Source organism: Cherax quadricarinatus, chromosome 49 (assembly GCF_038502225.1).
Source record: "Cherax quadricarinatus isolate ZL_2023a chromosome 49, ASM3850222v1, whole genome shotgun sequence".
Taxonomy (NCBI): Eukaryota; Metazoa; Arthropoda; class Malacostraca; order Decapoda; family Parastacidae; genus Cherax; species Cherax quadricarinatus.
The window spans coordinates 22,160,140-22,232,228 of record NC_091340.1 but is presented as its reverse complement, the minus strand read 5'-3'; the positions used below and the strand labels follow the sequence as shown (position 1 = coordinate 22,232,228).

Sequence of the window (72,089 nt, the reverse complement as noted above, 5' to 3'; positions counted from 1 at the left end):
TCCACCTCTGTTAGTGTGACTGTCAATGGTCCAAGTCGGACCGAAACGTCGTCGTAAGCTTCTCTCTTTTATGTGCAGGTTATTTGAGGAACGACCGTTCGTCACTGTAGGAGCTGCCAGAAATCACCGGTTTCTACAACACGCAAGTTATACTTTTGTATCAATCAAATCACATATTACTCGGGTAGATAATTTCCAGTAGATCCTTCATGTGTTAGCCCAAACCACCGATCAGATCAGATCGACTGGTCCGAACCCTTGACTGGTTTCAAACGGATTCGTTGGACAATAAAGCAGACTGTAAACGGATGGGGTTGTAGGCGCCCTTATAAACACAAACAATAAATATAAATCAGGAACGTGCACGGTAAGCTGTCTAATATACAAGTACAGTTAGAAATAGAAATACAAATAGCTAGAGCTTCATTTAAGGAGGTTATTAATAGAATATTGCTATTGGAATTACAGTAAATCAACCATTCAAATCATTATGAAGCTCTGTGTAGTCTGCGGTCAATCAAACAAACGGGCTTCCACATGGATAAATTGTCATTTTTGTGGAAATTGGTGTCACGCAACTTGTGCAGATATCCAAGAACTAGCTACAAGCAGTATTAAAACAGGGAAGTGTTTTTGGGTATGCCCAAATGAGATAAATCTGTGGACTAAAATCACAAGGGTATTAAAAGAGGACAACATCAAAGCTGCTTTCATAGAAAACCTGGAAGCTTTCTACAACAGATGGGAACATAAAAAGTCTGGGCTGAATGGTACTGCCCTTGATACTGGCCATGTAGTCAGAAACTGTAAGGCTGGAGGTGAAGTCCTGGTAGTCAGTAAATGTGGGGCTGATAGTGCTGTCCTGGGAGATAGTAATGGTGAAGCTGGAGGTGCTGTCCTGGGAGACAGTAATGGTGAAGCTGGAGATGCTGTCCTGGGAGACAGTAATGGTGAAGCTGGAGGTGCTGTCCTGGGAGACAGTAATGGTGAAGCTGGAGGTGCTGTCCTGGGAGACAGTAATGGGGAAGCTGGAGGTGCTGTCCTGGTAGTCAGTAAATGTGGGGCTGATAGTGCTGTCCTGGGAGACAGTAATGGTGAAGCTGGAGGTGCTGTCCTGGGAGACAGTAATGGTGAAGCTGGAGATGCTGTCCTGGGAGACAGTAATGGTGAAGCTGGAGGTGCTGTCCTGGGAGACAGTAATGGTGAAGCTGGAGGTGCTACAGATAAGATAGGATAAGATTTCGTTCGGATTTTTAACCCCGGAGGGTTAGCCACCCAGGATAACCCAAGAAAGTCAGTTCGTCATCGAGGACTGTCTAACTTATTTCCATTGGGGTCCTTAATCTTGTCCCCCAGGATGCGACCCACACCAGTCGACTAACACCCAGGTACCTATTTGCTGCTAGGTGAACAGGACAATAGGTGTAAGGAAACGTGTCAGAATTTCCACCCGCCGGGAATCGAACCCGGGCCCTCCGTGTGTGAAGCGGGAGCTTTAGCCACCAGACCACCGGGCCAGCCAGACCACCGGGTCCTGGTAGTCAGTAAATGTGGGGCTGATAGTGCTGTCCTGGGAGACAGTAATGGTGAAGCTGGAGATGCTGTCCTGGGAGACAGTAATGGTGAAGCTGGAGGTGCTGTCCTGGGAGACAGTAATGGTGATGCTGGAGATTTTGTCCAGGTAGTCGGGAATTATACGCAGGAAGGAATACATATAAATGACCTCATAGGGGACAGGAGCCATAGTAGGGAAACAAGTGTAGTCAAAGATAAGATAAAACCAATATTGCAAACTAGAAATACCGCAGGAAATAGCAAACAATAGGACTCCACTAGCAATAGTGAGGATATATTACCAAAAACAACTGGTGGGAGCTCCATTGTTGGTGCTAGAGAGGATAGGAGTAAGACAGGAAAACATGCACCAACAGGAAATACAGTCATAGAAACCCAAGGCAAACGGAAACCAAGCCTGTGCACATACTATGCACTTGGTATCTGCAGGCATGGGAAATCTGGAAAAACAGACGGGACGTGCAACTATGACCACCCTAGAAAATGCCATGCCCATATGACAACAGGAAAATGCAAACTCCCTTCCTGTAAGCTTTTTCAGTACAGGAAAGACTGTTCTATAACTTAAATTGCCAGGCACACCATCTAAAGGGGACAAAAAGATACAAAACATCCAGGCCATGGGAAAACCTGGGTAGTCACAGCCACTCAAGAGGGAGAGGTTTTTTAGTGCCAGGAAGGAAAAAAAACTGGCAGGAAATGACAGAAATCGTACACCAAATCCAGTCATTCCTGGAGTGGAACCACAGTCGATGGCCTCCACTCCAAACCAACAGATACAGATGCTAATGCCGGAAAAAAAATCCTCCCCAGTAACAACAATACCACCAGTCCGATGACATTCTTCTTTGTAAATATACAGGATTTAAAGCCAGCAACAAACAACAAAATACCTTTCATCCGTGGACTGCTTGCAGAGGCAAAGGCAATGTTTGCGGCTTTCACTGAGACCCACATAAGGAATCACTTGGACAACGAAATATGGATCCCAGGTTACAACCTATACAGATGTGACAGAGTGAACAGGCAAAAGGGGGGGGTTGGCCTGTACATTGCAGAGTCACTTGTTTGCACAGAACTGCTTAATGCCTCAAATGATGTAGTGGAAGTTTTAGCAGTAAAGGTCGAGAACCAAAACCTAGTCATTGTGGTAGTCTACAAGCCTCCGGATGCAGCATCTGGAGTTTACCTGGAGAGAGTTTCGGGGGTCAACGCCCCCGCGGCCCGGTCTGCGACCAGGCCTCCTGGTGGATCAGCGCCTGATCAACCAGCAATTCCAGGAACAGCTGTTAAAAATTGACCACTGTCTGGAAAATCTTCCAGCTCCTGCACCCAACATCTTGCTCCTGGGGGATTTCAACTTAAGGCACCTAAAATGGAGGAATATAGCAAATAATATTGTTGCAGTAATAACACCAGGAGGCAACTCTGATGAAAACTCACACTCACACGAGCTTTTAAAACTCTGCACAAAATTCAATTTAAACCAGCAAATAATAGAGCCTACTAGTTTAGTTTAATATGTTTATTATGCACCCCATACCCATCCTGTGGGCGGTAGTCAAAAGATTACAGAGGTACATAATTGGTCCAGGGACTGGACTCCAAAGTTTTGATAGCTGAGCAAGTTACAGAGGTAATGAACTCACAATTTACAAAGGTAATGAACTCCAGGTAGATCTGGTCACAATCATGGCAAGTTACAGAGGTAATGAATCAGCTTCACTCCTATACACGGTTACAGTCATGAGCAAATTACAAAGTAATGAACCAGTGATACGTCCACACCTTGTCACAATTGTAATGAGTTATAAATACAAATATTAAGTGGATCATACACCCACACTAGCGCGCGCGCGCACATACACACACAAGGGCGCACGCACGGACATGTGCACACGAGCGTACAAATATATGCATACACACAAGGACGCACACCCACACACACACACCCACACACACACACACACCAACACCCACACACACACCCTCACACACCCACACACACACCCTCACACACACCCTCACACACACCCACACACACACCCTCACACACACCCACACACACACACCCACACACGCACACACACACACCCACACACACACACACACCCTCACACACACCCTCACACACCCACACACACACCCTCACACACCCACACACACACGCACACACACACACACACATGCACACATGTGGTAATGCTTTATTTACAGCTAGCAAAGTCAGGGTATTTCTCCAGAATGGTCTGCAATATACCACTGTGGATAAAATACTTTGCCATTTCTTGAACATATCTGAGTGAGTTGTTTCTAAATTAATTAATTTGATCACACTCCAGTACATAATGAAGCAGGGTGTGACAATAGTCCATCTGGCAAAGTTTACATTTCGTTTGGTCTACATCTGGTGGTGGTGATTTAACCTGCGATAGATACTTGTAACCCGGCCGGAGCCGGGCATTAGTGACATCCAAGAGTCTGCTTATCTTGTTGGATGCACCATAGACATGTGGCTCCTCCTGCATGATGGAATGATGATAGATGGACTGACTTGTGTCAATCTCCATAAGTCTTAAGTCAATAAAGTTCATTAGAAGTTCTTTTCGCATTATTGTTCTCAAACTGCTAACTGACAACCCAAGATTGTAATCTAGACTGGAGAATACACTAGACCTCATCTTCACTAACAATGATGATCTGATAAGAAATGTCACCATATCAAAAACAATATACTCAGATCACAACATAATTGAGGTTCAGACATGTATGCGTGGAGCCCCAGACCGACATAATGAGACTAGTCACGAGGGAGCTTTCACCAAATTCAACTTCAATAACAAAAACATAAAGTGGGACCAAGTAAACCAAGTCCTAACAGATATAAGCTGGGAAGATATACTAAGCAACATAGACCCCAACTTATGCCTAGAACAGATTAACTTGATGGCACTCGATGTATGCACAAGGCTTATTCCTCTAAGAAAAAGGAGGAGTAGATGTAAAATAGAAAGAGACAGGCGCTCCCTTTACAGGCGACGGAAAAGAATAACAGAGCGGCTAAAAAAGGTCAATATATCTGAAATGCGTAGGGAGACACTGGTCCGAGAAATAGCAAGCATCGAACTTAAGCTAAAGGAATCTAATAGGAGTCAGGATTCGCGGGAAGAACTAAAAGCCATAAATGAAATCGAGAGAAACCCAAAGTATTTCTTCTCCTATGCCAAATCAAAGTCAAGAACAACGTCCAGTATTGGGCCCCTACTTAAACAAGATGGGTCCTACACAGATAACAGCAAGGAAATGAGTGAGCTACTCAAGTCCCAATATGACTTAGTTTTTAGCAAGCCGCTAACCAGACTGAGAGTCGAAGATCAAAATGAATTTTTTATGAGAGAGCCACTGAATTTGGTTAATACAAGCCTATCTGATGTTATCCTGACGCCAAATGACTTCGAACAGGCGATAAATGACATGCCCATGCACTCTGCCCCAGTGCCAGACTCATGGAACTCCGTGTTCATCAAGAACTGCAAGAAGCCCCTATCACGAGCCTTTTCCATCCTATGGAGAGGGAGCATGGACACGGGGTTCGTCCCACAGTTACTAAAAACAACAGACATAGCCCCACTCCACAAAGGGGGCAGTAAAGCAACAGCAAAGAACTACAGACCAATAGCACTAACATCCCATATCATAAAAATCTTCGAAAGGGTCCTAAGAAGCAAGATCACCACCCATCTAGAAACCCATCAGTTACACAACCCAGGGCAACATGGGTTTAGAACAGGTCGCTCCTGTCTGTCTCAACTATTGGATCACTACGACAAGGTCCTAAATGCACTAGAAGACAAAAAGAATGCAGATGTAATATATACAGACTTTGCAAAAGCCTTCGACAAGTGTGACCATGGCGTAATAGCGCACAAAATGCGTGCTAAAGGAATAACAGGAAAAGTCGGTCGATGGATCTATAATTTCCTCACTAACAGAACACAGAGAGTAGTCGTCAACAGAGTAAAGTCCGAGGCAGCTACGGTGAAAAGCTCTGTTCCACAAGGCACAGTACTCGCTCCCATCTTGTTCCTCATCCTCATATCCGACATAGACAAGGATGTCAGCTACAGTACCGTGTCTTCCTTTGCAGATGACACCCGAATCTGCATGACAGTGTCTTCCATTGCAGACACTGCAAAGCTCCAGGCGGACATCAACCAAATCTTTCAGTGGGCTGCAGAAAACAATATGAAGTTCAACGATGAGAAATTTCAATTACTCAGATATGGTAAACATGAGGAAATTAAATCTTCATCAGAGTACAAAACAAATTCTGGCCACAAAATTGAGCGAAACACCAACGTCAAAGACCTGGGAGTGATCATGTCGGAGGATCTCACCTTCAAGGACCATAACATTGTATCAATCGCATCTGCTAGAAAAATGACAGGATGGATAATGAGAACCTTCAAAACTAGGGAGGCCAAGCCCATGATGACACTCTTCAGGTCACTTGTTCTATCTAGGCTGGAATATTGCTGCACTCTAACAGCACCTTTCAAGGCAGGTGAAATTGCCGACCTAGAAAATGTACAGAGAACTTTCACGGCGCGCATAACGGAGATAAAACACCTCAATTATTGGGAGCGCTTGAGGTTCCTAAACCTGTATTCCCTGGCACGCAGGAGGGAGAGATACATGATTATATACACCTGGAAAATCCTAGAGGGACTAGTACCGAACTTGCACACGAAAATCACTCACTACGAAAGCAAAAGACTTGGCAGACGATGCACCATCCCCCCAATGAAAAGCAGGGGTGTCACTAGCACGTTAAGAGACCATACAATAAGTGTCAGGGGCCCGAGACTGTTCAACTGCCTCCCAGCACACATAAGGGGGATTACCAACAGACCCCAGGCAGTCTTCAAGCTGGCACTGGACAAGCACCTAAAGTCAGTTCCTGATCAGCCGGGCTGTGGCTCGTACGTTGGTTTGCGTGCAGCCAGCAGCAACAGCCTGGTTGATCAGGCTCTGATCCACCAGGAGGTCTGGTCACAGACCGGGCCGCGGGGGCGTTGACCCCCGGAACTCTCTCCAGGTAAACTCCAGGTAACTATTTTTATCATCAATTTTTAACTGTGTTACAGGTAAAAATTGATGATAAAAAGGATAAATAAAAAAATGTGACTGCATTATTAGACCAGGGATCACAACGTACTTTTATAAAACGTAAATGTCTTGATGGTATGAAAGTACAGATGGGAGATCCTACAACTCTAAAATTATCTGGTTTTCTCTCAGATAAAAGGGCTCAGTTGTATGACACTGTTTATGTAACTGTCAGGTTGGGCAATGAGAAAAAACGTGTTAATGCAGTAATTGTTGATAGACTTCCAGAGAAAATATCTACAGTAGGGCTTAGTAAAGCTACAGGCTTTCACATGATGTAAATTTAGCAACTTCTGGTGTAAATGATAATTCTGTAGACCCAATAAATATTTTGATAGGAAGCGACTATTATGCCTCCTTTGTAAAGGGTATGGTAAAGAAATGTGGTGTCACCCTTTTAAAGACTGCAGGAGGCCATGTAATGTATGGTGGGATTCCTCGTAATAATAATTCATGACTAGAGGAAACTATAAATACTATAACTGTGTGTCTTACTCATGAAATCGTTCCCCAGTATAATTCTTCCATAGAGGATGGTAAACCATACCCCCGGCCGGGATTGAACCCGCGGTCATAGAGTCTCAAAACTCCAGCCCGTCGCGTTAGCCACTAGACCAGCTAGCCACAATAAGATTCATCCAACTAGGTATATTTCTACACCATAGGAAGGTTAGCACAGGCACCACTGTGACCACAAATGCAAGTTTTTACAGACGAATCTCCAGCTAGCGTGGCCGTGACGAACTCTAGCTCAAGTATGGTTTGTTTGCAATCGTGTCATTACGATTTCTTGAGTCATGTTGACGGCAGTGAAGGGACTTGAGCTAGAGTTCGCCACGGCCACGCTAGCTGGAGATTCGTCTGTAAAAACTTGCATTTGTGGTCACAGTGGTGCCTGTGCTAACCTTCCTATGGTGTAGAAATATACCTAGTTGGATGAATCTTATTGTGGCTAGCTGGTCTAGTGGCTAACGCGACGGGCTGGAGTTTTGAGACTCTATGACCGCGGGTTCAATCCCGGCCGGGGGTATGGTTTGTTTGCAATCGTGTCATTATGATTTCTTGAGTCGTAGAGGATGGTGTTGAGCCAGTGCATAAATTGTGGGAATTAGACAGCATTGGAATAAATGTAAATGAAGAAAGCCCAGACGATTCTTTTACTCAAGAACAATACCTGAGAGATGTAAAATTTGAATCTGGACAACACTGGGTACGACTTCCGAGGAGACTGAACCATCCAGAATTGCCCACTAATTACAGAATGGAATATGGACAATTAAAGGCTCAGCTCCGCGAACTGAGTAAGACACCAGAATTGTTAGATTTTAGATTTAGATTTTGCCACCGAAGTGGCTAGTTTATTGTGCACCCCATATCCATCCTGTGGACGGTAGCGCGAGAGCATATGGATACACAAAAGGCCTAGGAACTAGGCCCCAAAGGGTTAACAGGAATACATATGGATTTATATCTACATATCTATAGTTCACTTATCTGTTACAAGCAAATTTAGGAAATTTGCTTAGTATATCTGGTATCTTATTTTCATTAATAAGATATCTTGACATGTCACATAGGTTGTTATACTGTCTGTCTCTGTATTCCTCAATAAGTGGACAATTAAGCACATAGTGTTCAAGAGAGTGACCATATGCCTGATCACATAATTTACATTTAGTTTGATCATCATCTGTGTGTCTCCCAAACTGCCAGAAGTACTTGTAACCAAGCCTAAGCCTGGCCACTACAACATCAGTCAGTCTGTTCACATTGCAAGTTGCTCCATAAACATACTTATCTACGTTCATGTTATCATAGTGGGTTATAGATCTACTCAGGCTTCTAACTGCATTCCTATAACAATCATTTTCATTATTTACTTCTCTCCTAATATTATTCCTAATGCTAGACACAGTTATACCAAAGTTATATTCTACATTCTCCTTCTCGATACTCTTCTTGGCTAACATATCAACTTTATCATGAAGGAGTAATCCAATGTGTGATGGGATCCATAGCAATTGTACATTAATTCCTTTGTCCCTAATTTTTGAGTATCTATACCTGGCTTCCCCAATGAGCATGTTGTTGGAGTCATTATATGAGCCAAGAGCCTTCAATGATGACATAGAATCAGTAATGATGATAGAGTCAAGCTCAGTGTCATAGGTTAGCTTTAGCGCCATTAGGATTGCAAACAATTCAGTTTGCAGTGTAAACGCCCAGTTGTTAATTCTTATGCCTAACTCAACAAATTTATTATCGTTCTTAACTAGGGAGGTGGCAACAAGAGCAGATGCAGCCCTGCCAGAAGACTCTTGTTTAGATCCATCAGTGTATATAACTTGTGATAACTTGTTACTACCAGCTAGGTGAGAAATTTCTTCTTGAGCAGTTGCTCTAACAAGAGATTTAAGGAAGGGATTACTAGCAATGAGCTTCTTGGGAGGAACTTGTAGGTATGTGATATTAAATGAACACATCTTCCATGGAGGGGTGAAATGCTCTTGTTGCCTACAGTGATACAGTTCATGCAGGTTATAAAACTTAATGCAATTGCACGTTTTCACAATCCATTTAGATCTGTGTGTATTTACCTCTAGACACTTGGTAAGATTCACTGTGACAGTGTCTGGTTCGTTTCTCAACATTCTAATACCGAGTACAGTGTTAATTTCAACAATCCTATCACTGATACTAGAAATACCAAGCTCCTTCCTCATGTTAAGAACTTTTGTAGATCTGGGACAGCCAAGAATAATCCTGAGAGCTTCATTTTGCATTAACTCCAGGGGTCGGAGAGAACTTTCTCTAGCTAATATCAACATGGGAGCAGCATAATCAATTAAGAACCTAACATAGGCTATGTACATCATTCTCACGATTCTCACATTAGCACCATAGTTGGGGTTGTAGCCAGCAACATTAGCACCATAGTTGGTGTTGTAGCCAGCAACATTAGCACCATAGTTGGTGTTGTAGCCAGCAACATTAGCACCATGGTTGGTGTTGTAACCAGCAACATTAGCACCATAGTTGGTGTTGTAACCAGCAACATTAGCACCATAGTTGGTGTTGTAGCCAGCAACATTAGCTACATCAAGTGACCACCAGAGAATATCTGGTAAGTGGAGAGATTATGTACAAGTGTTTTTCCTTGATGGATATATCCATGTGTAACCTACCCCCCCCCCCTTCATTCAGTTACACTAATATAATCTATACAGTCCACAATTAATTAGTAGCACAGTACTTGTGGGTGCTATCCAATCCATACTGGTCTCGGATAGATATGGATAAGATTGTGAGGTCGAAGGGACCACCTGCCGTGACCAGGGGTGGTTAAGTTTTCTCACATGTCTACACAGGGTGACTACGGTAAACAATATGGTTGTTTCCCAATGAGATTACTTGTATGTATATAATGTTGAGGTACATACAGGTAATCACCCCTAGGAAATTTTCCACAGAGGTATTGGTTCTTTTTTAGAAAATTATTAATACATTCATCAATATCTGTATCGATTTCTAGCTCAGTGTGCCAGTCAATGTTTGTCACTGCTGCTGTGAAGTTATTAATGGCTGCCTCATTATGAAGTCTGAAAGTGACTTTAGTAGTGTCTTGAGGTAATTTGCCAAGGTTTGTTGAAATACGAGACGTTACTGTGAATTTCATATAACCTGTAGTTACCAGCGGTCGCAATATACACAACGAGAAGCAATTATTACTACAGAAAAAGCGTCCTTCCTCCAAAATTTGCACCAGTCAACTATAGTGATAATATAGCATTTATTGCGGTGGAGACGGAAAAAAAAAAATAGAAAAGCCAGATACAGCGATTGATAAACAAGGAGGTGACCGTTCGTCATTGTAGGAGCTGCCAGATATCACCGGCTCTTCAACACGCAAGTTATACTTTTGTATCAGTCAAATCATATATTACTCGGGTAGATAATTTCCAGTAGATCCTTCATGTGTTAGCTCAAATCACCGACCAGTATGTTTTAAATAAGTGACCCACTGATCAGAGCAGATCGACTGGTCCGGACCCTTGACTGGTCCGAACCCTTGACTGGTCCGAACCCGGGACTGGTTTCAAACAGTTTCGTTGGACAATAAAGCAGACTGTAAACGGATGGGGTTGTAGGCGCCCTTATAAACACAAACATTAAAAATCAGGAACGTGACGGTAAGCTGTCCAATATACAAAAAGAGTTAGAAACAGAAATACAAATAGCTAGAGCTTCATTTAAGGTTATTAATATAATATTCAAGAGGTTGCTAGTAGAATTGCAGTAAATCAACCATTCAAATCATTATGAAGCTGTGTGTAGTCTGTGGTCAGTCAAACAAACGGGCTTCCACATGGATAAATTGTCATTTTTGTGGAAATTGGTGTCACGCCCCTTGTGCAGATATCCCAGAACTAGCTACAAGCAGTATTAAAACAGAGAAGTGTTTCTGGGTATGCCCAAATGAGGAAAATCTGTGGACTAAAATCACAAGGGTATTAAAAGAGGACAACATCAAAGCTGCTTTCATAGAAAACTTGAAAGCTTTCTACAACAGATGGGAACATAAAAAGTCTGGGCTGAATGATACTGCCCTTGATACTGGCCATGTAGTCACAAACTGTAAGGCTGGAGGTGATGTCCTGGGAGACAGTAATAGTAAAGCTGGAGGTGCTGTCCTGGGAGACAGTAATGGTGAAGCTGGAGGTGCTGTCCTGGGAGACAGAAATGGTGAAGCTGGAGATACTGTCCTGGGAGACAGTAATGGTGAAGCTGGAGATTTTGTCCAGGTAGTCGGGAATTATACGCAGGAAGGAATACATATAAATGACCTCATAGGGGACAGGAGCCATAGTAGGGAAACAAGTGTAGTCAAAGATAAGATAAAACCAATATTGCAAACTAGAAATACCGCAGGAAATAGCAAACAAGAGGACTCCAATAGCAATAGTGAGGATAAATTACCAAAAACAACTGGTGGGAGCTCCATTGTTGGTGCTAGGGAGGATAGAAGTAAGACAGGGAAACATGCACCAACAGGGAATACAGTCACAGAAACCCAAGGCAAGCGGAAACCAAGCCTGTGCACATACTATGCACTTGGTATCTGCTGGCATGGGAAATCTGGAAAAACAGATGGGACGTGCAACTATGACCACCCTAGAAAATGCCATGCCCATATGACAACAGGAAAATGCAAACTCCCTTCCTGTAAGCTTTTTCACCCTGAAATGTGTACCTCTTCAGTACAGGAAAGACTGTGCTATAACTTAAATTGCCAGGCATACCATCTAAAGGGGACAAAAAGATACAAAACATCCAGGCCATGGGAAAACCTGGGTAGCCACAGCCACTCAAGAGGGAGAGGTTTTTTAGTGCCAGGAAGGAAAAAAAACTGGCAGGAAATGGCAGAAATCGTACACCAAATCCAGTCATTCCTGGAGTGGAACCACAGTCGATGGCCTCCACTCCAAACCAACAGATACAGATACTAATGCCGGAAAAAAAATCCCCCCCCAGTACCAACAATACCACCAGTCCGATAACATTCTTCTTTGCAAATATACAGGGTCTAAAGCCAGCAACAAACAACAAAATACCTTTCATCCGTGGACTGCTTGCAGAGGCAAAGGCAATGTTCGCGGCTTTCACTGAGACCCACATAAAGGATCACTTGGACAATGAAATATGGATCCCAGGTTACAACCTATACAGATGTGACAGAGTGAACAGGCAAAAGGGGGGGGGTTGGCCTGTACATTGCAGAGTCACTTGTTTGCACAGAACTGCTTAATGCCTCAAATGACGTAGTGGAAGTTTTAGCAGTAAAGGTCGAGAACCAAAACCTAGTCATTGTTGTAGTCTACAAGCCTCCGGATGCAACATCCCAGCAATTCCAGGAACAGCTGTTAAAAATTGACCACTGTCTGGAAGATCTTCCAGCTCCTGCACCCAACATCTTGCTCCTGGGGGATTTCAACTTAAGGCACCTAAAATGGAGGAATATAGCAAATAATATTGTTGCAGTAATAACACCAGGAGGCAGCTCTGATGAAAACTAACACTCACACGAGCTTTTAAATCTCTGCACAAAATTCAATTTAAACCAGCAAATAATAGAGCCTACTAGACTGGAGAATACACTAGACCTCATATTCACTAACAATGATGATCTGATAAGAAATGTCACCATATCAAAAACAATATACTCAGATCACAACATAATTGAGGTTCAGACATGTATGCGAGGAGCCCCAGACCGACAAAATGAGACTAGTCACGAGGGAGCATTCACCAAATTCAACTTCAATAACAAAAACATAAAGTGGGACCAAGTAAACCAAGTCCTAACCGATATAAGCTGGGAAGATATACTAAGCAACACAGACCCAAACTTATGCCTAGAACAGATTAACTCGGTGGCACTCGATGTATGCACAAGGCTTATTCCTCTAAGAAAAAGGAGGAGTAGATGTAAAATAGAAAGAGACAGGCGCTCCCTTTACAGGCGACGGAAAAGAATAACAGAGCGGCTAAAAGAGGTCAATATATCTGAAATGCGCAGGGAGACACTGGTCAGAGAAAAAGCAAGCATCGAACTTAAGCTAAAAGAATCCTTTAGGAGTCAGGAATCGCGGGAAGAACTAAAAGCTATAAATGAAATCGAAAGAAACCCAAAGTATTTCTTCTCCTATGCCAAATCAAAATCGAGAACAACGCCCGGTATTGGGCCCCTACTTAAACAAGATGGGTCCTACACAGATGACAGCAAGGAAATGAGTGAGCTACTCAAGTCCCAATATGACTCAGTTTTTAGCAAGCCGCTAACCAGACTGAGAGTCGAAGATCAAAATTAATTTTTTATGAGAGCCACAAAATTTGATTAACACAAGCCTATCCGATGTTATCCTGACGCCAAATGACTTCGAACAGGCGATAAATGACATGCCCATGCACTCTGCCCCAGGGCCAGACTCATGGAACTCTGTGTTCATCAAGAACTGCAAGAAGCCCCTATCACGAGCCTTTTCCATCCTATGGAGAGGGAGCATGGACACGGGGGTCGTCCCTCAGTTACTAAAAACAACAGACATAGCCCCACTCCACAAAGGGGGCAGTAAAGCAACAGCAAAGAACTACAGACCAATAGCACTAACATCCCATATCATAAAAATCTTTGAAAGGGTCCTAAGAAGCAAGATCACCACCCATCTAGAAACCCATCAGTTACACAACCCAGGGCAACATGGGTTTAGAACAGGTCGCTCCTGTCTGTCTCAACTACTGGATCACTACGACAAGGTCCTAAATGCACTAGAAGACAAAAAGAATGCAGATGTAATATATACAGACTTTGCAAAAGCCTTCGACAAGTGTGACCATGGCGTAATAGCGCACAAAATGCGCGCTAAAGGAATAACAGGAAAAGTCGGTCGATGGATCTATAATTTCCTCACTAACAGAACACAGAGAGTAGTCGTCAACAGAGTAAAGTCCGAGGCAGCTACGGTGAAAAGCTCTGCTCCACAAGGCACAGTACTCGCTCCCATCTTGTTCCTCATCCTCATATCCGACATAGACAAGGATGTCAGCCACAGCACCGTGTCTTCCTTTGCAGATGACACCCGAATCTGCATGACAGTGTCTTCCATTGCAGACACTGCAAGGCTCCAGGCGGACATCAACCAAATCTTTCAGTGGGCTGCAGAAAACAATATGAAGTTCAACGATGAGAAATTTCAATTACTCAGATATGGTAAACATGAGGAAATTAAATCTTCATCAGAGTACAAAACAAATTCTGGCCACGAAATAGAGCGAAACACCAACGTCAAAGACCTGGGAGTGATTATGTCGGAGGATCTCACCTTCAAGGACCATAACATTGTATCAATCGCATCTGCTAGAAAAATGACAGGATGGATAATGAGAACCTTCAAAACTAGGGAGGCCAAGCCCATGATGACACTCTTCAGGTCACTTGTTCTATCTAGGCTGGAATATTGCTGCACTCTAACAGCACCTTTCAAGGCAGGTGAAATTGCCGACCTAGAAAATGTACAGAGAACTTTCACGGCGCGCATAACGGAGATAAAACACCTCAATTACTGGGAGCGCTTGAGGTTTCTAAACCTGTATTCCCTGGAACGCAGGAGGGAGAGATACATGATTATATACACCTGGAAAATCCTAGAGGGACTAGTACCGAACTTGCACACGAAAATCACTCACTACGAAAGCAAAAGACTTGGCAGACGATGCACCATCCCCCCAATGAAAAGCAGGGGTGTCACTAGCACGTTAAGAGACCATATAATAAGTGTCAGGGGCCCGAGACTGTTCAACTGCCTCCCAGCACACATAAGGGGGATTACCAACAGACCCCTGGCAGTCTTCAAGCTGGCACTGGACAAGCACCTAAAGTCAGTTCCTGATCAGCCGGGCTGTGGCTCGTACGTTGGTTTGCGTGCAGCCAGCAGCAACAGCCTGGTTGATCAGGCGCTGATCCACCAGGAGGCCTGGTCACAGACCGGGCCGCGGGGGCGTTGACCCCCGAAACTCTCTCCAGGTAAACTCCAGGTAAACTCCAGGTAGTGGTCTGTGGTATTATTTGTGATTATGCCTGATTTTAAAGGGGATGTGGTTTTGGTCCACCACGGTGTTGGTCCTTCACGGCACGCATAACGGAGATAAAACACCTCAATTACTGGGAGCACTTGAAGTTCCTCAACCTTTACTCCCTGGAATGCAGGCGGGAGAGATACATGATTATATACACCTGGAAAATCCTAGAGGGACTAGTACCGAACTTGCACAAAAATCACTCACAACGAAACAAAAGACTTGGCAGACGATGCAACATCCCCACAATGAAAAGCATGGGTGTCACTAGCACTTTAAGAGACAATACAATAAGTGCCAGGGGCCCGAGACTGCTCAACTGCCTCCCAACATAAATAAGGGGGATTACCAATAGACCCCTGGCAGTCTTCAAGCAGGCACTGGACAAACACCTAAAGTCGGTACCTGACCAGCCGGGCTGTGGCTCGTACATTGGATTGCGTGCAGCCAGCAGTAACAGCCTGGTTGATCAGACCCTGATCCACCATGAGGCCTGGTCTCAGACCGGGCCGCGGGGGCGTTGACCCCCGAAACCCTCTCCAGGTAAACTCCAGGTAAATGAATTTTATTTTAGTATGCTTGAGTAACAAAGTCACCATAAATATATAACTGAGGTGGATGTGGATCAGACGTGTGAGGAGTTATCCTAAGTAAGTTTATTCAGGTATACACAAGTACAGCTACATACATTATCATACATACATTATCATACATAGATTATTATACATAGATTATCATACATAGATTATTATACATACATTATCATACATACATTATCATACATAGATTATCATACATAGATTATCATACATAGATTATCATACATAGCAACATATGTGTAGAGAACCTGGGATAACCCAAAACAAGTCAGACAAAGTGACTTGTTTCCATTGGGGTTCTTTTAATACCATATTATTATATTATAAAGGAGATCATATCTTATTATAATACTATGAAGGAGATATACCAGGAATAAGGTCAAATAAGTTATTTATCTTTACATGTGTTAGCTAAAAAGAAAAAACTCCTTTCTATCGCTACATTCATTAGGTAAGTTTTAGCTCTTTTGTTGAGGTGGTTTATGCTGTGACTGGCTTTGACATGTGCAGGTAGTCTCTTCCAGTAAGATAAGATAAGATTTCGTTCGAATTTTTAACCCCGGAGGGTCAGCCACCCAGTATAACCCAAGAAAGTCAGTGCGTCATCGAGGACTGTCTAACTTATTTCCATTGGGGTCCTTAATCTTGTCCCCCAGGATGTGACCCACGCCAGTCGACTAACACCCAGGTACCTATTTGCTGCTAGGTGAACAGGACAACAGGTGTAAGGAAACGTGTCGAAATGTTTCCACCCGCCGGGAATCGAACCCGGAAACTCCGTGTGTGAAGCGGGAGCTTTAGCCACCAGGCCACCGGTATACAATACCGACACTTTGGTAGGTAAGACACATGGCCACCAGTTAGGCAACTTTACTTCGAAACTTCTCGCCTACACAGTAGAATTCTTCAGTCGAGTACAGAAAGTAAGCAGGAGCAGTAGAGACGTGAAGACGATGTTATCAGTCCATCACCCTTGTAGTCGGAGATTTGAGGTTGTCAGTCCCTCAGCCTGGAGAAGAATTGTGTTCCACAGTGTGAAACAATCGGCAGCGGCAGCGGCAGCAACGGTATCCTACCAGCTCTTCTTTCTCAAAAAAACATCGCCCATCAAAACTTGTGATGGCCTAAGTGAAAGTTCAACTACATGAACCCACGTAGACCACAACATGACCCAAGAATACTAAGAATGTAACCCAAATCTTGACAAAATTAGAAGATCTAAGGAAGACAGCCCTGCTAACCCAAACACTGCCTCCGCTGCCAGACAACCACTTAACCCAAGCTCCGAGAAAACAAGCCTTCTCCTCCATTGCTACACAGTATCTACTTCAGTGATACTATGAAAGGATATCGCAGAAGACACAACACCAGTAATAAAAGAATAACAGCAAGGACCCTAGAACTCAACTTGTCTACCCAGCAGGACGCCAGTGTATCATCAACCCCCCTCACCGACGCCACCCAGGGAACAACAACAACAACAAACATGGCTGACTCCCCCTCCAACTCCACTCCCTTCAAAGGATTCATCCATGATAACTCAGGTACGATTATTCCTGACAATATCAAGGACTACATCGTTGCTCTAGAAAATGAAATCAAAGATATCAAAGCAGCACTCGAGCGACGAGATTCCAAGATAACCAACCTCGAGAATAAGATCCAAAACCTTGAAGAGAAGATTACATCGGGAAGTGTTGACACAGAAAATACTCTAAAAGCAGCTATAGCCAGTCACACTGAGCAAATAACAACAATAAATATGAAGGTTGAAGAAGCAATCAAGGACTGGAATCAGAACATGCACACTCGACTAAATGAATACCTTGATTTCCAAGACGACAAAACTGAACAAGATAAGTTGTCTGATGCAGTTATAATAAACAGTCCACACATTCCTAGTGACATAACACAAGCTCAGTGCAAAGAAACTGCTGTCAGGATAATACAGGACCACGTACAAGTCATCGTGCAAAACAATGAAATCAAAGAAACACGTTTGTTAGGAAAGCCAGGAAGTAAACACAGTATAATGATCCGACTTCATTCATACGATAAAAGAAAGGACCTAATTAAATCAGCAATTACAATGAAAAATGGAGTGTACATAAATGAGTGTCTAACAAAAAAACGTCAAAACCTTCTGTTCAGGCTGAGAAAACTTAAACAGGAAAACAAAATACATCAGTGTTTCACGCGAGATGGGAAAATACTAGTAAGGAAAACATCAACAGGACAACAATATACCATCTCAAACGAACATGATTTCTCTACCTTCCTTAGAAAAGCTGACATTTCTGTAACAGATTAGATAAGTGCCCTTAATACATATATACGTGTGGTGCATATAGTGTACGTTACTATTATATTGTACATTATTATTTTTATTTTTCATCACTAGCTAATGCCAACTACCTCCAATACTCTATAACTTTCTTACTGCTATTAATTGCTCACAATTTTAAATTAAAAGTCAAATCTTACTCCAAATTAATAATATTCATTTTTTCTTACCTGTCCATTTAATTTTGTTTATCACTACTTGTTTTTTTAGTCACTTTACATTGTGTATGCAATTAGTGTATATTCCAATTACTTTTTTGCAAGTACCAAAACTATCTTTTGCTAGCTAGTACCTACTACCTCATTTTTTTTACTTTTATTGTGCAATAAACTGCTCAATTTATCTAATATTACAAATCAGATCTTACTCCTAAACCAATATTATTTCATAGTGACCATCTGTCCATTTAACTTTGTTTACCATTACTTAATTTTAGTCCCTTATATATTTTCTCCTTTATTTTAGCTTTATATAACTACCCTAGCTTATACATTCACAATTGTTAAAATAATCAAGGTGCTATTCTCAGGTGCTAAAGTAGAACAAGTTCACAATTTTGCCATTATATTCCAAAGCTCATTTATTTTATAGTACTACCTACTATCATATTCCCAAGCTCCATTATTTGATCATCACTTTATTTGTACTAGTCCCTTTTATATTGTCTCCTTTATTTTAGCTTAAAAAAAAAAAAAAAAAAAAAACTACCTTAGCTCATTATTTTACATTTGTTAAATAATTCAGGTGCTATTTTTTAGCTTAAGACTATTTACTTTGTTTTATACTTAATTCTAACTATAGATTCACTACAAATCTTATGATTACAAGCATTGATCCAGATACCAACCTCTTATTTAATGACTTAAATGAATCAAACAGTTACTGTAATTACTACACTGCAGAACAATCAAAGGCACTTCTCAGTGCCAACAACAACATAACTATCTTTAACTACAATATCAGATCTTTAAGCAAGCATTACGATGACCTCATAGCATTACTAAATTCCTTACATGCCAATATGTCCATCATTACACTAACTGAAACCTGGCTAAAGCCTGATAGTACAGATGTCTATGCCATTCCTGGTTACACAGCCATACACAACTGTAGGCCAGACCAACAAGGGGGTGGCACAGCCATATACTACTCAGACCAACTAGAATGTATCACTAATACTTGCACAAGAGATGAACATGGGGAATATATAATAGCCAAATTCAAATCCAAATACCTACAAAAACCTCTCACATTGATAAATATCTACAGAGTTCCACAGTCAAACATTAGCCAATTTAGTCAAAACCTAGGAAGTATGATAACTGATGCACGCATGAACAAAGATCACTTACTACTCTCAGGTGACTTCAATATAAATCTCCTGCAAGACCAGGACCCACACGTTACTGAATTCACAAACACAATGAGTAACTGTATGTTGCTACCAACAGTAACAAAACCTACAAGAGTTACAGAGACTAGTGTTTCCCTACTTGACCACATCTGGACCAACACAATATCCCCTTTAAAATCAGGCATAATTACAGATAATACCACAGACCACTACCCTACTTTCCTCATAACAACTCTTGGTAAATTACCCCAAGACACTACTAAAGTCACCTTCAGACTTCACAATGAGGCAGCCATTAATAACTTCACAACAGCAGTAGCAAACATTGACTGGCACACTGAGCTAGAAATCAATACAGATATTGACGAATGTATTAATAATTTTCTAAAAAAGACTCAATACCTCTATAACAAGCACTGCCCTAAAAAAACTAAGCAGATGACAGCTAAGAGACTGAACAGTCCCTGGCTAACACCCAGCATTCTCAAATCCATAAATACAAAACACCAATATGAAAAACAGTACAGAATGGGTCACATAACCAGAGACCAAACAAAACGTTACTCGTCAATCCTAACCAGCCTGATAAGAAGGGCAAAAAAATTGTATTATGAGAACAGATTATCCAACTTACAAGGTGATATAAAAAAGACCTGGAAAACCCTATCAGAAATTCTGGGAACAAAAAAGATATCACGAAATAGCGAAATAAAATTATCAAAATCAGATGAACCCCAACTCCCACCAACAGAAACAGCAAACAGACTCAATGATTTCTTCTCCACTATAGGACAAAACCTTGCCAATAAAATCCCAAGCTCAGATACCCCACCAAATGACTACCTCACCGGCAACTACCCGAACACACTGTTCCTAGCTCCGACTAACCCATACGAAGTCTCCCTTATTATCAACGCACTAAAAAACAAGGCAGGAGATTTAAATACCTTACCACCCTTTATATACAAAAAAGTGTCACAAGTGCTATCACCAATCATTGCAACACTCTTTAACAAATCCATTGAATCCTCCACCTTCCCTACAGTACTCAAAATAGCAAGGGTCACCCCGATCCACAAAGGAGGAGACCAAACAGAGTTGAATAACTATAGGCCAATATCCAACTTACACCCTCTCTCAAAAATCTTCGAAAAATTAATTCATAAACGAATCTACTCCTACCTTATCTCCCAAAACATACTCAACCCCTGCCAATTTGGATTCAGGCCTAATAAAAATACTAATGATGCTATTATACACATGCTAGAACATATATACACTGCAATAGAGAAAAAAGAAGTCCCACTGGGGATCTTCATTGACTTACGTAAAGCTTTTGATACAGTTGACCATGACTTGCTCCACGTAAAATTGTCACACTATGGTATAAGAGGGCACTCCCTCAACTACCTCAAGTCTTACCTCAGCAACAGAAGCCAATATGTGTACGCAAATGGGGCAAACTCTTCTGCACAACCAATTACAGTTGGTGTCCCACAGGGAAGTGTCCTTGGCCCTCTTCTCTTTCTCCTATACATAAATGACCTACCAAATGCTTCTCAATTACTCAAACCCACACTATTTGCTGATGACACAACATACGTCTTCTCCCACCCGAGCCCAGTCACGCTAGCCAATACTGTAAATACCGAATTACAGAAAATATCTACCTGGATGAGTACTAACAAACTTACACTAAACATTGACAAAACCTACTTCATTCAGTTTGGTAACAGAGCTACAGATGTCCTTCTTAACATAATGATAAACGGATCACCTATCACAAAGCTAACAGAGGGAAAATTCTTAGGAATCCACCTTGATAATAGACTCAAATTTCATACACATATACAACAAATTTCTAAGAAAATTTCCAAGACTGTAGGCATACTATCGAAGATACGGTACTATGCTCCACAGTCAGCCCTCCTGGCCCTATATCACTCTCTTATTTACCCCTATCTCACCTATGGAATTTGTGCATGGGGCTCAACAACAAGTAACCATCTCAGACCACTAATTACCCAACAAAAGGCTGCAGTTAGAATGATAACAAATTCTCACTACAGGCAGCACACTCCACCAATATTCAATACACTCAACCTACTCACCATACAAAACATCCATACTTATTACTGCACCTATTACATACATAGAACACTCAACTCTGATATTAACCCTCCCCTCAAACATCTCCTTGCCAACCTCAACAGAACACATGACCATAACACAAGGCACAGATCACTCTTTGATATTCCTCGTGTCCATCTCACGCTATGCAAAAACTCAATGCACATAAAAGGCCCTAAAATCTGGAATTCATTACCTGTAAATATAAAAGAAACACTACCTGTTTATAAATTCAAGTCTCTTCTCAAAGATCACTTACTCACCCAAAACCAAATAAATACTGAATAACTGAACCTTATAAATTGTATATCTTAAATGTCCCTGGACCCATTGTGTACCTCTGTAATCTGTAAATACCTTTGTAACTTGTAATGATTGTGACTAGACCTACCTGGAGTTCATTACCTTTGTAAATTGTGAGTTCATTACCTTTGTAAATTGTGAGTTCATTGCCTCTGTAGCTTGCTCAGCTATCAAAACTTTGAGGCCCAGTCCCTGGACCCATTATGTACCTCTGTAATCTTTTGACTACCGCCCACAGGATGGGTATGGGGTGCATAATAAACATATTAAACTAACTAACTAACTTCTCACAATTATATCACATAAATGTTAAACCTAAAACCCAATCTAACTTTATTATTTTTTAAATACACTACCTAACAGAATACTCCATTCTACTGAATTTATAACAATGCATGCAACCATAAGACCTGTCTTTGTAATACTCACTTGTGCTTTATAGTAATCAGTTTACATTAATGTTTTTCACTGATTTCATCATTGCTTAGTTAATCTTAAGTTAATTCTAAGCCAGCCCGTAATGCTATGCATAGTATAAGTGGCTTTGGCATGCTGCTCTTATCTGTATTTTTTTTGTACCTCTGTAAGTGTGCTCAAATTATAAATAAATAAATAAATAAATAAATGGAACACAACTGTTTCGCCTACTGTGTAGGCGAAACAGTGTCAGAATAAACTTGCCTAACTGTACAATAAAATAAAATACCAACTGTACAATAAAATATATCGATTAATATAGCCAGAATGCGTTAATTATTTTCTATGTAATTTCTTATATTATACGTTTATTATAATATATTTGATTATATTACAATAATAAATATAGAATTCTGATGGATGTGAAGCATTCATTAATTATATTAATATATTGATTATTATATCTGAAATACATTATTTTCTCTGTTTATTTTATTGTGATTTAAACTGTTTTCTTTATTTTATTACATTAACTTCATTAAACTTAAAAAAATATAATGAACATAAATGGAAAACTGTGGTGGATGTGGACCAGCAGATGATGTTTGGATGGGGACTTATATTACAAAAAATACATTAATATACTAATTGTGATAGACGGAATATACTATTTTCATGTTAAATATATTATATTATACATTATTTTATGTTTATCATAATATATTATGTTTTATTTTAGTATATTAGAATAAGTTACAAAGTGGGGAGGTAAATACACAACTGTGGTGGATGTGGCGGAGCAGACGACCCGGCGGCCGCAACTCTTCAGAATTTATTTTTTATTTACTCTTTTTCCCTTAAATATTTTATATAATTTAATATTTTTGTTCGCGTTACAATGGTAAGTATGTGTCTGGTCTGTTAATAAGTCAAAATGTGGTTTTATTTTATTTTGGGTGGGGGGGGGTTGTAAAATGAGTGTTGGTGTGACCTGGAGCTCCGAGCCGGTGGTGGATCTTGATCCGAGGAGGTGGAGCTGATTCTCTTCGTCCTCGGATCAGACCTCATTGTCTCTCAGACTCCATAGATGCTAATACCATGAGGGTTTAACCTTCTTCAATTATAATTTATTAAGTGCTGAAGGGATGCAGATGTGTGACACTTGATCCGTGGAGCTGGAGCTACCAGATCATTTTCCCTCCTTGGCGCTAAACCCGTACAGGTTTAGGACTTTCCTTTAACAGTAATGATTTTTTTTGGCTTTTATTAAGACGTGTGAGGAGTCTTGATCCGAGGAACTGGAGCTGTCCCCCTCTTCCTAGGATCAAACTTGATTGTTTTTCACCCCCCCCCCCCCCAGGTACTATGTAACCCGTACAGGTTTACTTCTCCCCCATAAACACAACAGATGTTTCACCCGCACTGAGGCTTCACATAAACATCACTGAAGGTGAAACATCACTCAATTCTTTTTTATTTTAGTTGAGATTTCCTAAAAAATCAGCTAAAAAAAATAAAGAAAATGTGAAAAAAATCTATATCAAATTTCTTCATTTAATTTATTAAAAAATTGGCTTAATTTTTGCCCTTAAATGTTCTGGTCTACAGATATTAAGTGAATCGTAGCATTTTTCTCACTTTCAAATACATATATTTACACTATCATATATTAAGTGAGCAACATAGCTAGGCCTAAAATATGCATATACAATACACCACTACTTACATTAGAATATTTTTATCCTTATCCTGTAGTGAATGGTGAATACATTTATTGTATTAAGTCTGAATAAATGAAGAATGGGTATACAGTAGGACCCCCGTATCCACGGATTTGGTTTCTACTGTTTCAGTTATCCACGACTGACCGTGGCACGAAAATAACCCTTAATTTTGCTTAATAATGGCCACAAAATACTATATTGACGGTGACAGTTCTTCTAAGCATAAGAGAAGTCGTGCTTCCTATCAATGAAAAAGTGATAATTCTCGACTTATTGTGCTTAATTTATCAGTTAAACTTTATCATAGATATCTATGTAAATGAAAATAACTTGCATAAGGAACATTGCAGAGGCTTATAAAAAAAGCAAAGGCAAGGCATTATTGCTCAACAATCAAGAAATACGAGAATAACCCCAGAAAGCTCTGGCAACAACTAAAACAGCTGGGATATAGCCATAAACCCGTAGGTAGATCTAAAACATATTCCTAAATACCGATACCAATGTATGCCATGAAACAACTAAAGTGGGAAATTGTTTGAATTCTTACTACACATCTGTTGCATCAACACTAGTGAGTAAACTGCCAGTTGCATCAAAGACCTTTAACATAGACTCCAATAAATTTAAAACATACTATACCAATAAAGGCATCACCCAAACAGTTGCCAACTAAAAGGTGTAACTTATGACTTCATGCAAAAATAACTAAGAAAGTTAAACCAAACTAAGACTGCCAGTCAAGATAACATCCCAGTTAAGTTCCTAAAAGATAGTGCCTCAGAATTGCCAGTCCCCATTGCGCACATAATAAATTTGTCCATCTCCACTAATGCTGTTTCGGAGGGTTCATGGAGGCCAGAGTTACTGCTGTCTTCAAGAAAAATAGTAGATCTGATGTCATTAACTATAGGCCTGTTAGTATACTCAGTGTGATGTTCAGAATTATAGAGAAGGCAGTGTACTGTCAAGTAGTTAAGTATCTTAATGACAGAAACATTCTCCATAGTTACCATTCAGGTTTTAGGAGATATTACTCAACCGACACCTCCATAATTAATCTGATAGACTACCTGAGAATTGAAATGTCACTGGTGAATCTCATAGGTATGGTAATTTTAGACTTGCAAAAGGCCTTTGATACAGTCAACCACAATATATTATGTAAGAAATTACAGTGGCACCTCGAGTTTGGTACACCTCCCAACTCGAACAGTTATGTAAGTGTATTATTGTAAGTGCTTTTGTAAGTGTATTTCTGGGGGTCTGAAATGGACTAATCTAATTTACATTATTCCTTATGGGAACAAATTCGTTCAGTAATGGCACTCGCACAGCCTTCTGGAATGAACTATGGCCGAAACTCAGGGTACCACTGTACCAGCTGTTGGCATAGATTCTGTAAACTGGTATAAATCCTACCTGAGCCAGAGGAAAAAAGTTGTCAATATCAGCAACACAGAATCAGAAGCCCTGCTGATAGCATATGGGGATCCCTAAGGTAGTATTCTGGGTCCCTTATTGTTCCTATGTTATGTAAATGACATGCCCATCAGTGTCAAGTGTAAGCTTCTGTTGTATGCAGATATAGCTAATGTCCTACAGCAAATGGTTAGTAGACAACAAATTATCTTTACATCTTGGGAAACCAAAGCCATACTTTTTGATATAAAACATAAACTGAGAGGGGTAAACATTTTTCATGTCCATTGTAATGGAGAACCCAATACTTATTGTGTTGTCTCTCAGTGTACTCGTGGTGCCCCTGCTTTTCATCAGGGAAATGTTGCATCTCCTGCCTAGTTTTTTGCTTTCATAGGGAGTGATTTTCATGTGCAGGTTTAGGACCAGTCCCTCCAGGACCTTCCAGGTGTATATTATCATGTATCTCTCTCACCTGCATTCGAGGGAATTCAGATCAAGGACTTTCAACCATTCCCAGTAGTTTAGGTGCCTTATCATACTTATGTGTGCCGTGAAAGTTCTTTGTACACTCTCCAGGTTTGCAATGTCGCCAGCCTTGAAGGGGGCCGTTAGTGTACAGCAGTATTCCAGCCTAGAGAGCACAAGCAATTTGAAAAGACTCATCATGGGCTTGGCATCCCTAGTTTTGAAGGTTCTCATTATCCATCCTATCATTTTCCTAGCGGATGAGGTAGATACATTGTTGTGACCTTTGAAGGCGAGATCCTCTGACATTATCACTCCCAGGTCCTTCACATTACTTTTCTGCTCTATTGTATGGTTAGAATTTGTCGTATACCCTGACACATTTTTAATTTCTTCAAGTTTCCCATATCTGAGTAGTTGAAATTTCTCCTCGTTGAACTTCATATTGTTTTGAGTGGCCCATTTGAAGATTTGGTTGATGTCCGCTTGGAGTCTCATGGTGTCTTTGATGAAGGTCACTGCCATGGTAATCCGGGTGTCATCCGCAAAGGAAGACACGGAGTTATGGCTTACATCTCTGTCTATGTCAGAAATGAGGATGAGGAATAGAATGGGAGTGAGTACTGTACCTTTTGGAACAGAGCTTTTTACCATGGCTGCCCAGGACTTTACTACTCTGTTTACTATTACTTTTTGTGTTCTATTTGTCAGGAAGTTGTAGATCCATCTAACAACTTTTCCCGTTATTCCTTTATCACACATTTTGTGTGCTATTACACCATGGTCACACTTGTCGAAAGCTTTTGCAAAGTCTGTGTATACTATATCTGTATTTGGGTTATCCTCTACAGCATCCAGGACCTTGTCATAGTGGTCCAGTAGCTGGGACAGGCAGGAGCGACCTGCTCTAAACCCGTGTTGCCCTGGGTTGTGTAATTGATGGGTATCAAAGTGGTTGGCTATCTTGCTTCTAAGAACCCTCTCAAAGATTTTTATGATATGGGACATTAGTGATATCGGTCTGTAGCTCTTTGCAGTTGCTTTACTGCCACCTTTGTGGAGTGGGGCTATGTCTGTTGTTTTTAGTGTGTGTGGGATGACCCCTGTGTCCATGCTCCCTCTCCATAAAATGCTGAAGGCATGCAATAGGGGCTTCTTGCAATTCCACGAGTCTGGGCCTGGGGCAGAGCGCATGGGCATGTCATTAATTGCCTCTTCAAAGTCTTGTGGAGTTAGAATAGTATCCGAGATTTTTGGGAAGACCAAATTTTGGGTTTCGTTCATGAAGAATTCATTTGGATTGTCAACCCTTAGTCTGGGCAGTGGCTCTTATACAATGTCATGGCACTCTGCCTTGGCAAAAAACTGAAAGATAGACTTCAAATCACCCAGAACAAAATGTTGATACTCATCCTGGACCTGAGTCCAAGAGAACATATAGGCCAGGATGAATTACAACAATTGGATATGCTGTATGTTGAAGACAGAGTAAAACAACTGAAGTTAAATCATGTTTATAAAATTACTCACAAACAGTGTCCTGAATATCTTGCTGCCAAGTTTATTGAGGCTGAGAACCAAAGCAATCATAGTGCTAGGGGGAGAGAGCACAACGTTGTAGTACCCACAGTTAGGGGCCAGGCTTCAAACATATTTTATTGTACAACAGTAAAGGAGTGGAACAGACTAACTGCACAGGTCAAAGCCTGTCATAGCATGAACTCATTTACCTTATTCCTAGCATGAACCAGTTGACCTTATTCCTAGTATATCTCAGTTTAATGTTTTAATAATAAGGTATTACAAGGACCCTAATGGAAATAAGTCACTTTGTCTGACTTTCTTGGGTTATCCTGGTGAGTCATCTACACACATGCTGCTATGTATGATAATTTATGTAACTATTTTTGTATACCTGTACCTGAATAAACTTTCTTATTCGTTACTATTCATGGTTTCAGGTATGCACCGTAGGTCTTGGAACGTATTCCCCAGGGATATGGGGGGTCCTATTGTAATTAAAAACTGCTGCATTGAGGAAACACTGTAAAGCCCAGCACTGTACAGCAGGGCACTCCTGTCTTACAGTTTAAGAACATAAGAACGTAAGAAAGAAGGAACACTGCAACATACCTACTGATCCATGCGAAGCAGGTTCATGCCATCCCCCGGCCTAGAACAATGACCACCTAGTCAGGTCACTTCCATTTAACCCTTAAACGGTCCAAACAGATCGACGTTCAGATTTGCATTGCTACAAAAGTAGATCTACTTTTTTTTACAGATTTTCAAATATAACAAAAAAAAAAATTGTAGATAAAAGTTTTTTTTACACGTTTTCAAATGTAAAACAAAAAAGAAGATCTACATTTTTTTAAATACTTTCAGATGTTGAAAAAACGTATATATATGTTTGGACCATTTAAGGGTTAAGGAAGGAGCACGGCACCAAACCTGGTAGCCCAAGCTAGTCAGGTCCAACTCACACCCACTCATGTATTTATCCAACCTATTTTTAAAACTATACAAGGTCTTAGCTTCTATGACGGTACTCGGGAGTTTGTTCCGCTCATCCACAACTCTATTACCAAACCAGTGCTTTCTTATGTCCTTCTTGAATCTGAACTTTTCCAACTTGAAACCATTGCTGCGAGTCCTGTCTTGGCTGGATATTTTCAGCATGCTCTTTACATTCCCTTTATTTATTCCTGTTTTCCATTTATACACTTCAGTCATATCCCCCGTAATTCTATGCCTTTCTAGAGAGTGCAGATTCAGGGCCCTCGCTCTATCCTCTTAGGGAAGATTTCTGATACATGGGATCAGCTTTGTCATCCTCCTCTGTATGTTTTCTATTGCATTTATATCCATTCTGTAATATGGTGACTAGAACTGTGTGGCATAATCTAAATGAGGCCTAACCAAGGATATGTAGAGTTGAAGAACAACCTGAGGACTTCTATTATTTATACTTCTTGATATGAAGCCAAGGATTCTGTTAGCTTTATTGTGAACACTAATGCACTGTTGTCTTGGTTTCAGATTACTGCTAACCAGAACTCCTAAATCCTTTTTGCAGTCAGTAGTATTAAGATCTACACTATTCAGTTTATAAGTGGCATGGTTATTGTCCTGTCCAACATTTAGAGCTTTGCATTTGTCTATATTGAACTGCATCTGCCACTTCTCCGACCACTGCATCAGTCTATTCAGATCATTCTGGAGTCCACTAATGTCCTCAATAGAATGAATTGGACGGCCTATTTTGGTGTCATCAGCAAATTCGCTTATGTCGCTGTTTATTCCCTCATCTATATCATTTATGTAAATTGTGAACAGCAAGGGGCCCAACACTGATCCCTGTGGAACACTGCTTGTGACGTTTCCCCATTCTGATTTCTCCACATTTATGCAAACTCTTTGCTGCCTATTTGTCAACCATGCCTCTACCCAGGAAAAAATTTCTCCTTCTATTCCGTGTGCCTTAAGTTTCCTCAGAAGTCTCTGATGTGGAACTCTATCGAAAGCCTTACTGAAGTCCATATACACAATATCATATTCATTACCATGATCTACCTCCTCATACACCTTAGCAAAAAAGTTAGTAAATTCGTAAGACAGGAACGCCCCGTAGTAAAATGCGTTGAGATTCATTTATCAATTTATGCATATCAAGATGGCTACGAATTGCCTCGGTAATTATTGATTCCATAAATTTTCCCACTATGGAGGTAAGGCTTATTGGTCTATAGGTCAAAGCTAAGGACCTGTCACCTGCCTTGTAAATAGGTATTACATTTGCCATTTTCCACTTATCAGGCACTATGCCAGTTTGTAGTGATACGTTGAAAAGATTAGCCAAAGGTTTGCGAAGTTCCTCTTTACATTCCTTTAAAACCCTTGTTCTATCTAGGCTGGAATATTGCTGCACACTAACAGCACCTTTCAAGGCAGGTGAAATTGCCGACCTAGAAAATGTACAGAGAACTTTCACGGCGCGCATAACGGAGATAAAACACCTCAATTATTGGGAGCGCTTGAGGTTCCTAAACCTGTATTCCCTGGAACGCAGGAGGGAGAGATACATGATTATATACACCTGGAAAATCCTAGAGGGACTAGTACCGAACTTGCACACGAAAATCACTCATTACGAAAGCAAAAGACTTGGCAGACGATGCACCATCCCCCCAATGAAAAGCAGGGGTGTCACTAGCACGTTAAGAGACCATACAATAAGTGTCAGGGGCCCGAGACTGTTCAACTGCCTCCCAGCACACATAAGGGGGATTACCAACAGACCCCTGGCAGTCTTCAAGCTGGCACTGGACAAGCACCTAAAGTCAGTTCCGGATCAGCCGGGCTGTGGCTCGTATGTTGGTTTGCGTGCAGCCAGCAGCAACAGCCTGGTTGATCAGGCTCTGATCCTCCAGGAGGCCTGGTCTCAGACTGGGCCGCGGGGGCGTTGACCCCCGGAACTCTCTCCAGGTAAACTCCAGGCAAACAATTCATCAGGACCTGGGGATTTGTTAGGTTTTAATTTATCTATTTGTCTGAGGACCATGTCACTAGTTACTGCAATTGTACATAGTTTATCATCATCCTGTTCTACATAATTTATTATTTCTGGAATATCGCTAGTATCTTCCTGAGTAAAAACTGAGAGGAAGTAAGAATTGAAAATTTCACACACATCCCTATCACTGTCAGTGATCTGATCTGAGCTACTCTTAAGTGGGCCTATCTTGTCTCTAATCTTACTTCTGTATACCTGAAAGAATCCTTTTGTGTTAGTCTTCGAATCCCTTGCGACCTTAGCCTCATAATACCTTTTTGCTTTTCTTATTTCTTTTTTTTTTCTCTCTTTAATTGAATACAGTGGACCCCCGGTTAACGATATTGTTTCATTCCAGAAGTATGTTCAGGTGCCATTACTGACCAAATTTGTTCCCATAAGGAATATTGTGAAGTAGATTAGTCCATTTCAGACCCCTAAACATACACGTACAAACACACTTACATAAATACACTTACATAATTGGTCGCATTGGGAGATGATCGTTAAGCGGGGGTCCACTGTATATTGATTTCTTAACTGCCCATCCCCTCTTTTGATATACCTAGAAATGCCTCTCTTTTGATCAGTGAGATGTTTTAATCTATTGTTCATCCATTTGGGATAATTTTTGTTAGATCTAATTTCCCTACTTGGAACAAAAGTTAACTGAGCAGCTAGAGCTATGCTCTGAAAAACATCATATTGTCAACCAACACCAGCTACCTGACCCATAGTCAGATCATCCCAATTTAGCCCACTTAGGTGATTTTTCAGTCCCATGAAATCAGCCAATCGGAAGTCTGGGACAGAGACTTGATTCCAGTCATCTGGGTAATTCCATAATATATTGAAACTAAGTGATTTGTGATCACTTTCCCCAAGCTCATTATTAACCTCAAGATTATTAATTAATTTTGTTGCTTAATGTTTATATTGTTGGGGTTTAACAATTTTCATAATAAGCAGCCTGGACTATTTTTGTCAGCACTGTAAATACCGCACCACAGTTTATATAGTAAAATTGACATATTTATTACAGGCCAAGCATCTGGTGCAGCTGATTGTTGCCGGTGTACAGGTGGTGGGTCGTGCCTTTATCAAGGCTCTCAGGCAGGAGATCGCAGGTAATATTTGACCAGGCTGCTTATGGGTAAGATACGACATTTGTTTGAGGGCACCAGAAGCCATAATGGAGTGCCTGGCACTAGACAAGCCTGGCTCAAGGTTCAAGTAGAAAAAACTCTGGAAACTCATCAGAGGAAGATGAGAGGTGCAAGGTTATGTTAGAGAAGAGACTGTTGGAAGGTATATGGTCAGCACCCATCAAGGGAAGTTATTTGGTGCCAGTGATGGGCTCTTAATCCAAGGAATTGGATTTGCCCTCCCCTTCCTTAGGTTGAACCTGAATGCCTTCCAGGCACTATGTTATTCCTGTGGGTTTAATGCTTCCCATAAATATAATAGTAATGTCAGCTCTCATACAAGGCTATTCTAATCAGAATGGGTGGGATTTGAACCCATGGCAAGTGAGTGCTAAATCTGACAGGCCAGTGTGTTAACCACTGAGCCAGCTGCCTCGAATAAAATTCACCCAAATAAGTATATTTCTCCTAGGTAGTAGGTTGGTGATAAATTAGATACATGTGCAACTCTTGGGTATCTTTATTGAGGAAACGTTTTGCCACACAGTGGCTTCATCAGTCCATACAAAGGAGAATCTTGAAGAACAGAAGGAGTATGAGGTAATCAGTCCCTCAACCTTGAGTCGATGTGGTCAGTCCATCAATCTTGAATAGATTCTATTCAAGATTGATGGACTGACCACATCGACTCAAGGTTGAGGGACTGATTACCTCATTCTCCTTCTGTTCTTCAAGATTCTCCTTTGTATGGACTGATGAAGCCACTGTGTGGTGAAACGTTTCCTCAATAAAGATACCCAAGAGTTGCACATGTGTCTAATTTATCAACATGTCGGTTCTCTGAACCATTCATCTACAAAGGTTGGTAAACAGCAACCGCCCAGGGAGGTACTACCATCCTGCCAAGTGAGTGTACAACGAAAACCTGTAATTGTTTTACATGATGGTAGGATTGCTGGTGTCTTTTGTCTGTCTCATAAACATGCAAGATTTCAAGTATGTCTTGCTACTTCTACTTACACTTAGGTCACACTATACATACATGTACAAGCATATATATACACACCCCTCTGGGAATTCTTCTATTTTCTTTCTAGTTCTTGTTCTTGTTTATTTCCTCTTATCTCCATGGGGAAGTGGAATAGAATTCTTCCTCCATAAGCCATGCGTGTTGTAAGAGGCGACTAAAATGCTGGGAACAATTGGCTAGTAACCCCTTCTCCCGTATAAATTACTAAATTTAAAAGAGAAACTTTCGTTTTTCTTTTTTGGCCACCCCGCCTTGGTGGGATATGGCCGGTGTGTTGAAAGAAAGAAGTATATTTCTAGGTATGATTTCATGAATCATGAAGCTTTTTCTGTTCTATTTTTTTTTTTTTTTTTTTTTTTTTGGGAGCCAGTGCAATTGAAAAAGTTTGTTCAGAATTGAAAAGCTCATATTGTGAAGGCCTTCTTACATGCTGTACAATTTTGATTGAAGCTTTACTTTTTTTTTTTTAACACATCAGCAATTTCTCACCAAGGCAGGGTGGCCCAAAAAAAAAGAAACACTTTCATCATCCCTTCATAAATGCTACCCTTCTCACACTCCAATGGCATATCAAGTCAGAAAAGCCATTTGTCTCCACTTGCTCCTTTCTTTCAACGCACCAGCCGTATCCCACCGAGGCGGGGTGGCCCAAAAAGAAAAACAGAAGTTTCTCGTTTTAAATTTAGTAATATATACAGGAGAAGGGGTTACTAGCCCTTTGCTCCCAGTATTTTAGCCGCCTCTTACAACACGCATGGCTTACGGAGGAAGAATTCTGTTCCACTTCCCCATGGAGATAAGAGGAAATAAACAAGAACAAGAACTAGAAAGAAAATAGCAGAAAACCCAGAGGAGTGTGTATATATATGCTTGTACATGTATGTGTAGTGTGACCTAAGTGTAAGTAGAAGTAGCAAGATGTGCCTGAAATCTTGTATGTGTATGAGACAGAAAAAAAAGACACCAGCAATCCTACCATCGTGTAAAACAATTACAGGTTTCCGTTTTACACTCACTTGGCAAGACGGTAGTACCTCCCTGGGCGGTTGCTGTCTACCAACCTACTACCTACTCCTATCACTTTCAAATGCATATAAAAGCTTGATAGCATGCTTACGCTATCATATTTTAAGTGAGCAACGTAGCTAGGCCTAAAAAATGCGTGTACAGCATCTCCTCACTTAACGACGGAGTTCCGTTCCTAAGACCACGCAGTAAACAAATTCGTTAAGCGACGAGCATACTATAATGGTAGTGGGTTTGTGTCGGTCATCTTTGATATTGTTTTAATGTCACCATTGCACCATTTATTACATTTCTGATATATTTTTAAATGTTTATACAGTAGTGTACTGTATATTGTCATAAACAGAATAGAGGAAATCAGCTCTAATATACATTATTTAGGTATGCATTCTGGTCAGAGAGCCCGCCGTAAGTCCGAGTTGTCGGTAAACGAGTTCATCGTTAAGTGAGGAGAGGCTATACATTACACACATTGCTTACATTAAAATATTTTTGTTCTTAGACTATGGTGAATATATTCATTATAGGAAGTCCAAATAAATGAAGAATGTGTATAAATGAAAACCACTGTAAAGTGAAGTGCTGTAAAGTGGGGCCTGCCTGTGTACTCAAAAGGCTTATCCCCTATAATCTTGCACTCTATCTTGTCCCCTTTGCCTCTATACAAAAGAACTGTGCCAATCCCTAGATACCTTCCCCTCTTTCATACATTTATTACTGACCCATGCTAGACAGTGGTACTACTGACCCATGCTAGACTGGTACTACTGACCCATGCTAGACAGTGGTACTACTGACCCATGCTAGACAGTGGTACTACTGACCCATGGTAGACAGTGGTACTACTGACCCATGCTAGACAGTGGTACTACTGACCCATGCTAGACAGTGGTACTACTGACCCATGCTAGACAGTGGTACTACTGACCCATGCTAGACAGTGGTACTACTGACCCATGCTAGACAGTGGTACTACTGACCCATGGTAGACAGTGGTACTACTGACCCATGCTAGACAGTGGTACTACTGACCCATGGTAGACAGTGGTACTACTGACCCATGCTAGACAGTGGTACTACTGACCCATGCTAGACAGTGGTACTACTGACCCATGCTAGACAGTGGTACTACTGACCCATGCTAGACAGTGGTACTACTGACCCATGGTAGACAGTGGTACTACTGACCCATGCTAGACAGTGGTACTACTGACCCATGGTAGACAGTGGTACTACTGACCCATGCTAGACAGTGGTACTACTGACCCATGGTAGACAGTGGTACTACTGACCCATGCTAGACAGTGGTACTACTGACCCATGCTAGACAGTGGTACTACTGACCCATGCTAGACAGTGGTACTACTGACCCATGCTAGACAGTGGTACTACTGACCCATGCTAGACAGTGGTACTACTGACCCATGCTAGACAGTGGTACTACTGACCCATGCTAGACAGTGGTACTACTGACCCATGCTAGACAGTGGTACTACTGACCCATGCTAGACAGTGGTACTACTGACTGACCAGTGGTACTATGCTAGACAGTGGTACTACTGACCCATGCTACCAGTGGTACTATGACTAGACAGTGGTACTACTGACCCATGCTAGACAGTGGTACTACTGACCCATGCTACACAGTGGTACTACTGACCCATGCTAGACAGTGGTACTACTGACCCATGCTAGACAGTGGTACTACTGACACATGGTAGACAGTGGTACTACTGACCCATGGTAGACAGTGGTACTACTGACCCATGGTAGACAGTGGTACTACTGACCCATGCTAGACAGTGGTACTACTGACCCATGCTAGACAGTGGTACTACTGACCCATGCTAGACAGTGGTACTACTGACCCATGCTAGACAGTGGTACTACTGACCCATGCTAGACAGTGGTACTACTGACCCATGGTAGACAGTGGTACTACTGACCCATGCTAGACAGTGGTACTACTGACCCATGCTAGACAGTGGTACTACTGACCCATGGTAGACAGTGGTACTACTGACCCATGCTAGACAGTGGTACTACTGACCCATGCTAGACAGTGGTACTACTGACCCATGCTAGACAGTGGTACTACTGACCCATGGTAGACAGTGGTACTACTGACCCATGCTAGACAGTGGTACTACTGACCCATGCTAGACAGTGGTACTACTGACCCATGCTACACAGTGGTACTACTGACCCATGCTAGACAGTCGTACTACTGACCCATGCTACACAGTGGTACTACTGACCCATGCTAGACAGTGGTACTACTGACCCATGCTAGACAGTGGTACTACTGACCCATGCTAGACAGTGGTACTACTGACCCATGCTAGACAGTGGTACTACTGACCCATGCTAGACAGTGGTACTACTGACCCATGCTAGACAGTGGTACTACTGACCCATGCTAGACAGTGGTACTACTGACCCATGCTAGACAGTGGTACTACTGACCCATGGTAGACAGTGGTACTACTGACCCATGCTAGACAGTGGTACTACTGACCCATGCTAGACAGTGGTACTACTGACCCATGCTAGACAGTGGTACTACTGACCCATGGTAGACAGTGGTACTACTGACCCATGCTAGACAGTGGTACTACTGACCCATGCTAGACAGTGGTACTACTGACCCATGCTACACAGTGGTACTACTGACCCATGCTAGACAGTGGTACTACTGACCCATGCTACACAGTGGTACTACTGACCCATGCTAGACAGTGGTACTACTGACCCATGCTAGACAGTGGTACTACTGACCCATGCTAGACAGTGGTACTACTGACCCATGCTAGACAGTGGTACTACTGACCCATGCTAGACAGTGGTACTACTGACCCATGCTAGACAGTGGTACTACTGACCCATGCTAGACAGTGGTACTACTGACCCATGCTAGACAGTGGTACTACTGACCCATGCTAGACAGTGGTACTACTGACCCATGCTAGACAGTGGTACTACTGACCCATGGTAGACAGTGGTACTACTGACCCATGGTAGACAGTGGTACTACTGACCCATGGTAGACAGTGGTACTACTGACCCATGCTAGACAGTGGTACTACTGACCCATGCTAGACAGTGGTACTACTGACCCATGCTAGACAGTGGTACTACTGACCCATGCTAGACAGTGGTACTACTGACCCATGCTAGACAGTGGTACTACTGACCCATGGTAGACAGTGGTACTACTGACCCATGCTAGACAGTGGTACTACTGACCCATGCTAGACAGTGGTACTACTGACCCATGGTAGACAGTGGTACTACTGACCCATGCTAGACAGTGGTACTACTGACCCATGCTAGACAGTGGTACTACTGACCCATGCTAGACAGTGGTACTACTGACCCATGGTAGACAGTGGTACTACTGACCCATGGTAGACAGTGGTACTACTGACCCATGCTACACAGTGGTACTACTGACCCATGCTACACAGTGGTACTACTGACCCATGCTAGACAGTGGTACTACTGACCCATGCTACACAGTGGTACTACTGACCCATGCTAGACAGTGGTACTACTGACCCATGCTAGACAGTGGTACTACTGACCCATGCTAGACAGTGGTACTACTGACCCATGCTAGACAGTGGTACTACTGACCCATGCTACACAGTGGTACTACTGACCCATGCTAGACAGTGGTACTACTGACCCATGCTACACAGTGGTACTACTGACCCATGCTAGACAGTGGTACTACTGACCCATGCTAGACAGTGGTACTACTGACCCATGCTACACAGTGGTACTACTGACCCATGCTAGACAGTGGTACTACTGACCCATGCTAGACAGTGGTACTACTGACCCATGCTAGACAGTGGTACTACTGACCCATGCTAGACAGTGGTACTACTGACCCATGCTAGACAGTGGTACTACTGACCCATGCTACACAGTGGTACTACTGACCCATGCTAGACAGTGGTACTACTGACCCATGCTAGACAGTGGTACTACTGACCCATGCTAGACAGTGGTACTACTGACCCATGCTAGACAGTGGTACTACTGACCCATGCTAGACAGTGGTACTACTGACCCATGCTAGACAGTGGTACTACTGACCCATGCTAGACAGTGGTACTACTGACCCATGCTAGACAGTGGTACTACTGACCCATGCTAGACAGTGGTACTACTGACCCATAGACAGTGGTACTACTGACCCATGCTAGACAGTACTACTGACCCATGCTAGACACAGGTACTACCCACCCATGCTAGTGGTACTACTGACCCATGCTACACAGGTACTACTGACCCATGCTAGACAGTGGTACTACTGACCCATGCTAGACAGTAGTACTACTGGTACTACTACTGACCCATGCTAGACATGCTAGGTACTACTGACCCATGCTAGACACAGGTTCTACTGACCCATGCTAGACAGTGGTACTACTGACCCATGCTAGACAGTGGTACTACTGACCCATGCTAGACAGTGGTACTACTGACCCATGCTAGACAGTGGTACTACTGACCCATGCTAGACAGTGGTACTACTGACCCATGCTAGACAGTGGTACTACTGACCCATGCTAGACAGTGGTACTACTGACCCATGCTAGACAGTGGTACTACTGACCCATGCTAGACAGTGGTACTACTGACCCATGCTAGACACAGGACCCATGCTAGACTACTGACCCATGCTAGACACAGGTACTACTGACCCATGCTAGACAGTGGTACTACTGACCCATGCTAGACAGTGGTACTAGTGACCCATGCTACATGGTGGTACTACTGACCCATGGTAGACAGTGCTACTACTGATACATGCTAGACACAGGTACTACTGACCCATGCTAGACACAGGTACTACTGACCCATGCTAGACAGTGGTACTACTGACCCATGCTAGACAGTGGTACTACTGACCCATGCTAGACAGTGGTACTACTGACCCATGCTAGACAGTGGTACTACTGACCCATGCTAGACACAGGTACTACTGACCCATGCTAGACAGTGGTACTACTGACCCATGCTAGACAGTGGTACTACTGACCCATGCTAGACAGTGGTACTACTGACCCATGCTAGACAGTGGTACTACTGACCCATGCTAGACAGTGGTACTACTGACCCATGCTAGACAGTGGTACTACTGACCCATGCTAGACACAGGTACTACTGACCCATGCTAGACAGTGGTACTACTGACCCATGCTAGACAGTGGTACTAGTGACCCATGCTACATGGTGGTACTACTGACCCATGGTAGACAGTGGTACTACTGATACATGCTAGACACAGGTACTACTGACCCATGCTAGACAGTGGTACTACTGACCCATGCTAGACAGTGGTACTACTGACCCATGCTAGACAGTGGTACTACTGACCCATGCTAGACAGTGGTACTACTGACCCATGCTAGACACAGGTACTACTGACCCATGCTAGACAGTGGTACTACTGACCCATGCTAGACACAGGTTCTACTGACCCATGCTAGACAGTGGTACTACTGACCCATGCTAGACAGTGGTACTAGTGACCCATGCAGTGGTACACTGACCCATGCTGGTACTACTGACCCATGCTAGACAGTGGTACTACTGACCCATGCTATACATGCTAGACACTACTGACCCATGTAGACAGTACTACTGACCCATGCTAGACAGTGGTACTACTGACCCATGCTAGACAGTGGTACTACTGACCCATGCTAGACAGTGGTACTACTGACCCATGCTAGACAGTACTACTGACCCATGCTAGACAGTACTACTGACCCATGCTAGACACAGGTACTACTGACCCATGCTACTACTGACCCATGCTAGACACAGGTACTACTGACCCATGCAGTGCTACTACTGACATGCTAGACACAGGTACTACTGACCCATGAGACCAGGTACTACTGACCCATAGACAGTGGTACTACTGACCCATGCTACAGTGACCTGACCCATGCTAGACAGTGGTACTACTGACCCATGCTAGACACAGGTACTACTGACCCATGCTAGACAGTGGTACTATTGACCCATGCTAGACAGTAGAACTACTGACCCAAGCTACATGGTGGTACTACTGACCCATGCTAGACAGTGGTACTACTGACCCATGCTAGACAGTGGTACTACTGACCCATGTTAGACACAGGTACTACTGACCCATGCTAGACACAGGTACTACTGACCCATGCTAGACACAGGTACTACTGACCCATGCTAGACACAGGTACTACTGACCCATGCTAGACACAGGTACTACTGACCCATACTTAACAGGTAGTACTGACCCCTGCTAGACAGTGGCACTACTGACCCATGCTAGACAGTGGTACTACTGACCCATGCTAGACACAGGTACTATTTACCCATGCTAGACACAGGTACTACTGACCCATGCTAGACAGTGGTACTACTGACCCATGCTAGACAGTGATACTACTGACTCATGCTAGACAGTGGTAATACTGACCCATGCTAGACACAGGTACTACTGACCCATGCTAGACACAGGTACTACTGACCCATGCTAGACAGTGGTACTACTGACCCATGCTAGACAGTGGTACTACTGACCCATGCTACATGGTGGTACTACTGACCCATGGTAGACAGTGGTACTACTGATACATGCTAGACACAGGTACTACTGACCCATGCTAGACACAGGTACTACTGACCCATGCTAGACAGTGGTACTACTGACCCATGCTAGACAGTGGTACTACTGACCCATGCTAGACAGTGGTACTACTGACCCATGCTAGACACAGGTACTACTGACCCATGCTAGACAGTGGTACTAATGACCCATGCTAGACAGTGGTACTACTGACCCATGCTAGACAGTGGTACTACTGACCCATGCTAGACAGTGGTACTACTGACCCATGCTAGACACAGGTACTACTGACCCATGCTAGACAGTGGTACTACTGACCCAAGCTAAACACAGGTACTACAGACCCATGCTAGACATAGGTACTACTGACTCATGCTAGACACAGGCACTACTAACCCATGCTCAACAAAGGTACTACTGACCCATGCTACACACAGGTACTACTGACCCATGCTAGACAGGTACTACTGACCCATGCTAGACACAGATACTACTGACCCATGCTAGTCACAGGCACTACTGACCCATGCTAGTTACAGGTACTACTGACCCATGCTTGACAGTGGTACTACTCACCCACGCTTGACACATGTACTACTGACCCATGCTAGACACAGGTACTACTGACCCTTGCTAGACACAAGTACTACTGACCCATGCTAGACACAGGTACTACTGACCCATGCTAGACACAGGTACTACTGACCCATGTTAGACAGTGGTACTACTGACCCATGCTAGACACAGGTACTACTGACCCATGCTAGACAGTGGTACTACTGACTCATGCTAAACACAGGTACTACTGACCCATGCTAGACACAGGTACTACTGACTCATGCTAGACACAGGCACTACTGACCCATGCTAGACACAGGTACTACTGACCCTTGCTAGACACAAGTACTACTGACCCTTGCTAGACACAAGTACTACTGACCCATGCTAGACACAGGTTCTACTGACCCATGCTAGACACAGGTACTACTGACCCATGTTAGACAGTGGTATTACTGACCCATGCACTACTGACCCATGCTAGACACAGGTACTACTCACACATGCTAGACAATGGTACTAATGACCCATGCTAGACACAGGTACTACTGACCCATGCTAGACACAGGTGCTACTGACCCATGCTAGACACAGGTACTATTGACCCATTCTAGACAGTGGTACTACTGACCTATGTTCGACACAGGTACCATTGGCCCTTGCTAGACACACGTACTACTGACCCATGCTAGACACAGGTACTACTGACCCATGCTAGAAACAAGTACTGCTGACCCATGCTAGACACAGGTACTACTGACCCAGGGTAGACACAGGTACTACTGACCCATGCTAGTCACAGGCACTACTGACCCATGCTAGACAGTGGTACTACTGACCCATGCTAGGCACATGTACTACTGACCCATACTTGACACAAGTACTACTGACCCATGCTAGACACAGGTACATCTGACCCATGCTAGACATAGGTACTACTGACCCATGCTAGACACAGGTTGTACTAACCCATGCTAGACAGTGGTACTACTGACTCATTCTAGACACAGATACCACTGACCCTTGCTAGACACAAATACTACTGACCCATGCTAGACACAGGTACTACTGACCCATGCTAGTCACACGTACTACTGACCCATGCTAGATGCATGTACCACTGACCCATGCTAGACACATGTACTACTGACCCCTGCTAGACAGTGGTACTACTGACCCATGGTAGACACAGGTACCACTGACCCTTGCTAGACACAAGTACTACTGACCCATGCTAGTCACACGTACTACTGACCCATGCTAGACACATGTACCAATGACCCATGCTAGACACATCTACTACTGACCCATGCTAGACACATGGACTACTGACCCATGCTAGACAGTATTAGTGACCCATGCTAGACACAGGTAGTACTGACCCATGCTAGACAGGTACTACTGACCCATGCTAGACAGTGGTACAACTGACCCATGCTAGACACAGGTACTACTGTCCCATGCTAGACAGTGGTACTGACCCATGATAGACACAGGTACTACTGACCCATGCTAGGCACAGGTACTACTGACCCATGCTAGACACAGGTGCTACTGACCCATGCTAGACACAGGTACTACTGACCCATGCTAGACACAGGTACTACTGACCCATGCTAGAAACAGGTGCTACTGACCCATGCTAGACACAGGTATTACTGACCCATGCTAAACAGATCCATGGCAACATCGCACATCACTGTCTAAGGCCTACTTTTACTTGGAAATATTCTTCCTCTCTCCTACATACTCTAACCTGATCTTCATTGGACTTGTAAAAAAAACCTTAATTTCCTTCATTAACCTACTAAGCATTCCGTGCACTTGCAACATCTGCCACATTGCTCCCTTATCTACCCTATCATATACATATATGCCTTTTCTGAGTCCATAAATGCAGTGAAAACTCATTATTATTATTATGATTACAATGATTATTATTACGTATATATTATTTTATTTCTGTTGTCTTTTATTATTATTATGTAATAAATTATGTATCACTGTTAATAATTTTGACGTTGCAGCGAGTCAAGCAGCAGCAGAGAGAGCTGGCGGCGGTGCTGCGGGGGCCAAACACTCGGCGACCAATCAGAAACTAGGAATGAGCCTGGAGGAGGCGAAGCAGATTCTCAATGTCGAGGACCTGGATCCCGAACGATTGCGCAAAAACTACGAGTACCTCTTTAACATCAACGACAAGAGTAAAGGTGGATCATTCTACATCCAGAGTAAGGTCAGTGCAACTTGTATGGTTTTTTAAAGTTATAACAATGTTATATTTGAATTTTTACAGAGTAAAGTCAGTCTAGCATATTTGGCTCTTTTAAAGTTAAAAATATTTCTTTACATTTTACATGAGATGTTTTTAAGTTCAGAATGCACTATATATGGCTGTTTTAAATTTAAAAAAATTTCTGTTTATAAAAACTTTTTTTATATATGGAGCTTAAGTGTCATAGTTTATTACTATAGTAATGATTAAATAATTACATACAAACGACCATCTGTAGACATGATTGTTCCACCTCCTTTAGAAATTACTCCGGAACTGTTGATTATAGATCATAGATTTATGCCAGGATGCTAGAGTACAGGAGGTCAGAAGTACAGTGCCTTCACTCAGAAGAATGGGTGAGGATGTTATATGAATAGTGGTGTCAGAAAAACTCAGGGAAAACAGCTGTTGACTGAGTGATGATGAATGTGTTTCCTTTTTTGTTATATCTCCCTGCCTGTGTGAGGGACGGCTGGCGTGTTAAACAAGTAAACTGTTTTTTTAAACTGTCTGATCCTGTGGCGGTAACCTTACACTGTCCTGAACTCTGCTTTTCCTTCACTCACAGTTGACTCTCCAGCAGTATCCTTACACTGTCCTGAACACTACTCTTCCTTCACTCAAAGTTGACTCTCCAGTAGTAACCTTCCACTGTCCTGAATACTGCTTTTCCTTCACTCACAGTTGACTCTCCAGCAGTATCCTTACACTGTCTTGTACAGTACTCTTCCTACACTCACAATTGTATACTGTAAATTAGAATCAATCTAAGACAGTTTATTTAAGTTTAATTCCCACAAAAGAAGCAGTTTGATGTTGCTGATTCCTGGCTTTACTCATAGATGTGGTTGGAAGGAAGGCGGCAGAGAGGAGGCGTCTTGGTCACGTCTCCGCCGAGCACCACACACTTGGCATGGAAGCCACTGCTTCTATCTTCTGCTAGAGCATATACCACGTCTCCTCTTACCTGGGAGACAGTGTTGTCAGAGGACAATCGTAAGAGGTTTATCAGTCGTATGGAAAACGCAAGATCTCTCAGGAAGTTTTCAAATGGTGCTGAGAGGTTGGCTGCTGTGCTCGTCCCTCTGTGTCACATTGAGGGGGAATTATCACTTCTGCTCACCGTGAGGTGTGCAACGTTGAACAATCACGGTGGAGAAGTGAGTTTCCCTGGCGGCATGGCCGATTTAAATGATGAAGACCTGGTGCATACGGCGTTGAGGGAAGCAGAAGAGGAAATTGGCATCGATCGTTCCATTGCTGATGTGTGGGGAATGACACCACCGCTGCCTAGCAAGCTAGGGGGCACCTCAGTCAGGGGAGTCTTGGCATACCTGGGGCATCTTGACCCATCACATTTAAAACTGTCTGAAGACGAAGTGGAGTCGGTGTTTGCTGTCTCCATCAGGAATCTCAGCCGCCCTCAGAATGCAAGACAGACGCAATTCCGATCAAAGAAAATCCCACAAGGTTTCACCTTGCCTGTATATATAGGATCAGAACCTCGAATCTGGGGTCTGACGGCCATCATAATCCACATTACTCTTATATCACTGCTTTCTGGTCTTTATAAGCATAAGTTAGTACATGTACATCACATATAATGTTTTGCAGGTCAATGAGGTAGTGACCTGCAAAACGGTGAATGCATTCACCATTAATCATTAGCTCTGTTGCTAGAAGTGTGTTGACATCACTGCTTAGATGACCCTCTGAACTGTAACATTCTTACCCATCCATGAAAGTGCAGGCACTGTACGTCCCACCTCCAGGATTAACATTCTCACCCATCTTTCAGAGTGCAGGCACTGTACTTCCCACCTCCAGGACTCAAGTCTGATTAACTAGTTTCCTTGAATCCCTTCATAATTGTTACTTGCTCACACTCCAACAGCACATCAAGTCACAAAAACCACTTGCCTCTACTTATTCTAACATGCTCACATATGCCTGTTGGACATCCAAGCATCTAATGCTCAAAATTTCCTTTACCTCCTCCTTCCAACCCTTTCTGGGATGACCCCTTACCCCTCCTTTTCCAGATTTATTCACCTTTAAGTCATTTTATTTTCTTCCATCCTCTTTAACCCTTTGACTGTCGCAGGCCCCTTTCTGAAACTGTCATTCTATGTCAATAAATTTTTGAAAAAAAAAAATTATTTTTTCTTATGAAATGATAGAGAATCTTTTCCCGATGGTAATGACACCAAAAGTATGAAATTTGGTCGAAAACTCAGGGAATTACGCTCCCGTGAAGTTAGTGGTCTGGGCTACATATACGTATCGGCGATTTCGCCGACTTTGAGCCCTATTTATAGCCAATTCCATTGTTCCAGTCAACCAAACTCATAGCTATTTCTTTAGAACTCCATTCTATCTACCAATTGAGTACAAGAAACCGCCCATTTACCGATTTGAACTACCCCATAAAGTGGTCAGAAATTGGCAATTTGGCCAATTTCACACAAATTAAAAAAGATGCCAGTTTCAAAATAGGGTCCAGAATAAACAATGTAGACATTCTTGGCACTAAAATAACATATCCTCTGTTCATTAGTCACATCTCTAGGCCCCTCTTATATTACTATTGCTTTCTATTTTGATTTTTTATTCATACAAAAAAATACAAAATTTACTGGTATGCAGACTACTGCATTATTGTAAAAATGGTATAAATAATATAAGTGCACTAGTGAAAGAATATTAGACTCCCCAGCTGATGTGTATTGGACTTGTGGTGTGATTTGCTTACTCCTGAACATTGGTAAAAATCGAACATTTCTGCTACTTTGAGCTCAATTTCAAGGTCGTTTTCATCGTGAAAGTAATCAAAATCATCTCTATTTCTGTAATATGTTTTCCATTTTATCACATGAGACCATGAAAACAAGAATACAACGATAAATACTATACGAAAATACACCTCAAAGTCGGCGTTTTAATCCAAAAAAACTCGGTTTTTTTTTCTCATTACGCACTGTGTGCTGCAGGATTTTTTTTTATGTGGTGCACACTGACCACACAGACCCATTCTCTCACATGTGGGCCTACCAGCTTTCTCCCGCTAGATTTGAAGCCTCTAGAATTTAATTACGTCAGAAACAGTGGCGCGTAAGACGTACGTATATTTTTTTTTTTTTTTTTTTTTTTCAACAAGTCGGCCGTCTCCCACCGAGGCAGGGTGACCCAAAAAAAAAAGAAAGAAAATCCCCAAAAACAAAATACTTTCATCATCATTCAACACTTTCACCACACTCACACATTATCACTGCTTTTGCAGAGGTGCTCAGAATACAACAGTTTAGAAGCATATATGTATAGAGATACACAACATATCCCTCCAAACTGCCAATATCCCAAACCCCTCCTTTAAAGTGCAAGCATTGTACTTCCCATTTCCAGGACTCAAGTCCGACTATATGAAAATAACCGGTTTCCCTGAATCCCTTCACTAAATATTACCCTGCTCACACTCCAACAGATCGTCAGGTCCCAAGTATCATTCGTCTCCATTCACTCCTATCTAACACGCTCACGCACGCTTGCTGGAAGTCCAAGCCCCTCACCCACAAAACCTCCTTTACCCCCTCTTTCCAACCCTTTCGAGGACGACCCCTACCCCTCTTTCCTTCCCCTATAGATTTATATGCTTTCCATGTCATTCTACTTTGATCCATTCTCTCTAAATGACCAAACCACCTCAACAACCCCTCTTCTGCCCTCTGACTAATGCTTTTATTAACTCCACACCTTCTCCTAATTTCCACACTCCGAATTTTCTGCGTAATATTTACACCACACATTGCCCTTAGACAGGACATCTCCACTGCCTCCAACCATCTCCTCGCTGCTGCATTTACCACCCAAGCTTCACATCCATATAAGAGTGTTGGTACTACTATACTTTCATACATTCCCTTCTTTGCCTCCATAGATAACGTTTTTTGACTCCACATATACCTCAACGCACCACTCACCTTTTTTCCCTCATCAATTCTATGATTAACCTCATCCTTCATAAATCCATCCGCCGACACGTCAACTCCCAAGTATCTGAAAACATTCACTTCTTCCATACTCCTCCTCCCCAATTTTATATCCAATTTTTCTTTATCTAAATCATTTGATACCCTCATCACCTTACTCTTTTCTATGTTCACTTTCAACTTTCTACCTTTACACACATTCTCAAACTCATCCACTAACCTTTGTAATTTTTCTTTAGAATCTCCCATAAGCACAGTATCATCAGCAAAAAGTAACTGTGTCAATTCCCATTTTGAATTTGATTCCCCATAATTTAATCCCACCCCTCTCCCGAACACCCTAGCATTTACTTCTTTTACAACCCCATCTATAAATATATTAAACAACCATGGTGACATTACACATCCCTGTCTAAGACCTACTTTTACCGGGAAGTATTCTCCCTCTCTTCTACACACCCTAACCTGAGCCTCACTATCCTCATAAAAGCTCTTTACAGCATTTAGTAACTTACCACCTATTCCATATACTTGCAACATCTGCCACATTGCTCCTCTATCCACTCTATCATATGCCTTTTCTAAATCCATAAATGCAATAAAAACTTCCCTACCTTTATCTAAATACTGTTCACATATATGTTTCAATGTAAACACTTGATCTACACATCCCCTACCCACTCTGAAGCCTCCTTGCTCGTCTGCAATTCTACATTCTGTCTTACCTCTAATTCTTTCAATTATAACCCTACCGTATACTTTTCCTGGTATACTCAGTAAACTTATTCCTCTATAATTTTTACAATCTCTTTTGTCCCCTTTCCCTTTATATAAAGGGACTATACATGCTCTCCGCCAATCCCTAGGTACCTTCCCCTCTTTCATACATTTATTAAACAAAAGTACCAACCACTAGGGATTGGCAGAGAGCATGCATAGTTCCTTTGTATAAAGGCAAAGGGGATAAAAGAGAGTGCAAAAATTATAGGGGGATAAGTCTGTTGAGTGTACCTGGTAAAGTGTATGGTAGAGTTATAATTGAAAGAATTAAGAGTAAGACGGAGAATAGGATAGCAGATGAACAAGGAGGCTTTAGGAAAGGTAGGGGGTGTGTGGACCAGGTGTTTACAGTGAAACATATAAGTGAACAGTATTTAAATAAGGCTAAAGAGGTCTTTGTGGCATTTATGGATTTGGAAAAGGCGTATGACAGGGTGGATAGGGGGGCAATGTGGCAGATGTTGCAAGTGTATGGTGTAGGAGGTAGGTTACTGAAAGCAGTGAAGAGTTTTTACGAGGATAGTGAGGCTCAAGTTAGAGTATGTAGAAAAGAGGGAAATTTTTTCCCAGTAAAAGTAGGCCTTAGACAAGGATGTGTGATGTCACCGTGGTTGTTTAATATATTTATAGATGGGGTTGTAAGAGAAGTAAATGCGAGGGTCTTGGCAAGAGGCGTGGAGTTAAAAGATAAAGAATCACACACAGGGTGGGAGTTGTCACAGCTGCTCTTTGCTGATGACACTGTGCTCTTGGGAGATTCTGAAGAGAAGCTGCAGAGATTGGTGGATGAATTTGGTAGGGTGTGCAAAAGAAGAAAATTAAAGGTGAATACAGGAAAGAGTAAGGTTATGAGGATAACAAAAAGATTAGGTGATGAAAGATTGAATATCAGATTGGAGGGAGAGAGTATGGAGGAGGTGAACGTATTCAGATATTTGGGAGTGGACGTGTCAGCGGATGGGTCTATGAAAGATGAGGTGAATCATAGAATTGATGAGGGAAAAAGAGTGAGTGGTGCACTTAGGAGTCTGTGGAGACAGAGAACTTTGTCCTTGGAGGCAAAGAGGGGAATGTATGAGAGTATAGTTTTACCAACGCTCTTATATGGGTGTGAAGCATGGGTGATGAATGTTGCAGCGAGGAGAAGGCTGGAGGCAGTGGAGATGTCATGTCTGAGGGCAATGTGTGGTGTGAATATAATGCAGAGAATTCGTAGTTTGGAAGTTAGGAGGAGGTGCGGGATTACCAAAACTGTTGTCCAGAGGGCTGAGGAAGGGTTGTTGAGGTGGTTCGGACATGTAGAGAGAATGGAGCGAAACAGAATAACTTCAAGAGTGTATCAGTCTGTAGTGGAAGGAAGGCGGGGTAGGGGTCGGCCTAGGAAGGGTTGGAGGGAGGGGGTAAAGGAGGTTTTGTGTGCGAGGGGCTTGGACTTCCAGCAGGCATGCGTGAGCGTGTTTGATAGGAGTGAATGGAGACAAATGGTTTTTAATACTTGACGTGCTGTTGGAGTGTGAGCAAAGTAACGTTTATGAAGGGATTCAGGGAAACCGGCAGGCCGGACTTGAGTCCTGGAGATGGGAAGTACAGTGCCTGCACTCTGAAGGAGGGGTGTTAATGTTGCAGTTTAAAAACTGTAGTGTAAAGCACCCTTCTGGCAAGACAGTGATGGAGTGAATGATGGTGAAAGTTTTTCTTTTTCGGGCCACCCTGCCTTGGTGGGAATCGGCCAGTGTGATAATAATAATAAAAAACCAACCACTCCAACACTATATCCCCCCCTGCTTTTAACATTTCTGTCATGATCCCATCAGTTCCAGCTGCTTTACCCCCTTTCATTCTACGTAATGCCTCATGTACCTCCACCACACTTACATTCTGCTCTTCTTCACTCCTAAAAGATGGTATACCTCCCTGGCCAGTGCATGAAATTACCGCCTCCCTTTCTTCCTTAACATTTAAAAGTTCCTCAAAATATTCTCGCCATCTACCTAATACCTCCCTCTCCCCATCTACTAACTCCCCTACTCTGTTTTTAACTGACAAATCCATACTTTCCCTAGGCTTTCTTAACTTGTTTAACTCACTCCAAAATTTTTTCTTATTTTCATAAAAATTTCTTGACAGTGCCTCTCCCACTCTTTCATCTGCTCTCCTTTTGCACTCTCTCACCACTCTCTTCACCTTTCTTTTACTCTCCATATACTCTGCTCTTCTTATAACACTTCTGCTTTGTAAAAACCTCTCGTAAGCTACCTTTTTCTCTTTTATCACACCCTTTACTTCATCATTCCACCAATCACTCCTCTTTCCTCCTGCCCCCACCCTCCTATAACCACAAACTTCTGCCCCACATTCTAATACTGCATTTTTAAAACTATTCCAACCCTCTTCAACCCCCCCACTACTCATCTTTGTACGTATATATACGGCGTAAACAGTCAAAGGGGTTAAATGCCCTAAGCACCTCATAGCAACCTCTTTCAGCCCTTGGAACAATGCTTCTTGTAACCCATCACCCATATCTAATCACCAAGCTCTAAATTCTCCACATACTATACACACCACACATTGTCCTGAACATGACATCTCTACTGCCTCCAGCCTCCTCCTTGTTGCAACATTCACCACCTACCCATACTTCACACCCATATAAGAGCTTTGGTAAAGTCATACTCTCATATATTCCCCTCTTTGCTTCCATGGATAATGTTCTTTGTCTCCACAGACTCCTCAGAGCACCACTCACCTGTTTTCCTCTCATCATTCCTATGGTTCACCTTGTCTTTCATAGACCTATCTGCTGACAAGGCCACTCCCAAATGTCTGAACATATTAACTTCCTCCATACTCCCTCCCTCCAATCTGATATCTTTCATTAGCTAATTTTTTTGTGTTATCCTCATCTCCTTACTCTTTCCTACATTCACTTTTAATTTTCTTCTTTTACATACTCTCCCAAACTTCTCTTCAGCAAAAAGAGCAACTGTGACAACTCCCACTTTGTGTTAGATTCTTTATCTATCAATCCTAATCCTCCTGCTAACACCTGATCATTCACTTCTCTTACAACTCCATCTATAAATATATTGAACAATCATGGTGATATCAACACATCTTTGTCTAAGGCCTACTTTTACTGGGAAATAATCTCCCTCTCTACTACATACCTGTTCCTCACTATCCTTGTAAAAACTCTTAACTGCTTTCAGAAACCTACTACCTCCTCCATAAACTTGCAACATAATAATAATAATTTTATTATTTCAACATGATACATGTTTGTACAAAGGAGTATAACAGTTGGGAGTAGAGTGGTACCCTAATTTACGAGTGCCCCAACTTACGAGTTTTCTGAGTTACGAGCCGTCACTCGGTCAATTTTTTGCTTTGAGTTGGAAGCCAAAATCCGAGTTGTGAGTAGTTGGCAGCGTATCTGAAGTCAAATTCAACTCTGTACCCAGAGGACTGTCAGGTACTTCGCTCCATCCCACATGTTCTTCCAAAACATAGCTGGAAGGATAATACTCCCAGATTGTAGTGCAGGCCTCCGTGATATTTACCTGCCTCACAGAGGTTCCTTCAGTGGGTGGAGTACTGATAGTGGTGGGTGGAGTAGTGATGGTGGTGGGTGGAGTAGTGATATTGGTTGATGGAGTAGTGAGGGTGGTGGGTGTAATAGAGATGGTGGTGGATGGAGTAGTGATAATGGTTGATGGAGTAGTGAGGGTGGTGGGTGAAGAAGTGATGGTGGTGGGTGGAGTAATGAGGGTGGTGGGTGGAGTTATGAGGGTGGTGGGTGGAATAGTGAAGAGTGTAGCAAGTAAGTTAAACAATTAAGCGATAGAGTTCATGCTATATGGCTTTAATAAGTTTGGTAAAGAGGAATTACAGTTTTGATTATAAACCTAAGGCAGACACAGTGGAACGATTATTATTTGACAGGATTACAGATATTAAGAGTAAGTATTTTTTTTTTTTTTTTTTTATTATCACACCGGCCGATTCCCACCAAGGCAGGGTGGCCCGAAAAAGAAAAACTTTCACCATCATTCACTCCATCACTGTCTTGCCAGAAGGGTGCTTTACACTACAGTTTTTAAACTGCAACATTAACACCCCTCCTTCAGAGTGCAGGCACTGTACTTCCCATCTCCAGGACTCAAGTCCGGCCTGCCGGTTTCCCTGAATCCCTTCATAAATGTTACTTTGCTCACACTCCAACAGCACGTCAAGTATTAAAAACCATTTGTCTCCATTCACTCCTATCAAACACGCTCACGCATGCCTGCTGGAAGTCCAAGCCCCTCGCACACAAAACCTCCTTTACCCCCTCCCTCCAACCCTTCCTAGGCCGACCCCTACCCCGCCTTCCTTCCACTACAGACTGATACACTCTTGAAGTCATTCTGTTTCGCTCCATTCTCTCTACATGTCCGAACCACCTCAACAACCCTTCCTCAGCCCTCTGGACAACAGTTTTGGTAATCCCGCACCTCCTCCTAACTTCCAAACTACGAATTCTCTGCATTATATTCACACCACACATTGCCCTCAGACATGACATCTCCACTGCCTCCAGCCTTCTCCTCGCTGCAACATTCATCACCCACGCTTCACACCCATATAAGAGCGTTGGTAAAACTATACTCTCATACATTCCCCTCTTTGCCTCCAAGGACAAAGTTCTTTGTCTCCACAGACTCCTAAGTGCACCACTCACTCTTTTTCCCTCATCAATTCTATGATTCACCTCATCTTTCATAGACCCATCCGCTGACACGTCCACTCCCAAATATCTGAATACGTTCACCTCCTCCATACTCTCTCCCTCCAATCTGATATTCAATCTTTCATCACCTAATCTTTTTGTTATCCTCATAACCTTACTCTTTCCTGTATTCACCTTTAATTTTCTTCTTTTGCACACCCTACCAAATTCATCCACCAATCTCTGCAACTTCTCTTCAGAATCTCCCAAGAGCACAGTGTCATCGGCAAAGAGCAGCTGTGACAACTCCCACTTTGTGTGTGATTCTTTATCTTTTAACTCCACGCCTCTTGCCAAGACCCTCGCATTTACTTCTCTTACAACCCCATCTATAAATATATTAAACAACCACGGTGACATCACACATCCTTGTCTAAGGCCTACTTTTACTGGGAAAAAATTTCCCTCTTTCCTACATACTCTAACTTGAGCCTCACTATCCTCGTAAAAACTCTTCACTGCTTTCAGTAACCTACCTCCTACACCATACACTTGCAACATCTGCCACATTGCCCCCCTATCCACCCTGTCATACGCCTTTTCCAAATCCATAAATGCCACAAAGACCTCTTTAGCCTTATCTAAATACTGTTCACTTATATGTTTCACTGTAAACACCTGGTCCACACACCCCCTACCTTTCCTAAAGCCTCCTTGTTCATCTGCTATCCTATTCTCCGTCTTACTCTTAATTCTTTCAATTATAACTCTACCATACACTTTACCAGGTACACTCAACAGACTTATCCCCCTATAATTTTTGCACTCTCTTTTATCCCCTTTGCCTTTATACAAAGGAACTATGCATGCTCTCTGCCAATCCCTAGGTACCTTACCCTCTTCCATACATTTATTAAATAATTGCACCAACCACTCCAAAACTATATCCCCACCTGCTTTTAACATTTCTATCTTTATCCCATCAATCCCGGCTGCCTTACCCCCTTTCATTTTACCTACTGCCTCACGAACTTCCCCCACACTCACAACTGGCTCTTCCTCACTCCTACAAGATGTTATTCCTCCTTGCCCTATACACGAAATCACAGCTTCCCTATCTTCATCAACATTTAACAATTCCTCAAAATATTCCTTCCATCTTCCCAATACCTCTACCTCTCCATTTAATAACTCTCCTCTCCTATTTTTAACTGACAAATCCATTTGTTCTCTAGGCTTTCTTAACTTGTTAATCTCACTCCAAAACTTTTTCTTATTTTCAACAAAATTTGTTGATAACATCTCACCCACTCTCTCATTTGCATGTATAGTTTTTACATATGTATTTATAATGGGCTGGGATAGGTTAAGGAGATAAGGTATTTTTTAACTGTAGTTTTAAAAATGCTGCTAGATGAAACAGTGGTTCTGGAGATTTCTGGCAGAGAGTTCCAGATTTTGAACCCTTTTATGTACATTGAGTTATTGAAAAGATTTAACCTGCCATGGGGAATGTCATAGAGATTGTTGTGCCTAGTATTATGTCTATGGGTCCTATTGCAACTGTCAAGAAAGCGTTTCAGGTCGAGATTTATATTAAAATTTATTGTTCTGTAAATGTAGGTTACACAGTAGTATGAGTGAATGTTTTGTATAGTGAGTAGATTTAGGTCTTTGAAGAGTGTGGGGGGTGTTATCTAGCAGTGGATTGTGTAATCATTCACACCACAGCTTTTTGTTGAGTTATTATTGGTTTTAGGTAATTTGTTGTTGTGGATCCCCAGACACAAATAGCATAGGTGAGGTAAGGGTAGATCAGTGAATAGTATAGTATAAGTAATGCTTCATTCATTCGTGTTGATTCTCCGGTACTTCCGGCCCGGGTCTTCTCCAGATGGTGACCCGGCAGTGGCCCCCCCGGGTGGGGGGTGTTGTTAATCTTCTTTCTTCTTTCTTGGGCCCTCTGGTTGGAGGGTGTCTTCTATCTTGCGTTGACTCCCCAGGAGGAAAGTGTCTTCTCGCTTCAGAAGTGCAGTCGGGCAGAGGCAGCAATTAAAGGGTCGATTGGAGCCACACCCCAGCTTTAGCAGACAGCAAAGTGCTGGGGAAACTTATCTCTTTGGTGTGAGGTCAGTGGTAGTAGTGCTAAGTGAGGGTACCATCTTCCTGAGTTCCATTCTGTAGAGTCCTGAAAATCTGCTGTGTGATATGGTTGATTACTAGTGGGCGAGTTATTGATAGGCTTCGAGGAAGCAGGTCGTCAAAGGTGTATGGATAGGTTGGTTCACAAGTGTACTTGACTGTTCAATCCTGGAGATGTTGAACAATTTCCTGGGTATACATTTTTTCGCTGTATTGTTTGGTAGTGTAAAAGAATACACCGTTCATAATGTGGTGTTCTTTTTGTCGTGAGGGAATGGTCGTGGCACGGCGTGTTGCATCCCCAGGCTCTTGCTTTTTGGCTTTCTTGGCTGGTGGCTGTACTGGTGGAGGCGAGGCTCGTGAATGGTGAGTTGCATCAGCGGTAGGAGCAGGTGTTGGTGGATTCTCATTGGTGGGCTGGGTCGGTGCCTCGATGGTCTCTGATTGGTCCATCTCTGCATCGAGTGGAAGGTGTGGTAGCGGTGTAGCAGCGGTGATGTTGGCGACATTAGCAGTGGATTTTATGATCTCATTGGAAGGTGGGGATGCAGGGAATGTAAAACCAGGCATATTGTTGAACTTGAAGAGTTCGTTGATGGTGGAGTTGAAGGAACCAGGCTCAGCTATATTCTGTACATGAGCATACATGATGCAGTAAAGAATCTTGGTAGAGTCGCCAGCAGGGGCTGGCAGGGAAGTGGTGGAGGCAGCTTGCGTGGCGTGTAGGATCTTGGTAGTGTCTGCTTGAAGCTTGGTGATAGCTGCATATGTGGTTTCTTCTGGGTTGGGTTTTTTTGTTGTTGTAGTTGTTTTTTGAGTATGTCTCTTCTGGTTGGGCATTTGGCAGCAAGTGTATGGTGGTCATTCTTGCAGTTCAAGCATTTAGGTGGTGAGGCAGCAGTGCAGTTTTTGAAGTCATGTCCCTCAAGGCCACAGGTGGAGCAGAACTTCTTGCCTTTGGCAGGGCAGTCTTGGTGGTATGTAAGAATGAGTAACAGTTATAGCACTGTGGAATTTGTTGGTATTTTTCTGCTTCAATGAAGGCTGGGTTGATCTGGAAGTAGTGGATAGCCAGGCCCTCAGGCCATGTTGACGTCACTGAAGGTGACCTTCAGCATGGATGAGGCATTGGGTATTTTAGTGATGAATTCCACCTTGGCCCAGCGGTTCTGCGCTTCAATGGACAACTTGATCTCTTCAGTATCCTGTGCAGTGATGAGTCTGTCGAGTCACTTGAGGAACACAGTTCTGGCCCTCAGAGCTGGGGAAGTCAAGACAAGAAAGCTCTGATCTCGTCGAGTGGTTGTAGAAGTAGTGGTAAGTAGTTTCTCGGCCTCAGTGTCATCAGAACAGACGACAACAAAGGCCTCCTTGAGCGTTAGTATCGCATTACATTTGACTTGCAATCTGCCACTGATGACAGCTGCAAGTGCTAGCTTGGATGAGTCATTGACTGTCCCACTCGCTGGTTTGATCTTTTCCATGTTCGAGTAGCGCATTTGTTTGTGATATATAGTAATGTATCTTTGAGAGGATGCCAACTGTTTTAGATACTGTTTTTGTTATGTGTTGGATATGGGTGTCGAATTTCAGGTTGCTGTCAAGGTGCAGACCTAGGAATTTTCCCTCATTTTGTTTAGCAATAGGGATGATGATAAGCATAATGTTTAGTTGGACCTCACTTGCTCTACTTCCAAACATAGTGTAGAAGGTTTTGTCTATATGTATTAAGTGTAAGTTTATTGACAGTCATCCATGTTATTTTTGCAAGCTCCTCATTAACAATAGTGTTGAGTGAGTCTAGATTAGGGTGGGAGATGACAAAAGTGTTGTCAGCAAAGAGAATAAGCATAAGTTGTTGTGATACACTTGGAAGATCGTTGATGTATAAAAGGAAAAGGAGGGGGCCAGAAATGCTTCCCTGTGGTACACCCGTGTCCAGGGGTCTCGTTGAGGACGTTGTGTCCTTGATAGAGACGTATTGCTTTCTATTAGTAATGTAAGACTTGATAAATGCAAGTGTGTGGCCTCTTATACCATAATGATCAAGCCTGAGGAGTAGGATACTGTGGTCTACTGTATCAAAAGCTTTCATAAGGTCATTAAAGAGTCCAAGCGGGTATTCATTTTTTCCAGTGCTGTGTAAAGTAGGTCTGGCATTTTTATTATTGCTTCATTTGTACTTTTGTTCCTCCTGAAGCCAAACTGGCAGGGGTTGAGGATGATTTGTGATATAATGAAGGAATATAATCTTTTGTGTGTGGGATTCTCAAAGATTTTTGGAAAGTAAAGACAAGTTTGATATTGGCCTGTATTTCTTTACATCTTTTGGGTCACCATCTTTGTGTAGTGGTGTAATCCTTGCTATTTTGAGTGATGCTGGGAAAGTATTGGTTTCTAGTGATTTGTTAAAGAGTAATGTAATGGTGGGTGAAAGGACTTGAGTTGCTCGTTTGTACAGTAGTGGTGGTACTTTGGCTATATTTCCTGATTTGTTTTTTAGAGAGTTAATAATCATGGGTAACCTCAGTGTGCTCTGTTGGTGTAAGATAGAGGAATATTGGGAAGTTTCACTCTAGATAATCATTAGCTCAGGCATTGGCATTTGGAATTTTACTGGCGAGATTTGATCCTGTGGTTGAGAAGAAGTCATTTATCTTGTTAGCTCTATCAGTAAGCTGGAGTTTTGGTTTATTCAGTTTAGAGTGTCTTCCAGGCTGGGACTTTCTGATTAATTTGGTGAGGACTGACGTATAGTGTTTGATAAATTCTTTAGTTATTAAGCCCCTTCTATATTGTTTTTCATATTGATGTTTCATTTCAGTGGATCTTAGAAGGCTGTTAGTAAGCCATGGGCAACTTAGTCTTTTATTAGTGATGTGTTTAGTTTTTATGGGACAATGTTTGTTATATAGTCTATGTATTTTGTTTAGAAAGATGTCTATCCATTCTTCAATACCAACAGCATTGGAAAATTTTGTATCCCAGTTACTGATGCCTCATCATAGAGTCGAAAAGAGAACTTATTTCATTGGGTGCTTACAAATGTTTGTTAGGAGGAAATTTGGGTAGTGGTCAGTAGTGTTGTCCGTGATTATCCCCACTACAATGGGGGGAGCTAGTGTGTTGATCCTTATATGGTCAGTTATGGTTGCACTTGTCTCAGTCTTGTTGGTTTTGTAATTGTTGGTATGAGTAATGTATTATTCATACCGTTCATGAAATCAGTTACAGGTTGGGCATCTGTTACACCAAGTTAATGTTGAAGTCTCCTGCTAGAAGTAGGTGGTGCTTATTCATGTGTGTATCTGTAGTCAGTGTTTTTAGCTTATCACTAAAAGCTTGAATGTTAGTATGAGGCATCCTGTATATGACGCCAATTGCTATAGTTTTTTTTATTTTTTTTTCAGAGAAGTTTGCAAATGTGTTTATATTCACCATATTCATCACTGAAGGATATGGTGTTGCAACATAACTCATTAGAATAATAGCTGTCAGTACCTCCCCTAATTTATTCTGGCCTGTAGTTGTGGATTGCTGTGTATCCTGGTAGTGTGTGGATGTCTATTGTGTCTTTCTTAAGCCAGGTTTCAGTAAGAATAATACAGGAGAAGGTTAGCTTCAGTGAATCTAGGAGTGCCAGGAGGTCATCATAGTGTTTACTTAGGGATCTGATATTGCCACACTGCTCCCCTATCCACTCTATCATATGCCTTTTCTAAATCCATAAATGCAACAAAAACTTTCCTACCTTTTTCTAAATATTGTTCACTTATATTCTTCAATGTAAACACTTGATCTACACATCCCCCTACCCATTGTAAAGCCCCTCTGTTCATCTGCAGTCCTGCTCTCTGTCTTATCTCTAATTCTTTCAGAAATAATCCAGGCTTATTCACCTATAATTCTTGTACTTTTATATCCTTTTCCCTCATAGAAAAGAACTATGCATGCTCTCTGTCAGTTCCTAAGCACCCTTCCTCCTTTCATGCATATACTGTACAAATACACTAACCATTCCATAATTATATTCTCACCTGTTTTTAACATGTTTTGATCCCATCAATCCCAGCTGCTTTACCCCCTTTCATTTTACCCACAGCCTCCAGCACCTCCCTCACATTTACATCTCACGCTTCTTTACCCTAAAAGTTGTTATACCTCCCTAGCCAGTGTATAAGATCACTGCCTCACTTTCTTCAACAACATTTAACAGCTTCTCAAAAGATTCCCTCCACCTTCCCAATACTTTCAAATACCCATGATGGTAGGATTGCTGGTGTCTTTTTTCTGTCTCATAAACATGCAAGATTTCAGGTACGTCTTGCTACTTCTTAAACTTAGATCACACTACACATACAGGTACAAGCATATACACACACACCCCTCTGGGTTTTCTTCTATTTTCTTTCTAGTTCTTGTTCTTGTTTATTTCCTCTTATCTCCATGGGGAAGTGGAACAGAATTCTTCCTTCGTAAGCCATGCGTGTTGTAAGAGGTGACTAAAATGCCGGGAGCAAGGGGCTAATAACCCCTTCTCCTGTACAGATTACTAAATTTAAAAAGAAAAACTTCAGTTTTTCTTTTTGGGCCACCCTGCCTTGGTGGAATATGGTCAGTTTGTTAAAAAAAAAAATCTATTTGTGGTTTAGGCTTTCTCAACTTATTGATATCATTCCAAAGCTTTTTCTTATTCACAGCAAAATTTGTTGAGAAAACTTTACCCCGTTCTAATTTGTTCTCCTTTTACACTCCCTCACCCCTCTCTTAGCCTCTTACTCTCTCTATAATACTCCTCACTCTTTATATCACTTCTTTCAACAAACCGGTCATATGCCACCCAGGCAGGATGGGTTTTCAGGTATGTCGTGCTACTACTACCAACATATCACTTCTACATTGTAAAAATCTCAAATAACCCAACTTTTTCTTCCTTTCCATCTTTTTTTCTTGATCATCCCATCAGTTGCTCCTCTTCCCTCCTGCACTCACCCTTCTATATCCACAAACTTCTGCTGAACACTAACACTTATTCTAAAATATACCCCATACCTCTTCAACCTCCTCCTCATTACCTGTACTCTCTGGCCCATCTTTCTCCCCATATTTTCTTCTCTTTTAACTCTTAAGCTCTCAGTCATGTAATATTGTCACAGTGGCCAGTGTCCTTGTTGTATAAGTGTGTATAATTACTAGCGTCCTCATGTATGCTGTGCGTGATTAATTTTGTCTTTGTCATGAGAGAATGAGTGTGTGCAGTGGGTGTGCACAGTGTAACTAGAATCCTGCCCCATGTAGGGCATGACTTCTCACCTTGTGTTTGTGTTCAGTTATCAACTTTGACGATTATTTAGGGTGGCTTTCATGGCTTTATTGGCTGTTTTTTGGTGTTAATTGAATGATTGGAAGACATAAGATTAGATTTTGTTTGTATTTTTAGCCTGGGGGGAGGGTTAGCCATCCAGGATAACCTGGGGGAGGATTAGCCACCCAGGATAACCCAATAAAGTCAGTGCATCATCGAGGACTGTCTGTCTTATTTCCATTGTGGTCTTTTAAACTTGTCCCCCAGGATGCAACTCACAAGAGTTAGCTAACACCCAGGTACCTACTTACTGCTTATTGAACAGAGACAGCATGTGTAAGGAAACATTCCCAACATTCCCACTCATGCCATGGATTGAACCATAGACCCTCTGTGAACTGAGTCTGCTACCAAGATTTTCACCAGTTTAAAGAAGTGGTGTGACATAGGCCATAGGGTAACAGAAATGGTCAACTTTGTGATTTCCTGAGGAAGGGTAGGCCTTCCCCACTTCTCCTATCTGCTTTGTGGGTTTTTACCAGGTCTGCTTCAGTTATTGTTATGGCCTAAACCATGACCAAGCATTTGTGGTTATAGTTTATTAGCCCAGAAATAAGATGAAACATCAATCTTTTGTGTAACAACAGATAGTAAATAGAAGACCAGTGATATGTAAGAGAGGCCCAGGCACATCAGTCATGACCAGAGGAAAGGTTGATTTATGGCTGCGATATACCTTTGATGAGTTCTCAGAGTTTTCCCACTCCTGGAGCCCGGCTATGGGCCAGGCTTATCTGTTGTTTGCCTGGTCAATCAAGCTGTTGCTGCTGCTGGTCCACTGACCCACATGTCCATCACAGCCTAGTTGATCTGGCACCTGGTGATGGTAACTGTCCAGTTTCCTCTTGAAGACTTCTACACTTGTTTCAGCACTGTTTCTGATATATTCTAGTAAGATGTTGAATAGTCTGAGGCCACAGATGTTGAGACAGTGTTCCCTTATAGTGCCCATGGTGCCCCTGCTTTTCACTGGGTTCTTTTTACATTTGCTCCCATCTCTCTCACTCCAGTGTTGTTATAGTAGTGTGTAGAGCCATTTCTCTCACTCCAGTATGTTGTTATGGCAGTGTGTAGATTTGGGACCAGGCCCTCTAGTACTTTCCGGGTATATACTATCGTGATATCACCGTGGTGGTTCAATATATTTATTGATGGGGTTGTAAGAGAAGTGAATGCTTGGGTGTTGGCAAGAGGTGTGAGGTTAACCCTTTCAGGGTCCAAGGCCCAAATCTGGAGTCACGCACCAGTGTCCAAGAATTTAAAAAAAAAAAATTTGTTATTTTTTCTTATGAAATCGTAGAGAATCTTTTTGTGAAGGTAATAAAACAAAAAGTACGAAATTTGGTGGAAAATTGACGAAATTATGCTCTCGCGAATTTTGATGTGTCAGCGATATTTACGAATCGGCGATTTTGCCGACTTTGACTCCCATTTTAGGCCAATTACATTATTCCAATCAACCGAATTCTTAGCTATTTCACTAGTATTACTTCTATTCTATCGATTGAGCACAAGAAATCGCCAAGTCAACTGTTTCAACTACAAAATAAAGTGATCGGAAATTGTTAATTTGGCCAATTTAACACAAAGTTCAAAATATTCCAATTTCAAAATAGGGTCCAGAATGAACAATGTAGGCATTCCTGGCACTAAACTAACATTTCCTCTGTTCATTAGTTATGTTTTGAGGCTTTACAAATAAATTCCATTTTGATTTTTTATTCACAATGAATTTTTATTCACACCAAAAAATAGAAGATTTACTGTTATGCAATACTGTAATAATTGTATAAATATCATCACCATATTTGTGAATGTATATTAGACCCACCAGCTGACGTGTATTAGACGTGTGAGGTCATTTGTTTACTCTTGAATATCGGCAAAAATTTAACATTTCTGCTACTTTGAGCTCAGTTTCAAGCCATTTCCAGTGCTAAAACCAATCAAAATCATCTCTATTTCTGTAATATGTCTTCCATTCTATCAAATGAGACCAAGAAATCGCAAATACAACTATAAAAAACATACGAAAAAACACTGCAAATTTGCTGTTTTAATCGAAAAATCATGATTTCATTTTTTTTCTCTCATTATACACAGTGTGCTGCAGGATCTGTTTTATGTGGTGCACACATACCACATAGATGTATTCTATCATATCTAGGCCCAAATGTACCACTCACAGTTTATCAGAGTGAGCTGAGCTCATGGTGTAGATCTACGGTTTGGACCCTGAACGTAAAGCCGTAGATCTACGGGACGGACCCTGAAAGGGTTAAAAGATAAAGAATCTAACAAAGTGGGAGTTGTCACAGTTGCTCTTTGCTGATGATACTGTGCTTTTGGGAGATTCTGAAGAGAAGTTGCAGAGGTTAGTGGATGAGTTTGGTAGGATATGTAAAAAAAGAATTTGAGGGAGAGAGTATGGAGGAGGCGAATGTATTCAGATATTAAGGAGTGGCTGTGTCTGCAGATGAAAGGTGAGGTGAATCATAGAAGTAATGAGGGGAAAAAGGTGAGTGGTGCACTGAGGAGACTCTGGAGACAGAACTTTGCCCATGGAAGCAAAGAGGGGAATGTATATGAGTATAGTTGTACCAATGGTCTTATATGGGTGCAAAGCATGGGTAGTGAATGTTGCAACAAGAAGGCTGGAGGCAGTGGAGATGTCATGTCTGAGGCTAATGTGTGGTGTGAATTTAATGCAGAGAATTCGTAGTTTGGAAATTAGGAAGAGGTGCGGGATTACCACAGCTATTATCTAGAGGGCTGAGGAGAGGTTGTTGAGGTGGTTTGGATATGTAGAGAGGATGGAACAAAATAGAATGACTTCAAGAGTGAATAAATCTGTAGTGGAGGGAAGGTGGGGTAGAGGTTGGCCTAGGAAAGGTTGAAGGGAGGGGGTAAAGGAGGTTTTGTATGTGAGGGGCTTGGACTTCCACCAAGCATGCGTGAACATGTTAGATACGAGTGAATGGAGACAAATGGTTTTTAGGACTTGACGTGCTGTTGGAGTGTTAGCAGGGTAATGTCTATGAAGGGATTCAGGTAATCTGGCAGGCCAGACTTGAGTCCTTGAGATGGGAAATGCAGTGCCTGCACTCTGAAGGAGGGGTGTTAATGTTGCAGTTTTATAATTGTAGTTTAAGAGCACCTCTGTCAAGACTGATGGAGTGAATGATGGTGAAAGTTTTTCTTTTTTGGGCCACCTTACCTTGGTGGGAAACGCCCGATGTGTTAATATTAAATAATAGTAAAGTAAAGTTTATTTCTTTGTGAAGGTTACAATGTGTAATTATAATTTTGATTTGCTAAGTACAAAGATAGCAACTATCATGCCGGGGAATTTTGGGCAGACTAATCCTAATACATAGTAATTAAAACTAGATAAGATACTAGTACATAGTAACTATACTTAAAACTAGACAAGAAGTGGTTAACTGTTTTACAATCTTATTTAAGCTTAACCCTTTCAGGTTCCCCAGGCCCTCTCCCAGACTTGTTCTCAGGGTCGCCCAAATTTCAAAAAAATAAAAATTATTTTCTCTTATGAAAAGATAATCTTTTCCCGATCATAATGGCACCAAAAGTATGAAATTTGATGGAAAACTTACGGAATTATGCTCTCGCGAAGTTAGCGGTCTCGACGATGTTTACGCATCAGTGCTTTTGCCCACTTTGAGTCCTATTTTTGGCCAATTCCAGTGTACTAGTCGACAAAAATCATAACTATTTCACTAGACCTCAATTTTTTCTATTGAATGAGTACAAGAAACCACCCATTTACCTATTTCAACTATCCAATAAAGTGGCCAGAATTTAGCAATTTTGCCAATTTCACACAAATTTCAAAAGATGCCAATTTCTGAATAGGATTCAGAATAAATAAGAAAGACATTCCTGGCACTAAAATAACATTTCCTCTGTTCATTAGTCACGTCCCCACGCCCCTCTTACATTCTTTTGCTTTCCACTTTGAATTTTTATTCTCACAAAAAAATAGAAGATTTACTGTTATGCAGACTACTGCATTAGTGTAGAAATTGTATAAATAATATCAGCGCACTAGTGAAAGAATATTAGACTCACCAGTTAACGTGTATTGGACGCTTGGCATGATTTATTTACTTATGAACTTTGGTAAAAATCAAGCATTTCTGCTACTTTGAGCTCAATTTCAAGATACTTTTCATTGTAAAACCAGTCAAAATCATCTGTTTCTGTAATATGTCTTCCATTCTATAAAATGAGACCAGGAAAACTAGAATACAACAATAAATACCATACGAAAATACAGTGCAAAGTCGCTGTTTTAATCCAAAAACACAGTCAGTTTTTTTTTTCTTCATTACACACTGTGTGCTGCAGGATTTTTTTTTATACTGTGCACACTGACCACATAGACTCATTCTTTCATATGTAGGCCTACCAGCTTTCTCTCACTAGATTTGAGGGCACTAGAATTTAGGCGTACTAGTACGTCAAAAACCCTGGTGCGTAAGCCGTACTAGTACGTCCGAAACCCTGAAAGGGTTAATATAAATGAGAGGTAGTAAGGTGGAGTAAGGTTCGGTAAAATAATCTTGAAATTGCGCACAAAATCTACCTTACAAGTAATGGTTCAGCTGGTAATATTTTATGGATTGGTAAAATTAAGAGCCTAGAGGTCACATAATAAAACTAGTTAGCAGATGTTTTGGTTGATTTGGTTAATATTGAGAGATAAGATGATTTTTTTTAGCTACATCCTAAATTTATAAGCTGTCAGGGGATCCTTGACCTGTTCCGGTAGCGAGTTCCAGATCTTCGGGCCCTTTATGTGCATAGCGTTCTTGCATAGTGAGAGACTTACTCAAGGGATGTGACTGTGCATTCTGTTGTAACTGTCAAGTAGTAGTTTTAGGGGAGGGTTTACAGTGGAGCTTAATGTTCTGTATATGTAGTTGGCACAATAATATGAGTGTATGTCTTGTATATTTAGCAAGTTGAGTCTTTTGAAAAGTGGTGGGGTGTGTTGTCTAGCCCAGGAGCTGGTTATCACCTGCACAGCAGCTTTTTGTTGGATTATTAAGGGTCTAAGGTGGTTGGCTGTGGTTGAGCCCCAGGCACAAATACCATAGGTGAGATAAGGATATATTAGAGAGTGGCACAGGGTAAGGAGAGTCATTTGCGGTACATAGTATCGTATCTTGGAAAGGATTCCTGCTGATATGGAAATTTTCTTGGCTATGTGATGGGTATGGGACTTGAAATTTAAGACTACAGTCAAGGAGAAAACCTCTCTCTCCCTCTCTCTCTCTCCTCCACTTTAGTGAGTACATATTTAGGACTTTACAGTATTCTTAGTGATCTAAATGCCATAAACGATCTCTATCTCTTCCAGCTCCAGTATTTCTCCTGGCCTGAACAGGGTCATCAACACCAAACAATATTCCAAATGAGGGAGTACTAGCGATTTGAAAAGTGTCACCATTGGCATTCTCTTGTTTCGATAGTTCTCATTATCCACCCTCCCCTCCCCTCATCCTCCTGGCTGTCATAACTGTTGTCATAATTATTATATTCTTTGAAAGAAAGGTCAGCTGACATAATTACTCCCAGGTCTTTCATGTGTTCCTTTTGTTCTGTTTGATGTTCTCTTGAGTTTTGTATACAGTGTTCCTTTTAAGTTCTTCATTCTTTCCACACCAAAGGAGTTAAAACTTAACACTATTGAACATCATGTTGTTCTCCACTTCCCACTGGAAAACATTTCTTATATCTTCCTGAAATTTTTCAGTATCTTCACTTAGATTCAGGTTCTTTCTCCAGAGATTACTGAGGGCTCATGCTAGTGGCGCTTTACACTTTTTAATAAATAAGGAATTCCATGAATCTGGTCCAAGAGCTGAGTAAGCAGGCATGTTTTCAGTTTCTTTTTTGAATTCTCCGATGAGTACTGTCAATTAGTTGGTCTGTGCGGCCTTCTGCTGGAGTGACAAAAAGTTTTTTTCACTGTCTACCTTGCTGTCAGTTAGTGGGGTGAGGAACACTGACTCGTACTGTTCTTTTTCTGTTCATCGTCAGTATGAGTCTTCTCTCATTAATGGTCCAATTCTATAGGTAGTTCTTAGCTTGTATTTTGCATATGAATAATAATATTTGTGGTTCCTTGCAATATCGTGAATGTTCTTTTGATCCCTTTAAGCTTCTTTTGTTTGGCATGACATCCTAAGTTTTTGTTGTAAATCGGTGATCTCTCGGCTAATTCTATCTTACCTTCATTGTGACATATTTATGTTATTAAGCAATTCATTAACCTGTTTTCTTCTTTTGTGCCATCTCCTACACACTCTATCTGATCTTCTGTCTGATCTTCCTCAATGGTACATAATACAGACTTTGTATGCTTCTGTGCTCAGCTTCTCCAGACACTGGTGAGGATTTATGGTGTTCATGACTGTGTCCCAGGATATTTCTGATAGTTCTTAGTTAATTTTGTCCCAGTCAGTTCTGTGGTTGTTGAAGTTAAAATTACTGAACATCCCCAACCTTGAGTTTATACTTGTTTGTATCTCTGTGATGTTGTGGACTGTTTTTAAATAGGAATTTGTTGAAAATAGTGTAAAATTGGCCAAATTAATGACTTCTGGGTACTTCATATAGTAGTTGTGATAGGTGAATGGGCAGTTTCTTGCATTCAGTTATTCCCTCCAGGAAGGTTCCTTGATGCTGGCGAGGGGCTCTTGATCTAGGAAATTGGATTTGTGTTCCAGTTCCCTAAATTAACCCTTTGACTGTTTCGGTCGTATATATACGTCTTACGCGCCACTGTTTCTGACGTATTTATACGCGTAAATTCTAGCGGCTTCAAATCAAGCAGGAGAAAGTTGGTAGGCCCACATGTGAGAGAATGGGTCTGTGTGGTCAGTGTGCACCACATAAAAAAAAATCCTGCAGTGCGTAATGAGAAAAAAAAATGACCGTTTTTTTGGGGGGGATTAAAATGCCAAATTTGAGGTGTATTTTCGTATAGTATTTATTGTTGTATTCTCGTTTTCATGGTCTCAGGTGATAAAATGGAAAAAATATTACAGAAGTAGAGATGATTTTGATTACTTTCACGATGAAAACGACCTTGAAATTGAGCTCAAAGTAGCAGAAATGTTCGATTTTTACCAATGTTCAGGAGTAAGCAAATCACACCACATGTCCAATACACATCAGCTGGGGAGTCTAATATTCTTTCACTAGTGCACTGATATTATTTATACCATTATTACAATAATGCAGTAGTCTGCATAACAGTAAATTTTGTATTTTTTTGTATGAATAAAAAATCAAAATAGAAAGCAATAGCAATATAAGAGGGGCCTAGAGATGTGACTAATGAACAGAGGATATGTTATTTTAGTGCCAAGAATGTCTACATTGTTTATTCTGGACCCTATTTTGAAATTGGCATCTTTTTTAATTTGCGTGAAATTGGCCAAATTGCCAATTTCTGACCACTTTATTGGGTAGTTCAAATAGGTAAATGGGCGGTTTCTTGTACTCAACTGATAGAAAAAATGGAGTTCTAAAGAAATAGCTATGAGTTTGGTCAACTGGAACAACAGAATTGGTCAAAAACAGGGCTCAAATTCGGTGAAATCGCCAATGTGTATATGTCGCCGAGACCGTTAATTTTGCGGAAGCGTAATTCCGTGAGTTTTCGACTAAATTTCGTACTTTTGGTGTCATTACCATCGGGAAAAAATTCTCTATCATTTCATAAGAATTTTTTTTTTTGTTTTTTCCAAAAATTTATCGACGTAGAATGAGTTTCAGAAAGGGGCTTGCGACAGTCAAAGGGTTAAACCTGAATGCCTTCCATCATCCCCCCCTACAGGCACTATAATCCTTATGCATTTAGCACTCCTCATAATAATAATGCACTCAGTCATTAACCCTTTGACTGTTTTGGTCGTATATATACATCTTACGAGCCACCGTTTTTGACGTATATATACTCATAAATTTTAGCGGCTTCAAATCAAGCAGGAGAAAGCTGGTAGGCCCACATGTGAGAGAATGGGTCTGTGTGGTCAGTGTGCACCATATAAAATAAATCCTGCAGCACGGAGTGCATAATGGGGAAAAAAACTTGAACTTTTTTTTTTTTTTTTTTTAATTAAAATGCCGACTTTGTGGTCTATTTTCGTATAGTATTTATGGTTGTATTCTCGTTTTTCTGGTCTCATTTGATAGAATGGGAAACATATAGAAATAGAGATAATTTTGATTGGTTTTACTATGAAAAGAACCTTGAAATGGAGCTCAAAGTAGGGAAAATGTTTGATTTTTGCCAATGTTCAAAAGTATACAAATGATGTCATTTTCCAATAAATGTCCAAGTAGCCATTCTAATATGCAGTCATGAATGGGTTGACATTATTTATACAATTATTACAATATTGCAGTAGTCTGCATAACAGGAAATCTATTTTTTGTTTGAATAAAAATTCAAAATAGAAAGCAAGAGTAATATCAGAGGGGCTTGGAGACTTGACTGATGAACAAAGAAAATGTAATTTTAGAACCAGGAATGTCTGCATTGTTCATTCTGGACTCTATTTTGAAATTGTCATTTTTTAATTTTCGTGAAATTGGCCAAATTGCAAATTTCTGACCACGTTATTGGGTAGTTGAAATCGGTAAGTAGGCAGTTTCTTGTATTCAACCGATAGAAAAAAATGGAGTTCTAAAGAAATAGCTATGAGTTTGGTCGAGTGGAACAACGGAATTAGTCAAAAATAGGGCTCAAAGTGGGCGAAATCGCCAATTCGTAAATATCGCCGAGGTCGCTAACTTTGAGAGCATAATTCCGTCAGTTTTCCATCAAATTTCATTCTTTTGGTGTCATTACAATTGGGAAAAGATTCTCTGTCATTTCAAAGGAAATTTTTTTTTGGGGGGGGGGGGGATTTTGCGACACCAGGAGACACCTCAGGATTTGGGGTTGCGACAGTCAGGGGGTTAATATAGTAGGCACAGTATTGTAATAGTAAAGTAGACATACGACTGTAATAGTACAGTAGGCATACAACTGTAATAGTCAAAGTGGATTGGTCTGAGCATTGGAAGTTTGCCAAAATAAGCCTCAAATTGGGTCAAGTTACATAACGGGCTCCCCAACCTCCACCTTCATGGCTGCATAATTCAGTAAGCATTATATCAAATTTTGCATTTTTGGTGTTATTGACTTTGGAAAAAGATTCTCTGCCATTTTGATGTATGTAGCCAGCTTAAAGCTTAGTTTATAAACTTTCATTTGTCTTACTGTTGACATTCTCCTTGTACCCATCTGTCTCTTACTCTCAGTGTAGCTACAACTAAATAATGATCTCATATATCTGTTGTCCCTCTATGTATATGCAAATGCAGAAGTCTACCTATCAACCTTTTATCTACTAATACATAGTCCAACAAACTTGTCATTACTCCCAATATCATATCTTGTGTACTTATTTATCCTCTTTTTCTTAAAATATCTGTTACTAAACTTCTTTCTGTACAAAGCTCAATTAAAGGTCTCCATTATAATTTCCCTTGGCACCCCAAACTTACCTACCATGCCCTCTACAACACACACTCCCACTTTAACATTCAGATCTCCCATAACAATTACATTCACTTGGTTCAACATTCCCTAAACATTAACTTAACATCTCCCCTAATCCCTCTACACTCCTCTATTCTCCAGGTGCATCAACATTTAGTATAACCCACTTCTCACATCCCACTCTTATGATAATCAATGACTCTAGTCACTCACGCTCCCTTCTTCTCCAGCCATAGTTGATCATTTATTATTTCCACTATCTGTTCTTTACTTCTAGTTCTCTCACACCACATTTAACATCCTTTATTTCTCCTCACTCAAACTGTCTCACTCCCCCTTTAGCTTTGTTTAAGTTAAAGCTACGACGTTGTTTTTCCATCATAACATAAACAATCACATTCAACAGTGAGAGACTAACTGAATAAGTGGATGGGCATCGGACAGACAATTACATACCTCTGATGTTTGTAGAGTCTTCCAGACACACACTCTCAGGCCTAAGCCTAGGAAAACTGTGTCTTACATCTACATAAATACATTCAAACAACTTAACATTTCCTTTTTTCTTTAGTAATCAGTACAGTTGAAGTTGTCGCTAGCTCCTTGCTCCCGGCATTTTAGTTGCCTCTTATGACACTCGTGACTTACACAGGAAGGATTCTCATCCGCTTCCCCACAGAGATAAAACACTATAAGAAGAACTAGTAAGAGATTACAATACAAGTGAGATGAGTGTGTATATGTATACATGCACATTTGTATGTGTAGTATAATCAGGATGTAAATACAAGTAGGAGCAGGATGTACCTGCCACCTTGTTTATGAGGCAGACAGAGATATCAGCTGTGTTATAGTACACTCTCTTTTAAACCACCTCTTTACAGTGCATCTGTATACAGGAGATTGAAAGAACAACTATGAAAGCCTTTCCACTTACTCTTCAATATTAGATGAACTTTTTCAGTCACATTTAGAAAAAATTATTCTGTACGTAGAACTTAAGATAGATTACTATTATTATTATTAGTCTGATTATGATTGTGCAATAATAGACATACATTATTATCAACTCTTAACTTACCGCCACAGGTTGTCCGTGCCAGAGAGAGAATAGACCTGGAGCTGGAGTGTGATGCTGAGGCTGCTAAGAAAACGCAGTCCAGACCTGACTCCAGCACGTGAGCCAGGCACTGCTGACCACCTGTCATGATGGTTGGCACTGCTGACCACCTGTTATGAAGATGGTTGGCACTCCTGGCCACCTGTTATGATAGTTGGCACATTGACCACCTGTCATGATGGTTAGCACTGTTGACCACGTGTCATGCTGACAGTTATTGAGTCGCCACACCTTGAATGACTGTGATGTCGCCACATTTTCTGAAACATGGCGATTGAATTAATAGTAGTAAATGTGATCAATAAGCAGCTAAAAGGCCATAAGCAGGGGTTAGGTAGTTGCTCAGGGCCTTTCATGTTGTCTTCAATACTTTATCAGGTGCTTGCAATATGAGCACTGGTGTATGTGTACTCGCCTGTATGTGATGTGTGTGTGTGTGTTCGTGTGCACACACGTGGACATGTATGTGGGTTTATGGCTTGTTATCAAATATTTGCATAAAACAAAATTTAACTTAGTGGTTTTTTATAATAAATCTATCATAAACTGTAGCAATAAAGTGATAAGCTAATAAAAATAATAAAGCTGGTGTTCCAGTGTCTAGATTTACATATATAAGTGTAAAACTGTAAATAAATTTAATTTTTGTAAATGAATTGTAGTACATTTCCCCAATATTGTATTTTTTTTTTTTTAACAAGTCGGCGGTCTCCCATCGAGGCAGGGTGACCCAAAAAGAAAGAAAATCCCCAGAAAGAAAATACTTTCATCATCATTCAACACTTTCACCTCACTCATACATAATCACTGTTTTTGCAGAGGTGCCCAGAACACAACAGTTTAGAAGTATATATATATAAAAATACAAAACATATCCCTCCAAACTGCTAATATCCCGAACCCCTCCTTTAGAGTGCAGGTAACATTGTACTTCCCATTTCCAGGACTCAAGTCCGGCTATATAAAAATAACTGGTTTCCCTGAATCCCTTCACTAAATATTACCCTGCTCACACTCCAACAGATCGTCAGGTC

The 72,089-nt window shown here is 41.5% G+C and overlaps 1 protein-coding gene across 3 annotated transcripts; it reads left to right on the top strand.

Moving 5' to 3' along the window:
- Positions 1–23,283: 23,283 nt before the first annotated feature.
- LOC128697056 (uncharacterized) lies at positions 23,284–71,711 on the top strand. 3 transcript variants are annotated; one of them, XM_070095250.1, is made up of 5 exons: positions 23,284–23,426; positions 31,737–31,821; positions 43,115–43,323; positions 44,208–44,525; positions 71,025–71,711. In XM_070095250.1, the coding sequence occupies exons 1-5, from the start codon at positions 23,424–23,426 to the stop codon at positions 71,115–71,117; spliced, it is 708 nt and encodes a 235-aa protein (XP_069951351.1). In that variant the 5' UTR covers positions 23,284–23,423; the 3' UTR covers positions 71,118–71,711. The 3 variants fall into 3 exon arrangements, with proteins under 3 accessions (XP_069951351.1, XP_069951350.1, XP_069951349.1); XM_070095249.1 differs by having other exon boundaries at positions 44,208–44,835; XM_070095248.1 differs by having other exon boundaries at positions 44,208–44,944.
- The last annotated feature ends 378 nt before the right edge of the window (positions 71,712–72,089 follow it).

Coding starts and splice junctions, on each gene's coding strand:
- LOC128697056 (XM_070095248.1), top strand. Junction 43,324..44,207: donor CATTCTACATCCAGAGTAAG/GTCAGTGCAACT, acceptor CTTTACTCATAG/ATGTGGTTGGAAGGAAGGCG. Junction 44,945..71,024: donor TCTGGTCTTTATAAGCATAA/GTTAGTACATGT, acceptor TTACCGCCACAG/GTTGTCCGTGCCAGAGAGAG.